Source organism: Rutidosis leptorrhynchoides, chromosome 9 (genome assembly GCF_046630445.1).
Source record: "Rutidosis leptorrhynchoides isolate AG116_Rl617_1_P2 chromosome 9, CSIRO_AGI_Rlap_v1, whole genome shotgun sequence".
NCBI classification, from domain to species: Eukaryota; Viridiplantae; Streptophyta; class Magnoliopsida; order Asterales; family Asteraceae; genus Rutidosis; species Rutidosis leptorrhynchoides.
Genome location: NC_092341.1, coordinates 229,507,234 through 229,579,322, shown reverse-complemented (window position 1 = coordinate 229,579,322; position 72,089 = coordinate 229,507,234). Strand labels below are relative to the sequence as shown.

General features: G+C 34.8%; 1 protein-coding gene across 2 annotated transcripts; it reads right to left on the bottom strand.

Annotated features, from left to right (window-relative positions):
- Positions 1 to 41,196: 41,196 nt before the first annotated feature.
- LOC139867471 (mitochondrial inner membrane protease ATP23-like) lies at positions 41,197 to 66,274 on the bottom strand. Of its 2 annotated transcripts, none has more exons than XM_071855836.1 (5): positions 66,245 to 66,274; positions 43,219 to 43,340; positions 42,607 to 42,744; positions 42,425 to 42,508; positions 41,197 to 41,392 (listed from the first exon to the last, which is right to left on the bottom strand). In XM_071855836.1, the coding sequence occupies exons 1-5, from the start codon at positions 66,270 to 66,272 to the stop codon at positions 41,258 to 41,260; spliced, it is 507 nt and encodes a 168-aa protein (XP_071711937.1). In that variant the 5' UTR covers positions 66,273 to 66,274; the 3' UTR covers positions 41,197 to 41,257. The 2 variants fall into 2 exon arrangements, with proteins under 2 accessions (XP_071711937.1, XP_071711936.1); XM_071855835.1 differs by lacking the exon at positions 66,245 to 66,274 and adding an exon at positions 43,571 to 43,781.
- Between the last annotated feature and the right edge of the window lie 5,815 nt (positions 66,275 to 72,089).

Genomic DNA, 72,089 nt, shown 5'->3' with positions numbered 1-72,089 from the left:
CGCCACCATCATTGCAGCTGCTGCCCCTACTGTTTGGCTGCTGTCCGCAACCCAAACAACACCCGAAATCACCACTTTTTGCTGTGTTTTTTTTTTTTTGCTCCTGTTTCGCTGCTGCTGTTCGGTTTTCCTGTCACCATCAAAACACTCTCTTTTTCTTGCCTTAATACACTTGAGGTATCTCTAAAAAGTATAAACTAATTATACTTTTTATTTTGTCTAAATTATTATGTTATTAGTTTATGATTATAAACATGAAAATAAATAAACACATGAAGATGGTTAATAATAAAAGTTGATGAATAAGTATATAAGTTATGATTATAAACATGTTGTGATGAATATATATATAGAATTTAAAATTTTTAATATGCATATTAATATGAAAACTATGAAGATTATGAATTATAATATACTTATAGATAACATAAAAAGATTATGAACATGATGATTACAAATATACATGTATGAATATAACTAAACTTAATAATCTGGTGATTAACTATAATATGAACTTAAAGAGATTAATGAGGTTATGAATAATAATATGGATAATATAAAGATGATAAATATGAATATTAACTATGATAGCTAAGAACATGAATACACTAGATGGATTAAAAGTTGGTGAACGACATGAACTTTAAAGATAAATACTTGAAACATAATATTGAATGGTAATTTGGATATGAATAAAAGTATTATGATTTTTATATTATGATAAGGATGGTGTATTATAACTTGAAAATATTTGATTTGTAAAACCCTAATATGGATGTGATATTGTGTATATATAAAACATATAGATATATATGGAAGATTATGTTTATGCGTATATGTAGATATACATGTATACATGAGTGCACACATGTATAGATGTAGATACATATATACGTACTACATAATTAGAAGTATATGTGTATGTGTGTAAATATATATATATATATATATGAAAAGAAATAATATAAAGAAATTATAACGTGACTTAAATATTATTAAAGGGTAATATAATATATATCGAAAACGGAAATAAACAAGTGATGTATTCCTATACTCACTAGAACATACGTGGAATTAAAAATCACAAACATATAACGTATGACTTTCACGAGACTCACCGCTACTTACGATCATGGATGGTGTCTAGGTTGCCAGTTTGGGATAAGGTTGTGGATCTCGAATGCCATGACTTAAAGTCGGATCAAGAGTCCTGGCCCCCGGTTACATCTGGCTGTCCATTGACTTACTTGATAGCAACGAGAATAGTTTGAGTTATGAAACATCTAAACTGTGGGAGTAGTTAACATTGAAAACTTTTGAAAGGAACATCTGTAATATATATGAACATATATATCAAACACATAACTATAATGAAAACGATGATGATGATGACCATGATGATCCAACTAACTTAAACCCTAATGATGATAGGTTGACAACTTTGGACTATCGCTGCTATTTACTATCATACTGTTTACTGTGCTCATAAGGTGAGTCATAGCCCCAACTTTTTAACTATTTTATAAACTATTTTCGGGGTGAGAATACATGTCTTTTTTTTCTTTTTTGCTGTTTTACAAGTAGACACAAGTGCTAAACTTACATTCTATGCTGAGTTATAACCGAAAATTCCTTAGCTTTGGTAACTAGTAACTACCAGTTTAGGAACTGGTGGGCGCGAATAGGTGTATATGGATCCATAGGGCTTGACATCCCCGTCCGTCCGGGTTAGAAACTAACCTAAATTTAACGGGCGTATACTATTTGAGGTGGTACATTTTGGTTAGGTGTACGTAACAACAGGGGTACTAAACAAACGTTAAGGCTTAGTTACTGGGTGCTCAAACTTATAGAATCATTTTATATTTTAAAGATGCCGGCAAAGTATGCAAACAAACAAATCTTGTGGTCTATACTCTACACTTTATACTACTAAAACCTATGATTCACTCAACCTTTGTGTTGACGTTTTTACATGTTTATTCTCAGGTAATTAGGGAATGCTTCTGCTCTAGCTAGTAAGGCAGTAGAGGTCATGCATTTGGATTGAAGATTTGTTTAAACTTTGATAGTGGCATTATGTCTTTTCATTTTAAATACATTTGGTTTTGATTAGTTCTTGGTTGATTTTTCTTTAAGTATTGTAAACATTTGGTTTTTGAATAAAATACCACTATTGTTTTTAAAACGTTGCATATAGCTTGCATCAATCAGACTTTGACCTTTGGTAATACAGCACGTCAAGGCCACATTTTGACGGGGTATTACATCGTATCATGACGAAAATGACACGTATTGTTTAGATCATTGCCCTATTCTCCTACATGATGGAAAAATGGATTTTGGTCCATCTCCATTTAAGTTTTTCCACTCATGGTTCTTGTATGATGATCTCGATTCAGTAGTACATTCGGTGTTCAACAGTAATACTGATCCATCACTGCAGTTGGGTTCTCAATCAAAACTTACAAACTTAAAATTGAAACTCAAAGCTTGGATCAAAGAAAAAAAACAAAATGAAGGGAGTTGTAAAAAAAGTATTACTATCGTCTTCAGGTTATTGAAACTGTCATAGACTCAGGTTACTCATCTAGTTTGGAACGAGAAGAAAAATTGAATCTCATACATGAAGTAGATGAGATAAACAAAATTAAGGACCTGGACATTATGCAGAAATCAAGGCAAAAATGGTTAACTGATGGAGACGAAAACTCTCAATTCTTTCATTCTATTATTAACAGTCGGAGAACACATCAAAATGTACGTGGTGTTCTGATGGAAATTGGATCACTAATCCTTCCGAAGTCAAGATGGCGTTTTTCAACTTCTATAAAACTAAATTTGGGAATGATGCTTCTTCCGAAGTCATTTTTACCAGTTTCAAGCCATCGTCATCATCGGAAAATACAATGGGTCTTCTCTTGTTTTACAGGCGCCAAAAAAAAAAAATCCGTGTTACACCTTATCAGAACGATGTTGAATTTGTGAAGATTCGTGTTACACCATACTGATAACAAATTAAATATCATAACAAAGAAACGAAATCAATCACTACAAAAAACAAAACTAATTTAACTGAATACAAGTATGTTAAGATATGATTGGAAACCCTAACCTTCTGATCTTCAATGCGTTGTTTATGGAGCCCATTAATTTTCAATCGAATCATTTAACTAAATACAAGTGTGTTGAAATATGATTGGAAACCTAACCTATTTATCTCCCATCGAATCGAATTCTACATAAAATTAGAATAGAAGATGACGTACCTGATAGATCGATATAATATAAGCATCAAATCAAATTTCAAATTATAAGAATCAATTTATTCAGCATATCAAATTAGATGATATTTACCTGATGATCGATTACGCGACAACTTTCAGAAACTGAATCCGACATATAATAGTGAGATTATGCGAACCTTCTACAACAGATTGAATATGTGCAAATTCCTTATACGCAAACATTTAATCGTATGAGGATCATGATCGATTTAAATATAATTGATTATTATTGGGCTTAGGGTTTCACCTGTTTGAATTTATGGCTTTTGGAGTAGACGATGAAACAGGTGATGATGATTTATTAGTCGCATGTTATGAACTTCATTAACAATCGATCATTTGATTCTTAATTCCATTTATTGAACGATCAATTTGTGTAATGAGAGATTGGAAGAGCCATTTGATTTTCTGATTCAATGTCTGGAGGATATTTGAGTGGTATCTGTTGTAGATTACAATTTAATATGAGGGTATCTTAGTCATTTCACTAGATGATTATTTTTTTGTTAGCTAATACCCCATATGAGTGTTGTGATACAAAGTTAGTAGTGACCCTATGGTCATAAAGGGGTTAGCTTGTTAAATTAGAAGAGATAATATTTCTCTTTTAATGTTTAATTAATTAATAAAAGAGAAAAGAGATAACAAGATTATGGTCGACACGCTTCGTAGCGTGTGACTGTGTGAAAAGCTTTGGTGACTTGTCTTTATTCTCGAATGGGGAAATGGTTGTCTACATCTCACATCTCACATACACCACTTACACGTGTTGTAGCGGTGAGGGAAAACGGCGTGAGAGGGTGAGTTGGCATCCGACACCGCCCCCTTCCATCTGTATCGAGGCGTTTCCAGGCGAAGAAGAAGAGGCGTGGGGCGGTTGGCAACGTCTCCAACAACGAAGTAGGTGGACACTTGTCAAAATTTTACTGGTGGCAGTTTCAAACGGATATATTTGTATCTGTTGCTAATTAGAATTTTAATAATAACTAGTTACGTATGTCCGCGCTTCGCCGCGGATTACACTTTACAATTTCAAATAATAACTATGCAATTTCAAAAATGACAATGTAATTTTGAACAATGATTATGAAACTTCAAGTAATAATCTAATTTTAAATAATATTGTATAACCATTATTCGAAATTGCATAATTATAATTATTCGTTATTCGAAATAGCATAATTATTATTATTCGAAGTTGTAAAGTCAGTATTTATAATTGCATAGTAATTATTTGAAATTGAAGAATAATATTATAAAAGTTTTGATAAAGAGCCAATCAAATTGTATGTTGCATAACAAAAACCTAAAAATAAAAAAAAGTTTCTAGCATGGTTGCGTACCTAAATGAGCCAATCAAATTGTATGTTGAATAACAACAATTAGAATATATGTGCGTACCTAAATGAGCCAATCAAATTGTATGTTGCATAACAACAATTAAAATATATGTGAATAGATAACCCGCGCTTCGCTGCGGGCTATTTTGATAGGTTAATGATAGATTAATTGTAAGTAAAAGAAAACGGTTACCGATTAACGGTTGGTTAATTGTACGTAAAGAAAAACGGTTCATCAGTTCATCAAATTATATTACTCCGTATTATAGTTTATCTTAGCTCGTCAAATTATAATTACCATAGGGTAAAGCTTATACGAAGTATAATATAAAAATTAAATTGATATTCAAAATATAAATCTTTACAAACTAAATTGGTTTCAATGTTTTGAGTAACACGTATTTAAGCTAAAGAATTTATTAGTACGTTTTTAAAGTATAGTGGTAATATTTATAATCTTAGAGGTTCAGTTTGACAGTTGATCGTAAATGAGGGTGTAAATAAGAAAATATATAATGGGTTGATTTTATTCACATATCCATCCTAACCTATCTTTAATACTCCGTACTCTTTTTCTTTTTTTTTTAACTCTCCTCTCTACCTTTCTATCTTCACCAATTTTTGATTCCCATTTCTCTCTACCATTTTAATATCCTCCATTAACATCATAAAAAATAAATTCAAGAAAATATTATGTCGATGGGGACGGTTGACCTGGCTGCCTCACGGTGGCTCCGCCTCTGCCTTCGACTACCATCCAACTTCGCCGCCGATCTCCGCTGATCTTCACCCAAAATGCGGCCACCACGAAGAATTAAAATTACATTTTCATAATCTTGGTTTGTAGTTGCGTTTGTTGATTATTTATTTAGTTCTTACTCTTTTTTTTTCCAGATCTATGTTAATTCTCCCTGTCATGGTGTTTTTGGTTTTCTTTTCATATTATCAGATTTAAGGGTTTGTTTATCCAATTGGGTGGTGTTAAGCATTTTTGTTGTTGCGGTTTTTTTATATTTTGTATGTAATATTTGTATATGTTTATTGCATCTTTTTTTATTCCCCTGGAGGTAAGAGAAAAAAAATGCTACAGTGATTGCTATAGTATAACAGTAAAAGTGGGTAGGTAACGGGACCCTATTGGCCACCTACTTACGTCAATTATTATATATAGTAACAATATATATATATATATATATATATATATATATATATATATATATATATATATATATATATATATATATATATATATATATATATAGGGGCAGGATCAATGGGGAAGTAACCAATCGGGGGGAAGCAAAAAAAATTTTTTTTTTTCGCTTTTTTTGGAATTTTTTTTTTTCGGCATCAAGATCACACGAAAATATGAACATTTGGAAGAGACACTTCGTGATGAATGTTATTATTTAGGCGGGAAAACGATCGACAAAAATAACATTCAAGATAATATTGTTCGTGAAAAATATGAACGTTTTTTTTTCATGTGTTTGTAAAGTAAAATTTAGCCCGATTTAGAGTTTAGGGTTTAGGGTTTAGGGTTTGGTGTTTTGGGTTTATTCCATAAACCCAAAACACCAAACCCTAAACCCTAAACCCTAAACTCTAAACTCTAAACCGTTCGTGTTAAAAACTCGATCTAAATCCTAAATCTAAACCCTAAATCTAAACCCTAAACCCTAATATCTAAACCCTATAAACCCTAATATCTAAACCCTAATATCTAAACCCCAATAGCTAAAACCTCAAAATACGCTCGAAAAACACGATAATTGTTATATATTACTTCTTCGAGCGTTTTCCCGTCAAAATAAAAACATTTATCACAAAGTGTCTCTACTAAATGTTCATATTTTCATCTCATCTATAATGTTCGTGAACAAAGTTTTTTCACAAAAAAAAAAAAAAAAGTTTTTGCTTCCCACCGCTTCCCCCCGAATGGTTACTTCCCTCTTGATCCTACCACTATATATATATATATATATATATATATATATATATATATATATATATATATATATATATATATATATATATATATATATATATATATATATATATATATAGTTTACATGAGAATGTTCTCATTTTAAGAAATGGTGAGAACATGGGTAAAATAGGAATAGAATAATTTCTCCACTATTTTAGGCATTTTCTTACTTAAAAGCTCCATTCAGTTTTACTCCGTATTCAAAAACTTCAAATTTTTTCCAATGCATACACAATTACATAGATAAAAAAATATGCATACGTATGATTGGGGATCCATAATTTTTACTGCTGTCACGTTTAAAAATTTGATGCTTTCAACTATCATTTTTTAATTCAATTTCATCTCATTTTTTAGGATGAAACCTTTCAGTATAATTCAACTGCATAGTCATGAAATGCATTAATTCTTTTATTGTGTGGTTATCGTCTTATCGTATAAAATCGAGGAACCACAATAAATCAATCTTCTGCATCTAGCATGGATGTGGGATGCAAAAAGAGCTATCATCGCGGTGGGATGCGACAATAAACTTTGATAAACAGTAGTTAGTGTTCTTAAGAAAAAAATTGAACACTAGTTGTTAAAATAAACTTCTCGTCAATTGTAACAGGGATGCATCTGCTAGTTTTCGTACATCGATAATGGATTACAGGATAATGGGATGCTTAATATATATAAATAAATACGAACTATAAAGTAGATGAATCAATTTTAATATAATAGTGGATGCGTAACTAGCAATATGATATTTAACAATTTGCAGATACATTAAATTTAGTTCATCCGGTACAAATAGCGTAAGATTAATTCTTCAATGTAAATAATTAACATGGTCGTCATGGATGTTTGTACGGCTGCTGGCTTAAAGAGATTGTGCGCAAGTTTTATTTATATATAAAAATAAAAATAGTCTGCAAATGAACGTGATATAAGACGGTTAGAACTACAGGACTCGTAATATATTAGTTTAATTAATGTAAAATAGACTGCAAATGAACGTGATATTAGACTGTTAGAAGTTTGACTTGATTAATGTGTAGTTGAGGCTTCTCACCATCTTAAGCCATTCTTGAGGATGGACCCTCCGACAACTTTAGAAGCCTTGGTTCGTAAGGGCTCTTATCTTGAACTAACGCTTTGATCTCGGCTTCTAGATCCATATCCTTTCGCATCAAGAGTACCCGCGCGTCTCAAACCCACCTTTATCCCAACAACCCCATGATGAACAGAGAGGAACCCGATGAGGGAAGTGGGACAATGTTCAGACCTTGGCTGTCACAACAAGCAACCAATCAGCTTCAGTCCCAAAGGCAGGTAAAAGGAGGCCTCGACGGATGGGAACTCCTACTCTGACTATAGTTTTACGATCTCTAAGCGGGATTTTCAGTCATCTATCCTTTATCTTTCCCTAGCGAGTGAAGAAAGAGTGGATGTTTTGAACGAGTGTTGAGCGAGTGAAGTGCCCCATAAGCTATATATGTATCAATTCCGTGAGCAGCGATAGAACTGAACGTAAAAAGTGCATCCGGCAGGAATCGAACCTACGAATTTGCCCGGTTGGGCGCTTTAACCATTCATCCATGGATGAGAGAGACTCAGCGAGTGGAACTAGGTTTTGGTATTTCTTCTTGGACTTCTATTTCTTCCGTTAAAGGAGATTCGAGAAAAGATGGAATAAGAAGACGTGTTTCCGGAACGAACAAGATACGGGTTGAGAAGGAGGAGTTAGCAAAGTTAGACAAGATTGGAATGGGCATAGGAACATGTATTGATGTACCATATCGGCTAATGCTCCCAGGTTGATGCGATGTATTCCACCAGTTGACTGAAGACTTGATTATTGGTATATCGATCGGTCCAACACGGATTGAAATAGGAGCCGGTTCGATAGGAAGCTTTTGAAAACACAGAGCACCCATGTAAATAAGGAACGAGATTAATACAGAGGTTAAACGAGCATCCCACACCCAAAAGGTGCCCCACATAGGTCTTCCCCGAAACCCCCCAGTAACTAAGGTAAACAACGTAGAAAAAGCACCCATTTCTGTACCGGTTCCGAAAGAGCGAAGAAAAAGGGGATGTTTTGTTAATAGGAACAAGAACGTGTTTATAGTCGTAGCGATATAAACAAGAATACTCATCCGAGCCGCAGGAACGTGTACATAAGGAATCCGAGAATTTCCACCTTGTTGAAGGTCTAGTGGTGCTACCCGAAGACTTAAATGAATAGCCATCGCTGTTAAGAACGACCGAGATCCAATGAAAATTTTCGCGTAGCTTCTGGTCTTTGACATCAAAAAAGAAGGTTGTAATAATGAAAGGGACATCTGATAATTTGATCCTAGCTAGTGGAACAATAAAGACGAAGGCCTTGTTTACTTTTGACTTAATGTGCTTAGTTGAATGAAATGCTTATTCGGTAAGATTCCTTGGCTGTTTACTTTTGACTTTATATTAATCTGGGACTAATTGGAAGGCTGTATCAGAAATGCCAAAAGGCTATGTAGTCCCCATATAGCCAATTCTTTTGTTTATTTTCCCAATATTACCCCACCTTTAATTACTACGGAGTACTACGTAATTCACATTTTTAATTCATCAAAAGTCATTCTTTTGTGATTTAAAACTTTCGTTATAAAACGATGAGATTATGATTCCGTTCACCAGAACACCGCTTTTGTTCAACCACTAGAAAGAAACCGAAATCTGGCACCAAAAAAGAGGAAGATTTGGTGATGGTTGCAGCGAAAAAGGAGGAAGACCCGATGAAATGATCTGGTGGATTTTGATGACCAATCGTGTTGGTTGACAGATCTGGTTGATTTCGGCGAGAACAATGGCGGATTCCGGTGAGAATAATGGTTGATTCCGGTAACAACCCAACTTCGATTATTTTTCCCTACAAATAGACTAATATTAAATTAAGATGGTTGCTGTTTAATGGGTATAAGATCTTCAAATTGTTCAGTGTTATGTAAAGATATTACTAATAAATGAAAGAAGACGAGAACAAAAAATAGAAAAAGAAGATTAAATAATTTTTTATATAATAAAAAGGGTAAAAAGGTCAATTTTATCATTCAGACTTTTTATTCAGCATAAAAAGTAAACAACATTAATCATTTACTGATATATCCATTCTGCCATCTATATCCAAACAGAACTTAATGGAAAAAAAAAGTAAACAGGCCCGAAGTGTCCTTATATATAATTGGAATTAAGTTTTCCAATTATACCCTTATCAGTTATTTTAAAGTGGATTGTTCGTGATTAAAACTAGATACAAACTTATTTTCTCTCTCAACTCGTTTCCCGATGAAAACCCCCAACGGATGGATCACCTTCACTTTAATTTGAATCTCTTTCAACCTTCCACCACTAACCACCTTAATCCACCACCTTGTTGACCTACCGCCACCGTCTCCTCCTTTTCACCTCTTAAATGACTTTTCCTCCACCTCAATCGTCACTCCCTTTTCAACCTCCAACCCAAAATTCCTCTCCCAATTTTACTCCTCTCTCTTCCTCCGGCGGTGAAAATGCCGATGGTGGCTCTTTTCCCTCTGATGTGGGAGCTACGATTTTCGTCGGACGGTTGCAACCTTCTTGTTCCAGGTATATGATTGAATCATTGTTCGGGAAGATTGGAGGTTTGGCCGAGATAAAGTTTTGGCCTTCAAGAAGGTATTCCTTTATCACTTTTGTCGATAATGAAATGTCCCGTTCTTATTGATTAAAAATGTTCCATATTAATTGATTTCGTTGCGAGGTTTTGACCTCTATATGAGACGTTTTTCAAAGACTGCATTCATTTTTAAAACAAACCATAACCTTTATTTCATAGATAAAGGTTTTAAAAAGCTTTACGTAGATTATCAAATAATGATAATCTAAAATATCCTGTTTACACACGACCATTACATAATGGTTTACAATACAAATATGTTACAACAAAATAAGTTTCTTGAATGCAGTTTTTACACAATATCATACAAGTATGGACTCCAAATCTCGTCCTTATTTAAGTATGCAACAGCGGAAGCTCTTAGTATTCACCTGAGAATAAACATGCTTTAAACGTCAACAAAAATGTTGGTGAGTTATAGGTTTAACCTATATATATCAAATCGTAACAATAGACCACAAGATTTCATATTTCAATACACATCCCATACATAGAGATAAAAATCATTCATATGGTGAACAACTGGTAACCGACAATAACAAGATGCATATATAAGAATATCCCCATCATTCCGGGACACCCTTCGGATATGATATAAATTTCGAAGTACTAAAGCATCCGGTACTTTGGATGGGGTTTGTTAGGCCCAATAGATCTATCTTTAGGATTCGCGTCAATTAGGGTGTCTGTTCCCTAATTCTTAGATTACCAGACTTAATTAAAAAGGGGCATATTCGATTTCGATAATTCAACCATAGAATGTAGTTTCACGTACTTGTGTCTATTTTGTAAATCATTTATAAAACCTGCATGTATTCTCATCCCAAAAATATTAGATTTTAAAAGTGGGACTATAACTCACTTTCACAGATTTTTACTTCGTCGGGAAGTAAGACTTGGCCACTGGTTGATTCACGAACCTATAACAATATATACATATATATCAAAGTATGTTCAAAATATATTTACAACACTTTTAATATATTTTGATGTTTTAAGTTTATTAAGTCAGCTGTCCTCGTTAGTAACCTACAACTAGTTGTCCACAGTTAGATGTACAGAAGTAAATCGATAAATATTATCTTGAATCAATCCACGACCCAGTGTATACGTATCTCAGTATTGATCACAACTCAAACTATATATATTTTGGAATCAACCTCAACCCTGTATAGCTAACTCCAACATTCACATATAGAGTGTCTATGGTTGTTCCGAAATATATATAGATGTGTCGACATGATAGGTCAAAACATTGTATACGTGTCTATGGTATCTCAAGATTACATAATATATAATACAAGTTGATTAAGTTATGGTTGGAATAGATTTGTTACCAATTTTCACGTAGCTAAAATGAGAAAAATTATCCAATCTTGTTTTACCCATAACTTCTTCATTTTAAATCCGTTTTGAGTGAATCAAATTGCTATGGTTTCATATTGAACTCTATTTTATGAATCTAAACAAAAAAAAATATAGGTTTCTAGTCGGAAAAATAAGTTACAAGTCGTTTTTGTAAAGGTAGTCATTTCAGTCGAAAGAACGACGTCTAGATGACCATTTTAGAAAACATACTTCCACTTTGAGTTTAACCATAATTTTTGGATATAGTTTCATGTTCATAATAAAAATCATTTTCTCAGAATAACAACTTTTAAATCAAAGTTTATCATAGTTTTTAATTAACTAACCCAAAATAGCCCGCGGTGTTACTACGACGGCGTAAATTCGGTTTTACGGTGTTTTTCGTGTTTCCAGGTTTTAAATCATTAAGTTAGCATATCATATAGATATAGAACATGTGTTTAGTTGATTTTAAAAGTCAAGTTAGAAGGATTAACTTTTGTTTGCGAACAAGTTTAGAATTAACTAAACTATGTTCTAGTGATTACAAGTTTAAACCTTCGAATAAGATAGCTTTATATGTATGAATCGAATGATGTTATGAACATCATTACTACCTTAAGTTCCTTGGATAAACCTACTGGAAAAGAGAAAAAATGGATCTAGCTTCAATGGATCCTTGGATGGCTCGAAGTTCTTGAAGCAGAATCATGACACGAAAACAAGTTCAAGTAAGATCATCACTTGAAATAAGATTGTTATAGTTATAGAAATTGAACCAAAGTTTGAATATGATTATTACCTTGTATTAGAATGATAACCTACTGTAAGAAACAAAAATTTCTTGAGGTTGGATGATCACCTTACAAGATTGGAAGTGAGCTAGCAAACTTGAAAGTATTCTTGATTTTATGAAACTAGAACTTTTGGAATTTATGAAGAACACTTAGAACTTGAAGATAGAACTTGAAGATAGAACTTGAGAGAGATCAATTAGATGAAGAAAATTGAAGAATGAAAGTGTTTGTAGGTGTTTTTGGTCGTTGGTGTATGGATTAGATATAAAGGATATGTAATTTTGTTTTCATGTAAATAAGTCATGAATGATTACTCATATTTTTGTAATTTTATGAGATATTTCATGCTAGTTGCCAAATGATGGTTCCCACATGTGTTAGGTGACTCACATGGGCTGCTAAGAGCTGATCATTGGAGTGTATATACCAATAGTACATACATCTAAAAGCTGTGTATTGTACGAGTACGAATACGGGTGCATACGAGTAGAATTGTTGATGAAACTGAACGAGGATGTAATTGTAAGCATTTTTGTTAAGTAGAAGTATTTTGATAAGTGTCTTGAAGTCTTTCAAAAGTGTATGAATACATATTAAAACACTACATGTATATACATTTTAACTGAGTCGTTAAGTCATCGTTAGTCGTTACATGTAAGTGTTGTTTTGAAACCTTTAGGTTAACGATCTTGTTAAATGTTGTTAACCCAATGTTTATAATATCAAAAGAGATTTTAAATTATTATATTATCATGATATTATGATGTACGAATATCTCTTAATATGATATATATATACATTAAATGTCGTTACAACGATAAACGTTACATATATGTCTCGTTTCAAAATCATTAAGTTAGTAGTCTTGTTTTTACATATGTAGTTCATTGTTAATATAATTAATGATATGTTTACTTATCATAATATCATGTTAACTATATATATAACCATATATATGTCATCATATAGTTTTTTTACAAGTTTTAACGTTCGTGAATCACCGGTCAACTTGGGTGGTCAATTGTCTATATGAAACATATTTCAATTAATCAAGTCTTAACAAGTTTGATTGCTTAACATGTTGGAAACATTTAATCATGTAAATATCAATCTCAATTAATATATATAAACATGGAAAAGTTCGGGTCACTACAGTACCTACCCGTTAAATAAATTTCGTCCCGAAATTTTAAGCTGTTGAAGGTGTTGACGAATCTTCTGGAAATAGATGCGGGTATTTCTTCTTCATCTGATCTTCACGCTCCCAGGTGAACTCGGGTCCTCTACGAGCATTCCATCGAACCTTAACAATTGGTATCTTGTTTTGCTTAAGTCTTTTAACCTCACGATCCATTATTTCGACGGGTTCTTCGATGAATTGGAGTTTTTCGTTGATTTGGATTTCATCTAACGGAATAGTGAGATCTTCTTTAGCAAAACATTTCTTCAAATTCGAGACGTGAAAAGTATTATGTACAGCCGCGAGTTGTTGAGGTAACTCAAGTCGGTAAGCTACTGGTCCGACACGATCAATAATCTTGAATGGTCCAATATACCTTGGATTTAATTTCCCTCGTTTACCAAATCGAACAACGCCTTTCCAAGGTGAAACTTTAAGCATGACCATCTCTCCAATTTCAAATTCTATATCTTTTCTTTTAATGTCAGCGTAGCTCTTTTGTCGACTTTGGGCGGTTTTCAACCGTTGTTGAATTTGGATGATCTTCTCGGTAGTTTCTTGTATAATCTCTGGACCCGTAATCTGTCTATCCCCCACCTCACTCCAACAAATCGGAGACCTGCACTTTCTACCATAAAGTGCTTCAAACGGCGCCATCTCAATGCTTGAATGGTAGCTGTTGTTGTAGGAAAATTCTGCTAACGGTAGATGTCGATCCCAACTGTTTCCGAAATCAATAACACATGCTCGTAGCATGTCTTCAAGCGTTTGTATCGTCCTTTCGCTCTGCCCATCAGTTTGTGGGTGATAGGCAGTACTCATGTCTAGACGAGTTCCTAATGCTTGCTGTAATGTCTGCCAGAATCTTGAAATAAATCTGCCATCCCTATCAGAGATAATAGATATTGGTATTCCATGTCTGGAGACGACTTCCTTCAAATACAGTCGTGCTAACTTCTCCATCTTGTCATCTTCTCTTATTGGTAGGAAGTGTGCTGATTTGGTGAGACGATCAACTATTACCCAAATAGTATCAAAACCACTTGCAGTCCTTGGCAATTTAGTGATGAAATCCATGGTAATGTTTTCCCATATCCATTCCGGGATTTCGGGTTGTTGAAGTAGACCTGATGGTTTCTGATGCTCAGCTTTGACCTTAGAACACGTCAAACATTCTCCTACGTATTTAGCAACATCGGCTTTCATACCCGGCCACCAAAAATGTTTCTTGAGATCCTTGTACATCTTCCCCGTTCCAGGATGTATTGAGTATCTGGTTTTATGAGCTTCTCTAAGTACCATTTCTCTCATATCTCCAAATTTTGGTACCCAAATCCTTTCAGCCCTATACCGGGTTCCGTCTTCCCGAATATTAAGATGCTTCTCCGATCCTTTGGGTATTTCATCCTTTAAATTTCCCTCTTTTAAAACTCCTTGTTGCGCCTCCTTTATTTGAGTAGTAATGTTATTATGAATCATTATATTCATAGATTTTACTCGAATGGGTTCTCTATCCTTCCTGCTCAAGGCATCGGCTACCACATTTGCCTTCCCCGGGTGGTAACGAATCTCAAAATCGTAATCATTCAATAATTCAATCCACCTACGCTGCCTCATATTCAGTTGTTTCTGATTAAATATGTGTTGAAGACTTTTGTGGTCGGTATATATAATACTTTTGACCCCATATAAGTAGTGCCTCCAAGTCTTTAATGCAAAAACAACCGCGCCTAATTCCAAATCATGCGTCGTATAATTTTGTTCGTGAATCTTCAATTGTCTAGACGCATAAGCAATCACCTTCGTTCGTTGCATTAATACACAACCGAGACCTTGCTTTGATGCGTCACAATAAATCACAAAATCATCATTCCCTTCAGGCAATGACAATATAGGTGCCGTAGTTAGCTTTTTCTTCAATAACTGAAACGCTTTCTCTTGTTCATCATTCCATTCAAATTTCTTCCCTTTATGCGTTAATGCAGTCAAGGGTTTTGCTATTCTGGAAAAGTCTTGGATGAACCTTCTGTAGTAACCAGCTAGTCCTAAAAACTGGCGTATGTGTTTCGGAGTTTTCGGGGTTTCCCACTTTTCAACAGTTTCTATCTTTGCCGGATCCACCTTAATACCTTCTTTGTTCACTATGTGACCGAGGAATTGAACTTCTTCCAACCAAAATGCACACTTTGAAAACTTAGCGTACAATTCTTCCTTTCTCAATACTTCTAACACCTTTCTCAAATGTTCACCGTGTTCTTGGTCATTCTTTGAGTAAATAAGTATGTCATCAATGAAAACAATGACAAACTTGTCAAGGTATGGTCCACACACTCGGTTCATAAGGTCCATGAACACAGCTGGTGCATTAGTTAAACCAAACGGCATGACCATAAACTCGTAATGACCGTAACGTGTTCTGAAAGCAGTCTTTGGAATATCATCTTCTTTCACCCGCATTTGATGATACCCGGAACGTAAGTCAATCTTTGAATAAACAGACGAGCCTTGTAGTTGATCAAATAAGTCATCGATTCTCGGTAGTGGGTAGCGGTTCTTGATGGTAAGTTTGTTCAACTCTCGGTAGTCGATACACAACCTGAATGTACCATCTTTCTTCTTGACAAACAAAACAGGAGCTCCCCACGGTGATGTGCTTGGTCGAATGAAACCACGCTCTAAAAGTTCTTGTAATTGGCTTTGTAGTTCTTTCATCTCGCTGGGTGCGAGTCTGTAAGGAGCACGAGCTATTGGTGCAGCTCCTGGTACAAGATCTATTTGAAATTCAACGGATCGATGTGGGGGTAATCCCGGTAATTCTTTCGGAAATACATCAGGAAATTCTTTTGCGACGGGAACATCATTGATGCTCTTTTCTTCAGTTTGTACTTTCTCGACGTGTGCTAGAACAGCATAGCAACCTTTTCTTATTAGTTTTTGTGCCTTCAAATTACTAATAAGATGTAGCTTCGTGTTGCCCTTTTCTCCGTACACCATTAAGGGTTTTCCTTTTTCTCGTATAATGCGAATTGCATTTTTGTAACAAACGATCTCCGCTTTCACTTCTTTCAACCAGTCCATACCGATTATCACATCAAAACTCCCTAACTCTACTGGTATCAAATCAATCTTAAATGTTTCGCTAACCAGTTTAATTTCTCGATTCCGACATATATTATCTGCTGAAATTAATTTACCATTTGCTAATTCGAGTAAAAATTTACTATCCAAAGGCGTCAATGGACAACTTAATTTAGCACAAAAATCTCTACTCATATAGCTTCTATCCGCACCCGAATCAAATAAAACGTAAGCAGATTTATTGTCAATAAGAAACGTACCCGTAACAAGCTCCGGGTCTTCCTGTGCCTCTGCCGCATTAATATTGAAAACTCTTCCGCGGCCTTGTCCATTCGTGTTCTCCTGGTTCGGGCAATTTCTAATAATGTGGCCCGGTTTTCCACATTTATAACAAACTACATTGGCATAACTTGCTCCGACACTACTTGCTCCGCCATTACTCGTTCCAACACCATTTGTTCCTTTCGTTCTATTAACCCCTGGTCCGTAGACCTCACACTTAGCCGCGCTATGACCATTTCTTTTACACTTGTTGCAAAATTTGGTGCAGAACCCCGAGTGATACTTTTCACACCTTTGGCATAGCTGCTTCTGATTGTTGTTGTTGTTGCGGTTATTATTGTTGTTGGGATGATTGTTGTAGTTGCTGTTGTTGTTGTTGTTGTTGTTGTTGTTGGGCCGTTTGTTGTAGTTGCGATTGATGTTCCGATTGTTGGGATAATTGTTGCGATTATTGTTGTAATTGCTGTTGTTGTTGTATTGGTGATTCTTATCACCGTTTTCCTCCCACTTTCTTTTGACTTGCTTCACATTGGCCTCTTCAGTAGTCTGTTCTTTAATTCTTTCTTCAATTTGGTTCACGAGTTTGTGAGCCATTCTACATGCCTGTTGTATGGAGGCGGGCTCGTGTGAACTTATATCTTCTTGGATTCTTTCCGGTAAGCCTTTCACAAACGCGTCGATCTTCTCTTCCTCATCTTCGAATGCTCCCGGACACAATAGGCACAATTCTGTGAATAGTCTTTCGTACGTGGTAATATCAAATCCTTGGGTTCGTAACCCTCTAAGTTCTGTCTTGAGCTTATTGACCTCGGTTCTGGGACGGTACTTCTCGTTCATCAAGTGCTTGAATACTGACCACGGTAGTGCGTACGCATCGTCTTGTCCCACTTGCTCTAGATAGGTATTCCACCATGTTAACGCAGAACCTGTGAAGGTATGCGTAGCGTACTTCACTTTGTCCTCTTCAGTACACTTACTTATGGCAAACACCGATTCAACCTTCTCGGTCCACCGTTTCAATCCGATCGGTCCTTCGGTTCCATCAAATTCCAAAGGTTTGCAGGCAGTGAATTCTTTGTAGGTGCATCCTACACGATTTCCTGTACTGCTAGATCCAAGGTTATTGTTGGTATGTAGCGCAGCCTGTACTGCGGCTATGTTTGAAGCTAGAAAAGTACGGAATTCCTCTTCATTCATATTCACGGTGTGTCGAGTAGTCGGTGCCATTTCCTTCAAAATAGTTAAATGGAACAAGTTAATCATACAGAATATTAAGAGTAGTTAATAGTATTTCGTAGCATAATATGAACTCATTTATAAAAGCTTTTTCTTCATATTAGCGTTTTATAAGTTTAAATTCGGGTAGTACCTACCCGTTAAGTTCATACTTAGTAGCTAATATACAATTCAACTACTACAATTCTATATGAAAAACTGATTATAATAATATTTCGCGTTCAAACTTTTATACAATATTTTACAAACTTACAATACCGCTTATTTTACATAAAGCTTGAAATATAGCACACAATAACTTTGATACAAGATAGTTGTGAAGATAATTCTAGCTAGTACACAAGTCGTTCAGCAAAGGCAATAAAGACACGTAATTCATACGTCCAGAAACAAGTCATGCATTCTGGTTTTACTAGGACTACTTCCCATCCTTGGTCTTGTGCAACATAACCGTTATGGCCGTTGATAAGACAGCGTGTTGTAACGTCATCAAAGGGACGAGGGTTACGTAATGTCCAACAGTCCCGTAATAATCTAAAAACCTCATTTCTTACCCCAATTACCGACTCCGTCACTTGTGGAAACGTTTTGTTTAATAGTTGTAGCCCGATGTTCTTGTTCTCACTTTGGTGAGAAGCGAACATTACTAATCCGTAAGCATAACATGCTTCTTTATGTTGCATGTTAGCCGCTTTTTCTAAATCACGAAGTCCAATATTCGGATATATTGAGTCAAAATAATTTCTTAACCCGTTGCGTAAAATAGCATTTGGGTTCCCCGCAATATATGCGTCAAAGTAAACACATCGTAACTTATGGGTTTCCCAATGTGATATCCCCCATCTTTCAAACGAAAGTCTCTTATAAACCAAGACATTCTTGGAACGTTCTTCGAATGTCTTACAAACTGATCTCGCCTTAAATAGTTGTGCCGAGGAATTCTGGCTGACTCTAGACAAGATTTCATCAATCATGTCTCCGGGTAGGTCTCTTAAAATATTGGGTTGTCTATCCATTTTGTGTTTTTAAACTGTAAAATAGACAAGAGTTAGATTCATAAAAAAATACTTATTAATACAAGCAATTTTTACATATATCATAAAGCATACGAACACTATATTACATATATTACACCACACGAATACAACTATCTTATTCCGACTCGCTCGTTTCTTCTTCTTCGGTTTTGGTTCGTTTTGCCAAGTTTCTAGGGATATATGATGTTCCCCTAATACGAGCCGTCGTGATCCACATTGGTTTAGAAAAACCTGGTGGTTTAGAGGTTCCCGGGTCATTGTTACAACTTAAGGACTTCGGGGGTTGACGATACACATAAAGTTCATCGGGGTTGGAATTAGATTTCTCTATTTTTATGCCCTTTCCCTTATTATTTTCTTTTGCCTTTTTAAATTCAGTTGGGGTAATTTCTATAACATCATTGGAATTCTCGTCGGAATCCGATTCATCGGAGAATTGGTAATCCTCCCAATATTTTGCTTCCTTGGCGGAAACACCATTGACCATAATTAACCTTGGTCGGTTGGTTGAGGATTCTCTTTTACTTAACCGTTTTATTATTTCCCCCACCGGTTCCGATTCTTCTTCCGGTTCCGATTCTTCTTCCGGTTCCGATTCTTCTTCCGGTTCCGACTCTTCTTCCGGTTCCTCTTCGGGAACTTGTGAATCAGTCCACGAATCATTCCAATTTACATTTGACTCTTCATTATTATTAGGTGAGTCAATGGGACTTGTTCTAGAGGTAGACATCTATCACATAATATCAAACACGTTAAGAGATTAATATATCACATAATATTCATATGTTAAAAATATATAGTTTCCAACAAAAATGTTAAGCAATCATTTTTAAAGAAAACAAGGTCGAAGTCCAGAATCACTAATGCATCCTAACAAACTCGATAAGACACACTAATGCAAATTTTCTGGTTCTCTAAGACCAACGCTCGGATACCAACCGAAATGTCCCGTTCTTATTGATTAAAAACGTTCCATATTAATTGATTTCGTTGCGAGGTTTTGACCTCTATATGAGACGTTTTTCAAAGACTGCATTCATTTTTAAAACAAACCATAACCTTTATTTCATAGATAAAGGTTTTAAAAAGCTTTACGTAGATTATCAAATAATGATAATCTAAAATATCCTGTTTACACACGACCATTACATAATGGTTTACAATACAAATATGTTACAACAAAATAAGTTTCTTGAATGCAGTTTTTACACAATATCATACAAGTATGGACTCCAAATCTCGTCCTTATTTAAGTATGCAACAGCGGAAGCTCTTAGTATTCACCTGAGAATAAACATGCTTTAAACGTCAACAAAAATGTTGGTGAGTTATAGGTTTAACCTATATATATCAAATCGTAACAATAGACCACAAGATTTCATATTTCAATACACATCCCATACATAGAGATAAAAATCATTCATATGGTGAACACCTGGTAACCGACAATAACAAGATGCATATATAAGAATATCCCCATCATTCCGGGACACCCTTCGGATATGATATAAATTTCGAAGTACTAAAGCATCCGGTACTTTGGATGGGGTTTGTTAGGCCCAATAGATCTATCTTTAGGATTCGCGTCAATTAGGGTGTCTGTTCCCTAATTCTTAGATTACCAGACTTAATTAAAAAGGGGCATATTCGATTTCGATAATTCAACCATAGAATGTAGTTTCACGTACTTGTGTCTATTTTGTAAATCATTTATAAAACCTGCATGTATTCTCATCCCAAAAATATTAGATTTTAAAAGTGGGACTATAACTCACTTTCACAGATTTTTACTTCGTCGGGAAGTAAGACTTGGCCACTGGTTGATTCACGAACCTATAACAATATATACATATATATCAAAGTATGTTCAAAATATATTTACAACACTTTTAATATATTTTGATGTTTTAAGTTTATTAAGTCAGCTGTCCTCGTTAGTAACCTACAACTAGTTGTCCACAGTTAGATGTACAGAAGTAAATCGATAAATATTATCTTGAATCAATCCACGACCCAGTGTATACGTATCTCAGTATTGATCACAACTCAAACTATATATATTTTGGAATCAACCTCAACCCTGTATAGCTAACTCCAACATTCACATATAGAGTGTCTATGGTTGTTCCGAAATATATATAGATGTGTCGACATGATAGGTCGAAACATTGTATACGTGTCTATGGTATCTCAAGATTACATAATATATAATACAAGTTGATTAAGTTATGGTTGGAATAGATTTGTTACCAATTTTCACGTAGCTAAAATGAGAAAAATTATCCAATCTTGTTTTACCCATAACTTCTTCATTTTAAATCCGTTTTGAGTGAATCAAATTGCTATGGTTTCATATTGAACTCTATTTTATGAATCTAAACAAAAAAAAATATAGGTTTCTAGTCGGAAAAATAAGTTACAAGTCGTTTTTGTAAAGGTAGTCATTTCAGTCGAAAGAACGACGTCTAGATGACCATTTTAGAAAACATACTTCCACTTTGAGTTTAACCATAATTTTTGGATATAGTTTCATGTTCATAATAAAAATCATTTTCTCAGAATAACAACTTTTAAATCAAAGTTTATCATAGTTTTTAATTAACTAACCCAAAATAGCCCGCGGTGTTACTACGACGGCGTAAATTCGGTTTTACGGTGTTTTTCGTGTTTCCAGGTTTTAAATCATTAAGTTAGCATATCATATAGATATAGAACATGTGTTTAGTTGATTTTAAAAGTCAAGTTAGAAGGATTAACTTTTGTTTGCGAACAAGTTTAGAATTAACTAAACTATGTTCTAGTGATTACAAGTTTAAACCTTCGAATAAGATAGCTTTATATGTATGAATCGAATGATGTTATGAACATCATTACTACCTTAAGTTCCTTGGATAAACCTACTGGAAAAGAGAAAAAATGGATCTAACTTCAATGGATCCTTGGATGGCTCGAAGTTCTTGAAGCAGAATCATGACACGAAAACAAGTTCAAGTAAGATCATCACTTGAAATAAGATTGTTATAGTTATAGAAATTGAACCAAAGTTTGAATATGATTATTACCTTGTATTAGAATGATAACCTACTGTAAGAAACAAAAATTTCTTGAGGTTGGATTGTAACGACCCTGGTTTTACCAACGTTATTTATTAATAATTATTATTATTAATACGCTTGATTTAACGAATGTATGTTATTACATTTACATGTTGCTTTAATTGCCCGTACTTGAACTTTAAATGCCCGAAACGTCTTTGTGACACCCGGAACTTGCACGAATAATATTTTAAGATATTATTTACATTCATGATTAATTTTATTAATCATTTTAATTAACTAATGTGATAGGTTAATTACTTGGGCTTAAGTTGAACTTATTTGGATTATTTGCAACTTGGGCTTTAATTAGTGTAATGGACTCTTGAATAAGACTCACAAGCCCACCCTACATTTATTAATGGACCTTTAGCCCACTCTTTCAAAGTGTAAGTATTACTTAGGACTTGTAACTAGTTGGTTTGAACATTTGGAATCTAGTCATGCCATAATCCCCATGTATAACCACCTTTAACCAACTTTTGAAGCTTTAACACCCTAGTAACCAATGAACTTAACCATTCCCCCTTGCCTATGCAGCTGGCCGAAAATTTGAAGGCCTTTAGAGAGGTCTTTTGCTTTCATTTATTCATTACCTCATTCCTTGTATCTCTCATTCAAACACACACACACTTTACTTGCAATTTTCTTCTCTCTTTTCCTCTCAAGTTCTTCTTTCTTTCTTGTAAGTAACAACTTCTTTTCTTCTTTTCTTTGTTGGTAAAAACTGATTTCTACATGAACATAATCATCATCAATCTTTGTTGTTAAAACTTTTGTTACTTGTTCTTGTTTAAAGTTAATTACTTGTAGGTTACTAAGTTGTTTACTTACTTACTTTCATGTTACAAGATCAAACTTCTTAGTTTTGATTCTTCATAATATCTTGTATTTATCAAGAACATCCAAGAACATAATCTATCTAGTTATGTTCTACATATTTTGTTTCAAAAGATTCAAAGTTTATAATCTTTAATTTTTGTTACTTGTGTTCTTGTTTGATGTATGTTACTAGAATACCACCTTCATGGTTGGTTTAGGCTTATCTTTCATTTTCTTTATTTCTTATTATTAAGTTGCTTACTAAACATTTGAACAAGGACATGAACCCAACAAGAGCTTACACTTTGGTGCAAGTATCATGGATCCAACACTTGGTTGTGATCTTTCTTAGTGTTCATGAACTTGTTCATAAACTTACATGTAACCTTGGTTCATCAAACACTTACAACACTTGCACTTGAGTTATGATGGACAAACCTTGGTCAAGATGATGTTAACACATCAACGAGTTGTACACTTGAAGCTATACGCATCAAGGATGAGAACCGTGATGAACATCAAGCACCGAGACAACCGGAACTCTTCAAAACTTACTGTTTCTGTCCAAATGTTTCTGACCTACTGCTTCTGGAACAGACCAGTAGACCTGGGCTGTTCTAACCTTGATTTTTAGATAGAACTTTTCGAGTAGATAACTTTTCATATAGGACTCGTCTTAATCCGAGTTACGGTTTAGGATTTACGGCCCTCCGATCGTTACCATGTCCTTTAACGTTGTGCAGAAATTTCTGACCTACTCGCACTTAGACCGTCGCCACGGTCAAACCAAGACGAGTTTGCTTCTGTAAATTTTACCACACTTAAGGGACTCATAGACGGAGCCATGACCACTGGTCTCACCTTAATTCAGTAAGGTTAGAGGCCGTGGTGACTGACCGAAGTCAGCCTTTGTTTAAAACGACTTTCATAAACGAGTCTTACTTGTTACCTTTTATTTAATGATGATTGATGATGACCCTTATGACCTTAATTACGTACTTGTAAACCTTTTGAGATGACTTATTGACTTAGTGCTATTTGACTTAGGTTGAGGACGATTGGACCGTTACTTGCACACCACTTTCCGACTACTACCTTACCATTACTACTAATCATTGTGAGTTATAGCATTCCCTTTTTACTTTAACTTATTTTGGGAACTGAGAATACATGCGGATTTTATGTTTTACATACTAGGCACGAGTACTTAAACTTTATATATGTGTGGGTTATATAACGGCAGAAACATTCCCTTTAGCTCGGTAACGTTTAATCATTGGTTTTTGAACCGTGAACGCGAATCTTAGATATGGATCCATAGGGTTTGACATCCCCACTCGGGCTAGTAGCGCTAGCATTTAACGAGTGTTTAATACTTCGAGGTTATACGCACTTGCCAAGTGCACTTTAAGGGGGTACATTAAACGTTAAGTTAGTTACCGGGTGCCCACGGTTAAGCATATACTTTTACATACTTTTGAAACGCTCGTTGTAGCACTGAAATCTCGTGGCCTACTTACATTACTGTTATACTTAAACTATAGCTCACCAACCTTTGTGTTGACCTTTTTAAGCATGTATTTTCTCAGGTGCTTGAAGTCGCTTCCGCTATCTTACTAGTCGTGCTGTAGAACCCGCTGCCTAGAGTTGTTATCGCATGACTACTTATCTTGCATTCAAACTTTTTACTTATGAACCTTAATGTAACGACCATTATGGTCACGTACACTTATTTAATGCTTCTACTTAGCGAAGCATACTTTTGATTTGTAAAACAATTGACGTATGTTATGACGTCACTTTTATTTATGAATGTAAACTCTGTTTTGAAAACGCATATAGTACTTAACCTTGTAATGATCCTGTTGTTGATGGTCCGTACATGATGATTTAGTACGGGGCGTCACATTTGGTATCAGAGCATTGGTTGTAGGGAATTAGGATGCATTAGTGAGTCTAAGACCGACCCGAGTAGGATTCACTAATAGGACTAATCTACAACTTGTTAGTTTACTTGTTTCCGCTGAACTTACTGCATGCTGCTGCTTACTGTTACTGCTATATGCCGTATGCTACTACGTGATTTCACTACTGCATGCTATTACTTGCTTTCGATTGCATGCTAGTTTTGTACGATTACTGATATTGCCATGCTACTTATTGTTATACATGATTTAAACTGTTGGCCTATTATTTGCTTGCTTTATGACATACTGACATGGAAAATTTATTTTTCCTTGTTCAGATGTCGGACGTTCCACCTACTGACATCCCGAGCGGCTCAGGCCCCGTTGTTCCACCCACTGCTGCACCTGTTGCTGCTGCTGCTGCTGCCGACATTCCGGCCCCGACACCCACTGGCGACCCCGGCGCCTCTAGTTCTGGAGCTAGCTCTAGTGTGCCTATCCCGGCGTCTTCTTCCAGACCCCTGAGGCAACTGGCTCGCATTGGTGGCATGGAGATCCCCGCGGAGTTCGGGGAAGGACCCTTCCGTAATCACTTTCGCACACCTTGCCGACGCACTGCCGACGGCCGCTTAGCCGTTATTACGCCAGGCCGACACCGACAGATGTTGGCCGCTTTCGGATATGTTGAGCCACCCGCGCCACCACCGCATGATTCAGACGACGGTTCTTCCACCGATGCTTCTTCAGACGACACCTCATCTGACGACTCCAGTGATGAGGAGGATCCTGCTGACCGACCGATTCAGGCACCTTCTACCCCGCCGAAGAAGCGGTATCGCTTCGCTGGCATAATTCCTGGTCGTACTGTCACTGACGCTTATGGTCGGCGTCGTAGGATCACTGCTCGTAAACGGCTGGTGCCGTACCCCGCCGACCCACTGATATTACCGTCTCCACCCAGAGCCGGACCATCCACTTCAGCACCACCGGCTCCACCTGCACCGCCAGCACCACCTGCCCCACCATCTTCCTCTAATGAGGAAATGAGGCGGGAGATTGAGATTCTCCAGACTCGAGTTACTGAGCTCGAGGAGCAGATGACTCATGTTTTGGACATCTTGTACCCACCATCGCCGTAGGACTTTGTACTAGATTCTGTATTGTAATCTCTTTTGTAATTTCATATTTCACTTATGTAATGTACGAACTTATTGTAATGTATGAACTTATTATCAGTAATGAATGGAATTTGTGTTGTTACTTTGTGCGCAAGTGTTCTATTTACGTTATCATATCATGGTTTTGTGGTACTTATATCTGCTTGCATTATTTAATCAACACGTGTTGTGCTGTTCTCATGTTGGTTGTTATATAATGTACTATTATTATTTGCATAATGGATTTTGACTTGAGTCAAAATGTTTGTATAGAACATCATGGCCAACGGAAGAACCACACCTACCGCCTCCCAGATTGAGGACATGATTAACGAACGTGTCGCTGCTGCACTAGCTGAAAGACAACCCCAAGTTCCACCACCACCGCCTGTCAATCCACCTGTCGTCCGAGATGGGTGTACTTACAAGGAATTCCAAAACTGCAAGCCACACTACTTCAGTGGCACTGAGGGACCCGTCGGTCTCACCAGATGGTTCGAAAAGTTGGAATCGGTATTCAGGGTTAGCAATTGTTCTGAGGCTAACAAAACGAAATTTGCATCTTGCACGCTGTCTGATGGCGCGCTCACATGGTGGAATACCATGGCCCAAGCGAAAGGAATTGATGAGGCGTATGCTACGCCTTGGGAAGAATTTAAATGTGCCATGATCGAGGAATACTGTCCGAGAACCGAGATTCAAAAGATGGAAATCGAATTTATGCAATTGAAGACCGTAGGGAACGACCTTAACAGCTACAACCGTAGGTTTTTGGAATTGGCTCTTATGTGTCCAACCATGGTCACCCCCGAATTTAAGCGTTTGGAGAAATACTTCTCGGGACTTCCTAAGTCCATCAAGGGTAATGTTACCTCATCCAAGCCACCAAGCGTTCCCGAAGCAATGCGCATGGCGCATACTCTCTTGAATCAAATCATCCTGGACGAGCCGGAGAAGGCTAAGTTTGAAACTGTTAGTGGTGAAAAGAGGAAATGGGACAACAACCACAACAACAACAGGGGTAGGAACTATGATCAAAACCCGGCAAAACGACATGAAGGGTTCAGGCAAAACAACAACATACACAACAACAACACCAACCCCAACAACAACAACCGCACCAATCCGAACTACAAAGGAACCCTACCACAATGCAATAGGTTCTACAAGCACCACACTGGGTATTGCAATGTTATCTGTGAGAAGTGCCAACGATCTGGACATGTTGGCAAGGATTGCAAGGTTACCACTTTGAATGTGAAGCCAAACCACAACAACAATGGGCCTAAGAAGTGTTATGAATGTGGAAAGACGGGCCATTTCAGAAACGAGTGTCCTAACAAGCGTAAGGATGGCGGACCACCACGTGCTAGAGCCTTCAACGTTAATGCAAGGGACGCTCGCGACAACCCCGACTTGGTGACAGGTATATTCAAGATCAACAATCTTTTAGCTTCTGTCCTATTTGATACTGGTGCCGATAGGAGCTATGTGTGTAGACATTTTTGTGATAAGTTAGATTGGTCGTTAGTTCCTTTGAAGGAAAGTATGCTTGTCGAGGTCGCCAATGGAAAACTTGAAAAGGTTGACCATATTAGTCGTGGAGCTATTATCAACATAGCTGGTGCAGATTTCGAAATTGATTTGATACCTATCAAACTGGGAAGTTTTGACGCGATCGTCGGTATGGATTGGTTGAGCAAGATAAAGGCCGATGTTATCTGTGGAGATAAAGCACTTCGCATACCACAAGGAGATGGCGAACCACTGGTTATCTATGGAGAGAGATGTACCTCGAAGTTGAACCTCATTAGTTGCGTGAAAGCGCAAAAGATTATGAAGAAGGGACGCTTTGCTGTCCTAGCACATGTGAAAGCAGTAGAAACTGAGGTGAAGAACGTGAACGATGTGCGTATTGTGAACGAGTTTTCCGATGTCTTTCCCGAAGAACTGCCTGGATTACCGCCACCGAGGGCAGTAGAGTTTCAGATTGACTTAGTGCCAGGAGCTGCACCTGTAGCTCGCGCACCTTATAGACTCGCACCTTCCGAGATGCAGGAATTACAGAGTCAACTACAAGAGCTATTAGATCGAGGGTTTATCCAACCAAGCTTCTCGCCTTGGGGCGCACCTGTGTTGTTTGTAAAGAAGAAGGATGGATCCTTCCGTATGTGTATCGACTACCGTGAACTCAACAAATTGACTATCAAGAATCGATATCCTCTCCCACGAATTGATGATCTTTTTGATCAACTACAAGGATCGAGCGTTTATTCAAAGATCGATTTGCGATCCGGATATCACCAGCTGAGGGTGAAGGAAAGTGACGTGATGAAAACTGCATTCAGGACCCGTTATGGTCATTATGAGTTCCTCGTGATGCCATTCGGTTTGACAAATGCCCCTGCCGTGTTCATGGATCTCATGAATCGTGTCTGCAAGCCTTACTTGGATAAGTTTGTTATCGTCTTCATAGATGATATCCTCATCTACTCTAAGAGCGAAGAAGAACATGAGCAACACCTTCGGCTAGTGCTTGAACTCTTAAGACAAGAGCAACTTTACGCCAAATTCTCCAAGTGCGAATTTTGGTTGAAGGAAGTACAGTTTTTGGGTCATGTTGTGAGCGACCAGGGTATCAAAGTTGATCCCGCCAAGATTGAAGCCATCAGCAAGTGGGAGACCCCCACTACTCCAACGCATATTCGCCAATTTCTAGGTCTCGCCGGTTATTATCGAAGGTTTATCGAAGGATTTTCTCTGATTGCGCGTCCTTTGACCGCACTGACTCACAAGGGCAAGAAGTTCATTTGGGAACCCACACACGAATCAGCATTCCAAACTTTGAAGAAGAAGTTAACCTCCGCACCTATCCTATCACTTCCTGAAGGCAGTGACGACTTTGTTGTTTATTGCGATGCATCGAAGAGTGGTTTTGGTTGTGTATTGATGCAACGATCAAAGGTTATTGCCTATGCCTCCCGCCAATTGAAGATTCACGAGCGGAACTACACTACACATGATCTTGAACTTGGAGCCGTTGTCTTTGCACTCAAATTGTGGAGACATTATTTGTATGGAACTAAGAGCACTATCTTCACCGATCACAAGAGTCTCCAGCACATCTTCGATCAAAAGCAATTGAATATGAGACAGCGTCGATGGATCGAGACGCTCAACGACTACGATTGTGAACTCCGTTATCACCCTGGCAAGGCCAATGTTGTAGCTGACGCTTTAAGCCGAAAGGAGAGGACGGCACCTCTCCGTGTTAGGGCTCTGAACATCACCATCCATTCGAACCTCAACAACCAGATCAGAGTAGCCCAAGTTGAGGCTCTCAAGGAGGAGAACATATCTCACGAGCATTTGAACATACTTGTCTCTCGATTCGAGGTTAGAGAGTCTGGACTCCGATGTTATGCCGGAAGAATTTGGGTACCTTACTATGGAGACCTACGAAGCCTGATACTTGATGAAGCACACAAATCAAGATATTCGATTCACCCCGGTGCAGGTAAGATGTACCACGACCTTAAAGAACAGTATTGGTGGCCGAATCTTAAGAAGGACGTTGCGACTTATGTTGGTAAGTGTTTGACTTGCTCGAAGGTCAAAGCCGAACATCAGAGACCTTCTGGGTTACTTCAACAGCCGGAAATCCCACAATGGAAGTGGGAAAGGATCACAATGGATTTCATTACTAAGCTGCCGAAGACGGTGGGCGGATGCGATACTATTTGGGTTATTGTTGACCGCCTCACCAAATCTGCACACTTCCTAGCGATGAAGGAAACTGATACAATGGAAAGACTTGCTCAGCTGTACATCAAAGAGGTTGTATCTCGTCATGGTGTACCTTTATCAATCATCTCCGATCGCGATCCCCGTTTTGCTTCCAGATTTTGGCGTTCTTTGCAAGAAGCCATGGGAACTCGTCTTGACATGAGTACTGCTTATCATCCTCAGACTGACGGGCAAAGTGAACGAACGATTCAGACCTTGGAGGACATGCTGCGTGCATGTGTCATTGATTTTGGAAAGGCCTGGGAAAGGCATTTGCCACTCGCCGAATTCTCGTACAACAACAGTTATCACTCTAGCATTAATGCTGCACCTTTTGAAGCATTGTATGGTCGTAAGTGCCGATCTCCTATTTGTTGGGCCGAAGTAGGCGAAAAGCAAATCACCGGACCCGAGGTAGTTCACGAAACCACGGAGAAGATTGCTCAGATCCAAGCTAGACTTAAGACTGCCCGTGATCGCCAAAAGAGCTATGCCGATCTTAAACGGAAAGACTTTGAATTTAATGTTGGTGATCGTGTAATGTTGAAGGTTGCACCTTGGAAAGGTGTGATCCGTTTTGGAAAACGTGGAAAGTTGAACCCACGATACATTGGTCCATTCGAAATCTTGGAACGTGTTGGACCAGTTGCATACCGTTTGGATCTACCAGCACAATTGAGCTCAGTTCATCCTACCTTCCATGTGTCAAACTTGAAGAAGTGTCTTGCTGCACCCGAACTCATCATACCATTGGAAGAACTTACTATTGATGACAAACTCCACTTTGTGGAGGAACCTGTTGAGATTATGGATCGTGAGATCAAAACTTTGAAACGCAACAAGATTCCGATTGTACGAGTACGATGGAATGCCAAACGAGGACCTGAGTTTACTTGGGAACGAGAGGATCAAATGATGCGGAAATATCCTCATCTTTTCCCGACTCCTCCATCTACTTCAGATTAAATTTCGGGACGAAATTTTCTTTAACAGGTGGGTAATGTAACGACCCTGGTTTTACCAACGTTATTTATTAATAATTATTATTATTAATACGCTTGATTTAACGAATGTATGTTATTACATTTACATGTTGCTTTAATTGCCCGTACTTGAACTTTAAATGCCCGAAACGTCTTTGTGACACCCGGAACTTGCACGAATAATATTTTAAGATATTATTTACATTCATGATTAATTTTATTAATCATTTTAATTAACTAATGTGATAGGTTAATTACTTGGGCTTAAGTTGAACTTATTTGGATTATTTGCAACTTGGGCTTTAATTAGTGTAATGGACTCTTGAATAAGACTCACAAGCCCACCCTACATTTATTAATGGACCTTTAGCCCACTCTTTCAAAGTGTAAGTATTACTTAGGACTTGTAACTAGTTGGTTTGAACATTTGGAATCTAGTCATGCCATAATCCCCATGTATAACCACTCTTTAACCAACTTTTGAAGCTTTAACACCCTAGTAACCAATGAACTTAACCATTCCCCCTTGCCTATGCAGCTGGCCGAAAATTTGAAGGCCTTTAGAGAGGTCTTTTGCTTTCATTTATTCATTACCTCATTCCTTGTATCTCTCATTCAAACACACACACACTTTACTTGCAATTTTCTTCTCTCTTTTCCTCTCAAGTTCTTCTTTCTTTCTTGTAAGTAACAACTTCTTTTCTTCTTTTCTTTGTTGGTAAAAACTGATTTCTACATGAACATAATCATCATCAATCTTTGTTGTTAAAACTTTTGTTACTTGTTCTTGTTTAAAGTTAATTACTTGTAGGTTACTAAGTTGTTTACTTACTTACTTTCATGTTACAAGATCAAACTTCTTAGTTTTGATTCTTCATAATATCTTGTATTTATCAAGAACATCCAAGAACATAATCTATCTAGTTATGTTCTACATATTTTGTTTCAAAAGATTCAAAGTTTATAATCTTTAATTTTTGTTACTTGTGTTCTTGTTTGATGTATGTTACTAGAATACCACCTTCATGGTTGGTTTAGGCTTATCTTTCATTTTCTTTATTTCTTATTATTAAGTTGCTTACTAAACATTTGAACAAGGACATGAACCCAACAAGAGCTTACACTTTGGTGCAAGTATCATGGATCCAACACTTGGTTGTGATCTTTCTTAGTGTTCATGAACTTGTTCATAAACTTACATGTAACCTTGGTTCATCAAACACTTACAACACTTGCACTTGAGTTATGATGGACAAACCTTGGTCAAGATGATGTTAACACATCAACGAGTTGTACACTTGAAGCTATACGCATCAAGGATGAGAACCGTGATGAACATCAAGCACCGAGACAACCGGAACTCTTCAAAACTTACTGTTTCTGTCCAAATGTTTCTGACCTACTGCTTCTGGAACAGACCAGTAGACCTGGGCTGTTCTAACCTTGATTTTTAGATAGAACTTTTCGAGTAGATAACTTTTCATATAGGACTCGTCTTAATCCGAGTTACGGTTTAGGATTTACGGCCCTCCGATCGTTACCATGTCCTTTAACGTTGTGCAGAAATTTCTGACCTACTCGCACTTAGACCGTCGCCACGGTCAAACCAAGACGAGTTTGCTTCTGTAAATTTTACCACACTTAAGGGACTCATAGACGGAGCCATGACCACTGGTCTCACCTTAATTCAGTAAGGGTAGAGGCCGTGGTGACTGACCGAAGTCAGCCTTTGTTTAAAACGACTTTCATAAACGAGTCTTACTTGTTACCTTTTATTTAATGATGATTGATGATGACCCTTATGACCTTAATTACGTACTTGTAAACCTTTTGAGATGACTTATTGACTTAGTGCTATTTGACTTAGGTTGAGGACGATTGGACCGTTACTTGCACACCACTTTCCGACTACTACCTTACCATTACTACTAATCATTGTGAGTTATAGCATTCCCTTTTTACTTTAACTTATTTTGGGAACTGAGAATACATGCGGATTTTATGTTTTACATACTAGGCACGAGTACTTAAACTTTATATATGTGTGGGTTATATAACGGCAGAAACATTCCCTTTAGCTCGGTAACGTTTAATCATTGGTTTTTGAACCGTGAACGCGAATCTTAGATATGGATCCATAGGGTTTGACATCCCCACTCGGGCTAGTAGCGCTAGCATTTAACGAGTGTTTAATACTTCGAGGTTATACGCACTTGCCAAGTGCACTTTAAGGGGGTACATTAAACGTTAAGTTAGTTACCGGGTGCCCACGGTTAAGCATATACTTTTACATACTTTTGAAACGCTCGTTGTAGCACTGAAATCTCGTGGCCTACTTACATTACTGTTATACTTAAACTATAGCTCACCAACCTTTGTGTTGACCTTTTTAAGCATGTATTTTCTCAGGTGCTTGAAGTCGCTTCCGCTATCTTACTAGTCGTGCTGTAGAACCCGCTGCCTAGAGTTGTTATCGCATGACTACTTATCTTGCATTCAAACTTTTTACTTATGAACCTTAATGTAACGACCATTATGGTCACGTACACTTATTTAATGCTTCTACTTAGCGAAGCATACTTTTGATTTGTAAAACAATTGACGTATGTTATGACGTCACTTTTATTTATGAATGTAAACTCTGTTTTGAAAACGCATATAGTACTTAACCTTGTAATGATCCTGTTGTTGATGGTCCGTACATGATGATTTAGTACGGGGCGTCACATGGATGATCACCTTACAAGATTGGAAGTGAGCTAGCAAACTTGAAAGTATTCTTGATTTTATGAAACTAGAACTTTTGGAATTTATGAAGAACACTTAGAACTTGAAGATAGAACTTGAGAGAGATCAATTAGATGAAGAAAATTGAAGAATGAAAGTGTTTGTAGGTGTTTTTGGTCGTTGGTGTATGGATTAGATATAAAGGATATGTAATTTTGTTTTCATGTAAATAAGTCATGAATGATTACTCATATTTTTGTAATTTTATGAGATATTTCATGCTAGTTGCCAAATGATGGTTCCCACATGTGTTAGGTGACTCACATGGGCTGCTAAGAGCTGATCATTGGAGTGTATATACCAATAGTACATACATCTAAAAGCTGTGTATTGTACGAGTACGAATACGGGTGCATACGAGTAGAATTGTTGATGAAACTGAACGAGGATGTAATTGTAAGCATTTTTGTTAAGTAGAAGTATTTTGATAAGTGTCTTGAAGTCTTTCAAAAGTGTATGAATACATATTAAAACACTACATGTATATACATTTTAACTGAGTCGTTAAGTCATCGTTAGTCGTTACATGTAAGTGTTGTTTTGAAACCTTTAGGTTAACGATCTTGTTAAATGTTGTTAACCCAATGTTTATAATATCAAAAGAGATTTTAAATTATTATATTATCATGATATTATGATGTACGAATATCTCTTAATATGATATATATACATTAAATGTCGTTACAACGATAAACGTTACATATATGTCTCGTTTCAAAATCATTAAGTTAGTAGTCTTGTTTTTACATATGTAGTTCATTGTTAATATAATTAATGATATGTTTACTTATCATAATATCATGTTAACTATATATATAACCATATATATGTCATCATATAGTTTTTTTACAAGTTTTAACGTTCGTGAATCACCGGTCAACTTGGGTGGTCAATTGTCTATATGAAACATATTTCAATTAATCAAGTCTTAACAAGTTTGATTGCTTAACATGTTGGAAACATTTAATCATGTAAATATCAATCTCAATTAATATATATAAACATGGAAAAGTTCGGGTCACTACAGATAAGTCTTCTGCCACAATTGCTGTAGAAACTTTGAACGGTTCCAGGTCCTTTGGCCGAACCATTTATGTGGGTTGGCCTATCCGTAGGGCTAACCGTCACATCTCCGGTCATCCTAGTAGCCCTTCAGTCTCTAAACTGCGTTGTAGAATTAAACCCAACCGTGTTGTTGCTGAGCAATTAGGTTTAAGCATTTTGTTAGTAGATGATCTGCCCTTATTGGATTTGAAAGTTCAAACTTTCTTGATTAAAAACAATTTGGTGGTTAATCGGGTTTGCAAACTAGGTCGTTTTGGTTGTGTTATAGTCTGTGCGGACCAAAAAGGTTTTGAAAACATTTTATCTTCTTCTAATGACGAGTTTGTTTTGGTCAGTCCGTTTAAAGACATGGCTAGCAAATTTTTTCGTTTCATGTGGCTTGAGATTAAGGGAGTGCCGACGAATTTTGTTTCTGCAGAGAGTGTTATGAAGATCAGTACCCTCTTCGGTGAGGTTTTAAAGGTAGCTAATGTGACTTCTTCTCTTGGGAATGTGGGATCGCTCTATGCTTTTGTCAAATCGTCATGTGTCAAACATGTTCATGATTTGGTGGAAGTGGATCTCGAAGTAGAAAAAGAGGAGTACTCAGTTTGTAATGCTTGGGTGAATGAATTAAGTGCGTCACCTGAGGATTGTAATGTTTTATCGAACGATTTCCCACATGATCTTTTGGCAATCACAAATCGGATTATCATGTCGGGTCATCCAATTTATGGGCAACACCTACATAACGCTCAGGTGGCTTTGAACGTCCAGAGTGAAATTGGTGTTGACAAGGTACTCGGTTCGAATTGTGTCGAGAAAGAGCAAGGTGATTTAGTAGTCGAGGAGTCTAACGGAGTTCATGATGTTGGTGTTGATGTCGAGATGGATGTTGATGTTGATGATCCGAAAGTCAATCATGACCTTAATTCGGGTTTGTTTGTTGGTAGCCTTGATGATGGTGTGTTTGTCGATCCTTCTGCCCAGATTCAGCGACCTAGCATTTTAGTTGAAAATTCCGGTGACCTCGATTTTGAAGATGTGGTCTCGAGTGAGCAACATAATAATGTTGCACCTTCTATTGGTTTTATTCCATCTGCTTCACATGGCAAGTTTGGTGCTAATGATCCTCCCAAGAATGGAACGAACAAGGCGGTAATTGAAAAGGATATTGGGTCGTTTGTGCATCAGGATGTTAATGAAGTCGACAAGTCGGATGACAAGTGGATGAGATTCTTTCAAGGATTGGCGGACCGTTAGCTCGTTTTGAATGCGGTTGTATTTTGTGTTATTTTCGTGTATTTGATGTTCGCCTTTATTCATGATGTGTAGGTCGATTTGTTTATTATTGTTGTTTGGTTACGATGGGCTCGGTTCGATTTAGTTCGTATTTAGGTTGGTCTAGTTGGTTTACTTTTTCCGAGCTCCTTCGTTCGTTCGTTTATGTTCGCTAGCTTGTATCGGTTAGAGGTCCTTCATTTATTGATGAAGACTTCTTTTTAATAGTAATCGTTATTTTGCAAAAAAAAAAAAAAAAAAAGTTATTTTAAAGTGTATAAATCCCTTGCACTTTTATGACCATTGATTTGATTCATCTGTGGCTCAAAAGTGTTCTTACCAAAATATAATATGAGAATGTTCTCATTGGATCACATTTCTCTCTCTCTCTCTCTCTCTCTCTCTATATATATATATATATTCCAAACACTTCACATACTACACCTCACTTCATACTTCTAATTTCATATTTATCAAAGAAAAATGTCTAATCCGCAGAAAAGAAAAGTGCGATTGATAAATTCAATGAATATGTTAGTATGCAAACCGCACTTACACAATTTGATTTGTTGGGGAAATTATCTGCTCAATTTGAAGACCCGGAAGACGTGATACGTCTTCAAAATCTTAAAAAGATGATTCGTGTCAAGTTAAAAGATGACTTGAACATTGACAACATCCCGAATACCGATTAGTTTATGTGTTTTCGTCTTTATTTTATGAATTTAATTTATGTAGTTTTTTTTAAGAATTTAATTATGCATTTTTTAAATTTTTAATGGAAGATGTCTTTTTAATTATTCAAATTATGTTTTTTTCACTTAAAATAAAACAAATTATTAAAACACAACAAAAAATAAAAATAAAATGTCACATCAACATTCCACTAACTCACACCACCAACTCACACCACCACTACTCTACACAAATAACTCATACGTCCTAGTCATCAAAAAAGTACAAAAAGCAACCCACGCCCCCAACCACTACAAATAGTCTTATGTGATAATGGGTTTTGTTGTTGTTGTTGTTGTTGTAAGTTTTATAACGTAACCTAAAAGACAATAGTTCGATTCAACATATCAAACATACATAATATAATTTTTTACTTGTTAAAATAATTAAAACCCACATAATTTGAATTTAAAAAAATTAATAATTTAGTATGTGTTCTAATAAACAAATAAGGAGGAGTTTGAAAGCTAAAGAGAAGTAAGTTGTATAGATTTATAAGAAATAAAAGATGTTAAAAATAATCAAAAAAGAAAAGTAAAAACAGACCAAGGAATTGAACCTAGGTCTAACAGGTGAGAAAAAAGCAAGGAACCAATCAACTAGATTCGCTTTGTATCATGTTCGGAAGTATATTTATTTAACCCGTTTAATATTCTGTTTTCCAAAAAAAAAAAAAAAAAAAAAAAGAAAAAAGCAGAAATGATGCTGGGCCTCTGGTTTGGTGACAGTTTTTCCCGGCCTTTTTGGCCCAATTTTTAGGTGCGAGCATCCCCATTTCTCCGTCTTTCTGTAATCCCTATTGAGAGCTTTTTTTTTGGTAAACCACCTCGGTTATACATGAGTATTCGTTGTTAACGCCAAAAAAAAAAAAAGAGTGTAAATATGCTTTAATAAGTGTCTAGGTGGGCATCTGGTCACAACTTTCATAACGAATCATCCACCTTACGATAAAGTACTCTGTTCTTGTCACTGACTTACCAGCTTGCTTCTATTGATCATGGGCAGCCTAACTGTACATCAAGTTCAACTACAATGCATCGTATATCCAACTATGTTTCTTATGATTAATTTTCAAAGAAGCATAGAACCTTTCTAACTGCCATCACTTTAAATGATGAACCAAAGTCTTTCAAGCATGAAGAGAAGTCTTGGATATAGTTTTGGTTAGAAGAATTGGATATAGTTGCATATTATTTGTAAAGGATGTTATCCCACATAGGTGGGAGGAAAAAGTTAGAGGAGACTTACTTGGTTATAAAAGAGGGATTAAGTCTTATTGCACCAATCAATACACTTTAAGTATTTGATTATTTCTTTCTTTCTTACCTTTGTTTGAGAGTTGTATTAGTTAAATATTCTGGAGAGTGTAGTTGGCTTAAGAGAGTCGTCTATATCATTGTAACAATTTGTGATATAGTGTATTTCTCTCTTTGGGGGTCGGTGATTTTTCTCCTGTTTTGGAGTTTCCACGTTAAATCTTGTGTTGTGTATTGTTTTTATTTCTTTACAATTATTGTTGGGCTGGGTGGTGGGAATTAGTGAGACCGTAATTTCCCAACAAGAAGCTATGGAAAGAGAGATCAAAGCGCTTGAAGAAAATAAGACATGGGTGATATCAAAACTGTCGCCTAATAAGAAAGCAATGGAATCAAATTGGGTTTATAAAATAAAATATAAACTCAATGGCGAAGTTGAAAGATATAAACTCAGTGTGTTGTGTTTTAGCCAAGATATAAACTCAGTGCGTTGTGTTTTAGTTGTTGCGGCTAAACAAAACTGGATTATTCATCAAATGGATGTGAATAATGCATTCCTACAAGGAGATCTTGAAGAGGAGGTATATATAAAGATACATCAAGGTTTCAACAAAGGAAATACAAATGAGGTGTGTAAACTACAAAAATCGCTCTATGGTCTAAAACAAGCTTCGAGGAATCGGTATCAAAAATTCACAAAATCCATAGTTACGATTGGTTTTAAACAATCACATGCTGATCATTCGATGTTTATCTTTCGAAAAGATGAGGCGCACGTGATTGCTCTCATCTATGTGGATGATGTATTAATATTGGGAAATAGCGCAAAAGTGATTGATGAGGTAAAACAACATCTTCACTTTACATAGAGTTTAACATAAAAGATCTATATAAGGCCACTAAAATATTTCCTAGGAATTGAAGTGGCTCGTTCTCCCGAAGGCATTGTGTAAGTACACGTTAGATATATTGGAAGATTGTGGTGTTAAAGAAACTCGTCCGAGCATTTTCCAATGGAACAAAATCTTCGGTTGACAAAGGATGATACAAGTGAAGAGGTTGATGCCACACAATATAGGCGATTAGTTGGACGACTGTTATACCTCACCGTTACTCGTCCAGATATAGCGTATTCAGTTATTCAACTCGGCCAGTTCCCGAGTAATCCACGAAAAACACATATGGATGCTACATTTAGAGTGTTACCATATCTAATGGCCACTCCAGGACAAGGATTACTTTGTCCTTCGCATGGGGGTTTAGATCTTATTGCATATTATGATGCAAGTCGGCTCACTTGTCCATCCACTAAAAGGTCCATAAGTGGATATTTTATAAGCAAAACAAGTTTTTATGCGTCTAAGAAAGGAGAGCCCGCATGCTTCCACAGGCGATGAACTTCTTCCGACTTCTTCGGTTTTGTAGCTTAGGAAAGGCGCCTATATCTTGGAGAACAAAGAAGCAAAGTGTAGTTTCACGGTCATCTGCTGAATCTAAATACCGAGCCATGGCTACAACAGTGTGTGAAGTTTTGTGGTTGCGTTGGTTACTTGATGATCTTGGTACTACACAACAAAAGGCGAGACGTCTCGTGTGTGATAATGAAGCAACAAGACATATTGCTATAAACCCGGTTTATCATGAACGTACGAAACATGTAGAAATGGATTGTTATTTTATTCGTGAACGTGTGCAAAGCGAAGAAATTAAGCCGTGTTCTATACGATTTGAGTTACAATCGGCGGACATTTTTCACAAAAGCGCTTGGAACAGATCGATTTCTATTTTTACGTAGTAAGTTGGGTGTTCGTGATCTTCACAGACCAACTTGAAGGGGAGTGTTGAGAATTATGCTTTTACGGTAGAGAAAGTATTAGTTTATAATTGTAATGAACTTAAGACTCCTTATTGTATTGGGTCTCTTATTCTTAGAGCCCAATTTGTTAGCCCAATGGGTTATATATATATACCTAAGGGAGTCATGTAATTCAAAAATGTGAAATCAATAAACTGAATTCAGTCAAATTTCTCATGAACATACCAAATAATCTACGAAAAACTTTTTCCAACCACTCACTTTGCATACTCAAAGTATATACCAAAGCTGATTGATCATCAGTTTCGAATGCAGGTTAAATTAATACAGAGTAATACATTCACAGTTTCACTTTGGTAACACAAAGTGATGGATCGATTACTGATATGGTAATACAAAGTTCATTTTCTGCATCAGCATTCTAATAAGAGAATTTATTTTTATAAACTTTGAAAAATCATAACTAATTCATAAAAATTGCAAACGACATGAATCAAGAGTCCAAACTTATTAATTTTTCGATGCGCACGCACTCATGAACCCAGAAATTTGATATCGGGTTGCACGCATCCCAAAAATACTGATTCGTAATTGGCAAGATTATTTGGTATGTACTAATAATTTATTCAACTTCCGGATGCAACAACTAATACCATACAAATCAAAGGCAATTTGCGCAATAACCAGATAATTCCACGTTCAAAGGAGCCATATTATACACAATTTCGATCCCATGAATCCTACAACAATCAATCTTAATTATTCTTAAGCGATTTCAACAAATAATGATAACCAAGAGGATTATCAGAAGGTTTTGGTGATGACTGATGAGCCAGTATAGAACATTAGAACAAGCAAGATTCTAGCTTTACCGTTGACAACATTTGGGAATCCTTGATATCTATTAAGCGACAAACTTGTTTCTACGACTGACATTAATAAAATCATCATTTTTCAATATTATATAAAAATCATAACAATCAAGTCTTAACTGATCATTTAAGGACGAAACAGAACGTAGTCCTATCATATTTGATGAACCTAAACCGTGATGTACCAATGCACTGTCAAAAAAACATGATGAAGAACAAATAATGTGAACTCATAATGTCATACATATTATGCAGTCAAAAGTACATAAAAATAAAAAAGGACCATGACTATGTAAACACATACACTTACAAATCAAGTCGAAGATCCTTTCTTTTTATTTATCTTCTTAAGTAACGTAAATTTTTTACCTTTCTTTTTAATGTACTTGAATGTCACCGCAATGTTGAACCGCACAAGGGTTTACTGCTACTAGTCTTTTTGAAACTACATATGTTAAGGTGCTCTATGAAAAGGTTTTGTATCATTATAACATGTGTCCCAGACGGCTTCCATTGCATCTTTGGCAGCTGCTGGTGAACAGTAAGGGTTGTTTGCCAATGACTTCATTACTCTTCTTCTCACACAGTCCTTTAAATGTCAAATATGAACTATTTTTTAGAAAATTTCAAACAGCACCACATGAAATGAGAGTTAATTAGATAAAGAAAAGAAGAGACATAAATGTCCTAATCTTTAATCATATACCCAAGCTAGAGTTGGCATACACGATCATTGCGAACAGATCAATTTAGGATGTGGTTAACTTTTTAATAGGCCAAATGTATCACACTATAAATTAAGCTGGAATAAATTAGGGTCAAGGGTGCCAAGGCGCCCAACATGTATTTAAAATTTTTAATGCTTACAGCTTCCTGAGTGTTCTATTTTTATTATACTGTTTGTAGTTCATATTTAGCACATGATCTAATTATATTAAATGGACACAAAATGTTTGCAAGTCAACCAAGACATATTGTTTTAACTCGTTACACGTCCCACACTTGTCACCTCTTAAAAAACCAAATCATTCTAATCGCAGTTCATGCAATTAGCAATTACTTTAGACTATTATATAATCAAGAATATAAATATGTGAAAAGATTATTTAAATTTTATCATTATCGTCTAAATGTGAAGATAAAAAAAGGAAAATCATGAAGCAGTGATCAAAGATAACATATTTACAAAGTAACTCCTTTGTTTTGCAAGTTTTAGTATCCTACTTCTCTACAAAAAGGATTTGTGTTTCTTATTTTTAACATAACACAGATATTCAGTTTTAAAACGACCGGAAAGAATCTATAAACTTTAAAAACTATATATTACTAAGATTATCAGTAAAAATCACATTAAACATCAAAGAACAGTATACACTACATCATATGTTATTGTACTTCCAATAATCCAAAACACATACCTTCCAAATCCTATTTCCTATTTTTATATTATTTTAAAATCAAGAACTAAGATCTATCTCTTAAGTATCTAGGTGTAGTAGTAGTATTCGTAACTTAAAGTCCACGCATTTTTCAATCGTTAGGTTACTTTAACCACTCCATGCAATTTAAACACACCCAATACAGTTCAAGACAGGTTGATAAGTATTAATGACAAACTTACTTGTTCATGGCCTCTTAATTTAACATAACCTCTCAATAGCTCCCTTTTATAGTGGCAGTCACCACTGAGATGGCCTGCACGAATCTGTAAGATACAAACAAGAAAACCAAGGTCGTCTAAAGATCAACATTTCCATTACACAAATGAAGCCAGAACATAAGAAGGTGTATCAATTTTCTGACCTCACTACAAGCATGATGAGCGCAATTAGTCCAATCCAAATTTGCAGCTCGACAGTCGTCAAATGCATGAATCAGTTCATGGATAACCACTTGAGTTACCTCATCTTGAATTGTCAAGTGATTACTACATACCACAATCTACACCATTTCAATGTAAGATGAATAAGGTTACAATCAACACCTTTACACAAGATCAAACAAAACGCTACACTAAAGCAACACATTTAGAAAGACACACAATCAAAGAAAACACTCTAAACAAACACGAAACACGTTAATTTCAACCCATCCTTTATATAAACTACTAAACGAAGCACACATTGCAGCTATAAAGTCTCCTATATCTTAACAAATCTTTCAAAACTTCAACAACTAATCACTAGTGTCACCGATCAACAAAACATATTTATAACTAAGTTAGGTTGGTACTTAACTCAGAAAATGATAAATTGCGATATCAGTTATGAAAACTATAACAAGGTATGCATCAAAATCAATCATGCCTGATCAAATTATAGCAGATTCATGATTATTAATAATTAATAATTAATTATTAACAATTAACAATTTAACAATCATATATTAAATCAAATGGATTATTAGGTTTCTTACCCCTTCTCCACGAACATAACCACCGCTCATCCGTTGATTACAACTAACAGCCCTGATGAAATTAGATGCGATATTACATCCACTTTTCTCCAAATGCTCACGTAAAAATTTCACTGTCGGAGCTGAATTTATAAACATCAAATAAACATAAAAAAAAGGTTGAGGGTTCAAGTCCCGTCGTAGACATATTTTGTTGATTATTGTAAATATTCGTGTAAAGTGTGTGTGAGTTTGCCTTCAAATTAAAAAAAAACATCAAATTGCATAATTCAATTCAATAAATATAATAAGAACAAGTAATTTATAAACCCTAAGCCCTAAGATGTAAAAACATAAAAGAATACATAATTACTTCTCAGGCTCCTTTGAATCATTGTTTCGCAATCATCTACCGTCATACCGCCTTTAGCGGACGGTACAGAATCGGTTCCGTCGGCCATCAGTTATTACGCTGATTACCGGAGTTGGTGTTCCTCCAGAACTGAAAGTAGTCGTCGGGTTGGATCCGGTTTCAAGCGGGCTTTATTTTGGTCCGAAATGACAAAATTACAAACCCGAACGTATTAATTAGCACTCGTTGCAACTTAATTGTTCAGCGCACAAAGTTTTTTAAAATTATTCGATAAAATATTCGAGTGGTTTTTTTTTTTTTTTTTTTTTTTTTTAAACTAAAAATTTATAAAACTAAATAACCTCATTAAAGTTTTTTTTTTTTGAACAGCGATTGGGATCACCCGAGGGGGACTAAACCACCCGTTGCGATCATCTCCCGTTTCGACTATGCCGATGCAGCGATAATAACCCCGTCCCCATCGCTGCCCGGGAGGAAACCTTGAAACCGATCCAAGGGCACGGCCAAGTAAAACCCCCCTCCCCTTTACCCCCCAAACGATATGGAAAATGTATCATGGGTGGATACTTCATGACAGTGATGAAATTGTGTTTTTAATATGTAACCAACGGAGGTCGAACTTCTGACCTCCCCTAAAGGAGGCATGCCACCAACCGCTGGACCACATCACAACTTTCTCATTAAAGTATTAAACTTGCTAATACTTATAAGAAAGAAAAAAACTGAGCATAAATAATAACAATTATATATATATATATATATATATATATATATATATATATATATATATATATATATATATATATATATACGGGTAGGATCAAGAGGGAAGTAACCAATCGGGGAAAAGCGGGGGAAGCAATTTTTTTATTTTTTTTTCTTTTTTTGAAAAAACTTTGTTCACGAACATTATAGATGAAATGAAAATATGAACATTTAGTAGAGACACTTTGTGATAAATGTTTTTATTTTGGTGGGAAAACGCTCGAAGAAGTAATATATAACAATTGTCGTGTTTTTCGAGCGTATTTTGAGGTTTTAGCTATTGGGGTTTAGATATTAGGGTTTAGATATTAGGGTTTATAGAGTTTAGATATTAGGGTTTAGAAATTTAGAGTTTAGGGTTTAGATTTAGGGTTTAGATTTAGGATTTAGATTGAGTTTTTAACACGAACGGTTTAGAGTTTAGGGTTTAGGGTTTGGTGTTTTGGGTTTATGGAATAAACCCAAAACACCAAACCCTAAACCTTAAACCTTAAACCCTAAACTCAAAATCGGGCTAAATTTTACTTCACAAAACATGAAAACAAAACGTTCATATTTTTCACGAACAATATTATCTTGAATGTTATTTTTGTCGATCGTTTTTCCGCCTAAATAATAACATTCATCACGAAGTGTCTCTTATAAATGTTCATATTTTCGTGTGATCTTGATGCCGAAAAAAAAAATTTCAAAAAAAAATGAATTTTTTTTTTTTTGCTTCCCCCCGCTTCCCCCGATTGGTTACTTCTCTAACGACCCGTCCTAATCCATCTGGACGAATACATTACATTTGGTTACATCGCGAGGTACTTGACCTCTATATGATACATTTTACAAACATTGCATTCGTTTTTAAAAGACAAACTTTCAATACATCGAAAGTTGACGCCATGCATACCATTTTATAATATATCCAACTACAATCGACTTAATAATTATCTTGATGAACTCGATGACTCGAATGCAACGTCTTTTGAAATATGTCATGAATGACTCCAAGTAATATCTCTAATATGAGCAAATGCACAGCGGAAGATTTCTTTCATACCTGAGAATAAACATGCTTTAAAGTGTCAACCAAAAGGTTGGTGAGTTCATTAGTTTATCATAATAATTCATTTTCATCATTTTAATAGACCACAAGAATTTCATTTCCAGTTCTCATAAATATACGTCCCATGCATAGAGACAAAAATCATTCATATGGTGAACACCTGGTAACCGACATTAACAAGATGCATATAAGAATATCCCCTATCATTCCGAAAAATCCTTCGGACATGATATAAACAACATCGAAGTACTAAAGCATCCGGTACTTTGGATGGGGTTCGTTAGGCCCAATAGATCTATCTTTAAGATTCGCGTCAATTAGTAGACTGGTTTACTAATTCTTAGGCTACCAAGCAAAAGGGGCATATTCGGCTTCGATCATTCAACCATATAATGTAGTTTCATTTACTTGTGTCTATTTCGTAAAACATTTATAAAAATTATGTATTCTGTGACGATCGCTCCAAATCCATATGGACGAACACGTCATTCATCGATTTCATTGCGAGGTATTTGACCTCTATATGATACGTTTTGTAAACATTGCATTCTTTTGAAAAGACACACCATAAATGAATATCTAAATCAAAGGTTTTCGACATATGATGATTTCTTCATATAGACAATCACCATAAATAATAGTTTACAACAGTACTTCCGTTGACAATGCAGTCAAAATAAGATACTTGGTGATGATTTGGTGAATGCAACGTTTCCTTGGAAAAATATGTCATGTAAGACTCCATGCACATAGCTTGTCTAACATATAAGCAAACAGCGGAAGACTTCTAGGGAACCTGAGAATAAACATGCTAACAAGTGTCAACACAAAGGTTGGTGAGTTCATAGTTTTAATGTATCATATAATCTGTACATAAAGGTGGATCACAAGATTTCAGTTGTTTCATCCAGAAACGTTTATCAAAATATTCTACGAAATTGAGCACCCTGGTAACTAAACTTAACGTATATATAATTTGTACCCTTTGTATAATCATCTTAATAACACACGTAAACCAACGTCTACGCTTCTCAAATAGCATACGTCCGTTAAAAGGCTAGTGCTCTAGCTCGGACGGGGATATCAAGCCCTATGGATCCATATACTACTACTCGCGCCCACCAGTTCTTATAACCGGCAGTTACTAGTTACCAAAGCTAAGGGATTTTCGGTTCAAACTCAGTATAGAATTTAGTATGTACTTGTGTCCATTGTTTTTAAAATAAAGTGCATGTATTCTCAGCCCAAAAATATAGATTGCAAAAGCAATTAAAAAGAGAGCAAATGAAACTCACGAATATAAATCTAGTATTTTCAGTATTTATAAACAGTCGCATGTATTCTCAGCCCAAAAATATATTGAGTAAAAGGGATCATATGAAACTCACGCATATAAATATTGTATATCGGTTAATAAAACATTTGCATGTATTCTCAGCCCAAAAAATGTAGAGAGTAAAAGGGATCTTATGAAACTCACTCAAATCAGTTTTAGTTTTTTGTATTCATTTTATAAAACAGCGCATGTATTCTCAGCCCGAAAATATGTATAAAAAGGGATCAATGAACTCACCTTAGCAGCATATAAAGTCGTTCACCAAAATATGACCGAAACTCGGATTACCAAATAACCGTAGATCTCAACCTAGAGAACATATGTTGGTCAATAAATGTCTATCAAGCTAGGTCTGGTCATAGTGTATCACAATCCTAATGCTCGAGATCGACATACAAAAGTTATCCAAAGTCGTTTCAAAAAGTCAATTTTTACAATAGTTCAACAAAACGAGACATATTTTATATAAGGAGTCATTTACTCGGTTGGTAATATTCAAAAATCCATTTTATCAATCTCGTAAACAAGTTGTTTAAATCTTAATTGCAGATTCAAAAGCAATTTCAATTAACGTTAATCATAATTCAGTTAATCATATCTCTTAATCCGTTCATCGAAACTATTCGATATCTAAATGAAAAGTCATTGATTTTTCGTCAGCTTTCCAAAAACATGCATATCATATACCTTTTACCAGTAACATATGTATTTAATTCGTGATTCATCATAAACTGTTTAACGACGAAATTTAGCATACAAGCATGTATAAATATATATACTCGAGCACTAGACATGGATACACAATTAATATATAAAAGATAAAATATGAGTGCTTACGTATCAATATTGAGATTCAATATTGTAGGAAAGTACGTAGACGCAACAGAGATGATAAACACTAGGTTTGATTCACAAATATACCCCCGAACATTACCCATAACCTCCTTGGCAATAACCCATAATTTCCTTAGCTCTATCCCGCTTGAAAACCATTTTGAAAGTGACACGCTCATAACCTCGTCGTAGTATTTTATGTATAATACTAATTAATAATATTAATAATAATAAGATTAATAATAATATTAATCTCAATATCTTAATAATAATAATAATAATAATAATAATAATTTATATAATATATATATATATATATATATGAGAGAAGAGGTCGAGATATAAATTGAGTAAAAAAAAATGGCAGAAACGATCGAGCTTTATAATGTGGCCTGATATCAGACCCCATGCGATCGCATGGGGAATGTGAGGGGATTCCATGCGATCGCATGGATCCCTTTTCCAGCTCACATTTTTTTGATTTCTTCCTCGTCGACATAATATTATAATATTATGATACGTAAATCAAGTTTAAAATTTTAAAAAGTCGTATTTATTAAATACTTCAGGGGTATTCTATGTAACTTATAATTAATAATTTCTATCATGTCATTTTCATGTGAATAGTAAATGAATTAATTTAAATTCAACTATTTAAGCTACACGTTGTACGTTGTGCTTTACAAATTGTACATTATTAATTTAACTTCGTTTCTTAAAAAAAATACAAAAATTATATCATAAAAATAAAATGACTTTATACGTAAAAATTTTAATTTGAAATAGCATCGTTTAATAGTAAATTTTTAATCATTTCGTATATAAATATTATTCGCATGATTCCGTATATATCGAAAACTCTTATATTTATTAAAATATGTATATAATACATGTTATAACGTTCGTGAATCGTTGGACAAACAGGGTGGTCAACCGTTATATAAAAAAATCATTTTCAAAAGTTTTAAAACTTGTCAAAATTCGTTGCTTATCATGTCGAAAATATTAAATCATATAGAGAATTGGTTTAAATAAGTCGAAATTTTCCGGGTCATCACAGTACCTCCCCGTTAAAAAAATTTCGTCCCGAAATTTGAGTGAGGTCGTCATGGTTAACAATAAAAATGTTTTTATGATGAATATGAGTTGATAAATAGAATTTCTATCACCGTTGAATAATATGGATAAAACAATCCAATTACTCGAAGCGTATGAGGGAAGTTATCGTAAAAGAGTGAAATGAAGAATAGAGATGCATCTTATCTCTTGACGTAGTAACGACTGATTTTCGGAATTTAAAGAATAGAAAATCTTCATAATCTAAATAAGATTTGATTCTTCGGTAATTGCGGAAATTAGGATTTCCTTTGATTAAATGCGTAATCTGCCTCGATTGCTATGTCTGATATTTCGCTATAAATTAACCACTTCCGTTTCATTATTTTCACCACTCCTACATCTTCTTCTTTATTTCATACTTCCAAAAGATTGTGAAATGCTTAATCCAGTTCTGATTCTTGATATACTCCTAACTTTTATATCTGTCATTCTTCTTTTTCATCTACCACCAGAGGAAGTTATTTTCTTCTACCATTACCTTAGGGTTATAGTGTTTTTCATTCTCCCGTGTCTTTATATTGCTATACGCATTGATATACACGGTTTGTAATTTCGGGGTTGTTATCGGGCTTTATATTCTCCATTATATTTCGGAGCTTCATGCTTTCGTTTTCTCTTCCCGACCTTAAGTCGAGCGAATAATGGTCCAGAATTCGTAGGTATGGAGTTTTGGATGAACATAGTTAATGTTCTGAGAAGGTAATCGTAATGGCACGATCTTGATTTTTCAAATTACCAGAATATCCGGAAAAGACCGAATCATCAAGAAAAATATTTTCTTGATATGTTTAGAGGTTAAATAGAATAAAAGAGTTATGTAACATGGTTCATGACGAGGGTGTGATCTGTGAACCTTTATCACGTTTCATTAGAAACTCAGCATGACTTATTGTAATATAATCACGTTGATCAAGTGTCATTATATTATACTAATTCATGCTTTAGTTCCCAACACTACTTCAAAACATTCATTTTTCGAATTTTTTTCAGATTTTAATAACTAAAATAGTTTCTTTTATGATGTAACACAGATAGCGCGAAGAGATGAATGATTTCATATAAGAATAGTTATGAAAATATCTTCAGAATATGGAGGATATTTATAATGGAAGATACGATGATATCTTAGAATTTCTAATATCAGAGGATGATGCAGAAAATCTGTCTGTGAAGGTTTAGAATAAGAAGTAAGATTCTTACTAATGGTTTCAACAGACACTGAATCATTTGAATTCTTTGAAGGTAGATTTCGTCCTTGTGATTTGTCTACAGCTTCCTTCATACTTTGCTCAATCCGTTTTCCAGTTTCAAACCTTCTCTTTTTCTGTGCTTTTCCAACACACTACTCTTTATCATCAAACTTTCGACTGTTAAAGTCGTTTACAGTTTTTGCTTCTTCATCAGCATTTTTCCAAAATTCGGAGAACTAGTTTCGTAGTTTGGGGTGTTTTTCAGAAACTTCTCACTCGAAGTATGTAAGTCTAGAAGATAGATGTTATCTATATATAACTGTTGTCGTAGAAAATGCTGCGAGATTTAAAATACTGATTGCTAATTCTCGGTAGTTGGTTTGGCAATTACCGTTACAATATGTGGATGAGTACATGATAGGGTTTCAATGAACAATTATAATGGTTTTTCGAAGAGACTTTAAATCACAGATTAATGAATTTGCTGGTACATTTACTGTTAATGTGGTGGAACATGAAAGGTTCCCCAGTAACAAAAACGTATATGCCAAAGTTACAAGTCTGAAAGGTCGTCGTTGACTGGTTGAATGGTTGATAATACTGGATACTTTGAAAAGGAATTGCAAGGTTATTTTTGGTAAAAACAATACCAAAGGATCTTTCACAGTTTTGAAGTCAAAGTATAGCTTTGAAAGATGTAGAGATCTAAGAATGATTTCACCGGTTCAGAGTTATGACTTGGATTCTGATCCGTTAATATCAGAATATGTAATTGAATTTGTATGAAAATGATTGTATATCGCTGTGAGCATAGTTAATAATTTTTGAATCAAAGTTGAAGAATGTACAATATAACATATTAATTGTGAACTTATATATTTCCCGAGTATTACCTACCCGCTAAAGATTTCACAATTAATACTTTGTACAAAAGAATTTTTATTACCGTTTTTATGAAAATATATGTATGTATATTTTTTTCAGATGTAATACATATTTAATGAGTTAATATCATATTAAGCTCATTTGATTTTCGGCTTGAATTAGAAATGAATAATCTCTAAAATATTAAAGATTACATAATCTTTGCGGAGTATTTCGCTAATGAAATCAATACTTCATTATTTATTCTTATTGATATTCCTTGGTGAAGGGTGTTGATATTCGTGGAATTCTTGCAAATTTCGCAAGGTGCAAATGATGTTTTCTAGAAAGTTTCGAGTGCATCGAAGATGAAAGTGTAAAATCAACCGTATTATTGAATAATACACTTGGTTTATTATGAAACGGAATTCTTTGGATTGAAACAGAGATTGTAGTTAACAATGGTTAAGTTGTTAAGGAAGGATGTACATCATTGCATATTAGTAATATGAACTAACCGAGTAGTACCTACCAGTTAAGTTTCACACGTAATAGCTTAGTACGAAAAGATTTATTTTGATTTCAAAATTCATATATACTAAATATACATAAAATTTCTTCAGGAAAAATGAGTTAATACTTCATTGGTTATTGTTGCTGGTATTTCTTGGTAACTACTGTGCGTATGACGTTGATGCTCGTGGAACAGATTGTGAAGTTGAGGTTTGCGATGCGGATGTTGTTGGTGGTGGTAATGGTACTATTGTTGTTGATGATGGTGGTACTGGTTATGCTGCTGGTGTTTGTAACCTTCGCACCATATTCTCCAAAGCCACTACCCGAGCGCGAAGCTCGTTGACTTCTTCTATTATACCGGGATGATCGGTGGTTCGGACGAGCGGACGAATAAGATTTAGAATGTGAGATAGTATATAATCATGACTATATACTCTGGAAATGAGAGAGAAAATGGTATTACGAACAGGTTCGCCGGTAAGTGCTTCAGGTTCTTCGCCAAGAGGGCAATGTGGTGGATGGAAGGGATCGCCTTCTTCTTGTCTCCAATGACTAAGTAAGCTACGAACCCATCCCCAATTTATCCAGAATAGATGATGGCTAATTGGTTGATCCATTCCGGTTACACTGTCTTCGGAGTTCAGGTGAATATCCATATCGGAATAGCTGTCAGAGTTTAAGGAATTTGAACTAGATACGGGATCCATCTTGTATAATTAGGGAGATGATTTTTGATATGAATTAGATTATAGAATTTAGTTTGGTATTCTTCAATACATAATTTACATATGTATATATAATACCAAATTCCATAAATCACGGAGAAATTTTCGGAAGATGTCAGGAAAAGTTTACAGTAACAGATACGCTAAGATATGAATTTTTTTTCTACACACTATTTATGCAATAAATGCAGAAAAACGTGTTTAGACTTTAAGAATGATAAGCATGTAATTTTCGACAAGAAATAATAAGCAAAACTTTTAACATGCAGACACGGTCGAAGTCCAGACTTACTAATGCATCCTAACAACTATCAGTTAGACACACTCATGCAAGACCTGGTTCGCTAGGACCAACGCTCTGATACCAACTATGACGATCGCTCCAAATCCATATGGACGAACACGTCATTCATCGATTTCATTGCGAGGTATTTGACCTCTATATGATACGTTTTGTAAACATTGCATTCTTTTGAAAAGACACACCATAAATGAATATCTAAATCAAAGGTTTTCGACATATGATGATTTCTTCATATAGACAATCACCATAAATAATAGTTTACAACAGTACTTCCGTTGACAATGCAGTCAAAATAAGATACTTGGTGATGATTTGGTGAATGCAACGTTTCCTTGGAAAAATATGCCATGTAAGACTCCATGCACATAGCTTGTCTAACATATAAGCAAACAGCGGAAGACTTCTAGGGAACCTGAGAATAAAAATGCTAACAAGTGTCAACACAAAGGTTGGTGAGTTCATAGTTTTAATGTATCATATAATCTGTACATAAAGGTGGATCACAAGATTTCAGTTGTTTCATCCAGCAACGTTTATCAAAATATTCTACGAAATTGAGCACCCTGGTAACTAAACTTAACGTATATATAATTTGTACCCTTTGTATAATCATCTTAATAACACACGTAAACCAACGTGTACGCTTCTCAAATAGCATACGTCCGTTAAAAGGCTAGTGCTCTAGCTCGGACGGGGATATCAAGCCCTATGGATCCATATACTACTACTCGCGCCCACCAGTTCTTATAACCGGCAGTTACTAGTTACCAAAGCTAAGGGATTTTCGGTTCAAACTCAGTATAGAATTTAGTATGTACTTGTGTCCATTGTTTTTAAAATAAAGTGCATGTATTCTCAGCCCAAAAATATAGATTGCAAAAGCAATTAAAAAGGGAGCAAATGAAACTCACGAATATAAATCTAGTATTTTCAGTATTTATAAACAGTCGCATGTATTCTCAGCCCAAAAATATATTGAGTAAAAGGGATCATATGAAACTCACGCATATAAATATTGTATATCGGTTAATAAAACATTTGCATGTATTCTCAGCCCAAAAAATGTAGAGAGTAAAAGGGATCTTATGAAACTCACTCAAATCAGTTTTAGTTTTTTGTATTCATTTTATAAAACAGCGCATGTATTCTCAGCCCGAAAATATGTATAAAAAGGGATCAATGAACTCACCTTAGCAGCATATAAAGTCGTTCACCAAAATATGACAGAAACTCGGATTACCAAATAACCGTAGATCTCAACCTAGAGAACATATGTTGGTCAATAAATGTCTATCAAGCTAGGTCTGGTCATAGTGTATCACAATCCTAATGCTCGAGATCGACATACAAAAGTTATCCAAAGTCGTTTCAAAAAGTCAATTTTTACAATAGTTCAACAAAACGAGACATATCTTATATAAGGAGTCATTTACTCGGTTGGTAATATTCAAAAATCCATTTTATCAATCTCGTAAACAAGTTGTTTAAATCTTAATTGCAGATTCAAAAGCAATTTCAATTAACGTTAATCATAATTCAGTTGATCATATCTCTTAATCCGTTCATCGAAACTATTCGATATCTAAATGAAAAGTCATTGATTTTTCGTCAGCTTTCCAAAAACATGCATATCATATACCTTTTACCAGTAACATATGTATTTAATTCGTGATTCATCATAAACTGTTTAACGACGAAATTTAGCATACAAGCATGTATAAATATATATACTCGAGCACTAGACATGGATACACAATTAATATATAAAAGATAAAATATGAGTGCTTACGTATCAATATTGAGATTCAATATTGTAGGAAAGTACGTAGACGCAACAGAGATGATAAACACTAGGTTTGATTCACAAATATACCCCCGAACATTACCCATAACCTCCTTGGCAATAACCCATAATGTCATAACCCGTCCTTAACCATAAGAACGTGTTAGATAACGTATGATTTCATTGCGAGGTATTGACCTCTATATGCGACATTTTTTAAAAAGGAAAACTGCATATATTATACATTACAAACCAAACCATTATTTTTGTTACAAGCTTTAGACAATAAAAAGATGATTATCGTTTAACGATAATCTTCGACTTACAAACTTTACAAATGATAATAACAACACGATTTCTAGCATATTTTACAACACACGTCCTCGGATATGCAGTTTTATTTTTGACACAAATATGAGTACGCATGATCCTGCTTAGATTCAACATAATGCAGCGGAAGCTTTAATTATCACCTGAGAATAAACATGTTTAAAAACGTCAACATAAAGTTGGTGAGATATAGGTTTAGTGCGCAACAATATATATATATAGACCACAAGATTTCGTATATAAACATTTCAATAAAAATATTCTAAGTGGTTGAGCACTTGGTAACCATACTTAACATTTTCACGTCGCATATTCCCTTTAATATGAAATCTTACTACACCGTACCAAGTGTAGTCACAAAACGAAGTACTGTGCAACCGTTGAATACTGGTCGTCCAGTCCGGTTGGGGTTGTCAGGCCCGATAGATCTATCAACAGGATTCGCGTTTACAATACCGCTGTAAATATTAGTTACCAAGCTACAGGGAAGTATGCCAGTGGTACAACTCAACGTAGAACATATTTTTCAGTTACTTGTGTCCATATCGTAAAACATAAAATACATGTATTCTCATCCCGAAATATTTAGAGTTTAAAAGTGGGACTATATACTCACTCTTGTCTTGATGATATATATATTTTGACTCGGTCTTCCGGTTGATATCACGAACCTATCCATATATAATATATCAATATGTTTTCATTTTAAAACAAACGTTATATATATATATACTTGTTATACTTTTAATACTTTGAATAATTCCTTAGTCCGTAGTTAGCAGTCCGATGTTAGTAATTCAATTTTAATGGTTCATTTTTAGATGTTTAATATACCCGCAATGAAATAAATAAAACCCCCAATGAAATAAATAAAACCCCATCGTATATGTATTGGTCGAGATTAATCTTGACCCATGGTACCGGTGTTGTCAAATGACGTGTTGCGTACATAAAGTACCGGTGTTGTCAAATGACGTGTTGCGTACAAACATGGGATCTTATGATTAATCTTCTCGTATTGTTTACGGGTGATCCTGAACCATATAAAATTGAATTATAAGTACATATATATAAAATATCATGTTATCTTAGAAATATGTGATTTATATCATTTTTTTCCAATTGATCCCGTAGTTGAAATGATCTAGGATAACCAATTTTGTTTCGGTCATAGTTTCTTCGTTACAAATCCGTTTTCGTTGATTCAAATTGCCATCTTCTTGGATCGAGTTCTTCTTTAAGACTATGAACTGTAAATACCTTGGTTTGTATTCAAAATCATACGGCATAAGTGAAACATTAGTGAAACATATGAAGTTAAACATTTTTGTTACAACAAAATCATTTAATGACCATTTTTCTAAAAATACTTATACTTTGAAAAACCAAGTTTTACCTTGTTAAATTAGCATATACATAAGTTATATTACAGGTCTTGAAGTATTTTAAAAGTTAAGTTAGAAGGATCTATTTAGTTTGCAAACAAGTTTGAAAACATTCAAACTATGTTCTTGTTGTTAAACTTTTGTACCACAAAATAAGATAGCTATATATATATGAATCGAATAAGGTTATGAACATAGTTACTACCTCAAGTTCCTTGGATGAAGTTGCTGTAAAAGAGAAGTAAGAAGCTAGAATCAAAAGGGTGATGGAAGTGGATGAAAGATTGGTAGTAAGTTGGTGTTCTTGGAGGGTTTTCTTGAAGTGTTTTTGTATGGTTTTCTTATGGTGTTTTAGTATGGTTTTTGAAGCTAGATCTTCTTGGAAACTTTGCTGAATTGATTAAGGGTTTTAAGGGTTGTGAAAGAGTGTGTGTTTAACTAAAAATGAGGTTAGAAAATGAACTAGAAATGGTGATACTTATAACCTAAAAAAAACATGTATCATGTAATACATGATAAGATTTTTAGTTTGTAATTTTGTTAATTAGTCAAGTAATCATCCAAAAGTAATTACCTAGCTCTAAGGGCATGAATAATGGCTGGTTAGGTGGTGATTTTGATGTGTATTTACTATTAGTAAATACGTATAGGAGCTAGGTATGATACGAGTACAAATACTCTAAATATACGTATAGAAATTTTGTGAAAAATGGAATGAGGATTCAAATATAGCTATCTTTTGGGAATACACTTATATGATTTTATGTATTTAAGTTCTTAAAAGTGATTAAATACATTACTTATACAATATATGTATAAACATTATAGTCTTAAGTATTTAAGTCAAATAACGTTACGTATTGCTATCGTTTTGAAAACTTAAGTTAGTAGTTTCAAAATACACATATAACTTGTTGTTATTAATACAAAATGAGATATTAAAACATTCATTAATCATGTTAAATATGTATATATACATATATATACACAAACGTATAATTATCATATATTGTATAGTTCGTGATATCATTGGTCAAACTAGACGGTCAAACGTTGTGTAAAATTCTTTTCGGAAATATAAATCTCGACAATTTGGATTGCTTATCATGTTGGCAAGGTTTAATTTATGTAAATATTAATCTTATAAGTATAGTATGATCGAAAAAGTGCGGGTCGTTACATTACCTCCCCGTTAAATAAATTTCGTCCCGAAATTTTAAAATTGTACCTATTTTGCGTCATCGAGAAACAAATGCGGATACTTTCGTTTCATCTGATCCTCTCGTTCCCAAGTAAACTCGGGACCTCTTCTAGCATTCCAACGAACCTTAACAATCGGTATATTGCTCTGTTTGAGCTGTTTAACTTCACGGTCCATGATTTCAATTGGTTCTTCGACGAATTGTAGTTTCTCGTCGACATGGATTTCTTCAAGAGGAATGGTGAGGTCTTCCTTTGCAAGACACTTCTTAAGGTTCGAGACGTGAAAGGTATTATGTACTCCGGCGAGTTGTTGCGGTAACTCGAGTCGATAAGCTACCGGTCCAATGCGTTCGATGATCTTGAACGGGCCTACGTACCTTGGGTTCAGTTTACCCCTTTTGCCGAAACGTATTACACCTTTCCAAGGTGACACCTTTAGCATAACCATGTCCCCAACCTGAAACTCTAATGGTTTCCTTCGAACATCGGCGTAGCTCTTTTGGCGACTACGGGCTGTTTTCAATCTCTCCTTGATTTGCACTATCTTCTCAGTCGTTTCATGTATGATCTCGGGACCAGTTAAATGTCGATCTCCTACTTCATTCCAACAGATAGGAGATCTACACTTCCTTCCGTACAATGCTTCGAATGGCGCAGCTCCAATGCTCGCATGATAACTATTATTATACGAGAATTCTGCTAACGGTAGGTATTTATCCCATCCGTTTCCAAAATCGATCACACATGCCCTGAGCATGTCTTCGAGAGTCTGAATCGTTCTTTCACTCTGTCCATCGGTTTGTGGATGATATGCGGTACTCATATCCAAACGAGTTCCTAGTGCCTCCTGTAGTGATTGCCAAAACTTTGAGGTAAATCTACTATCACGATCGGATATAATGGAAATAGGTATTCCATGCCTTGAAACAACTTCCTTTATATACAATCGTAATAGTTTCTCCATTCTATCTGTTTCCTTTATAAGCAAGAAATGTGCAGACTTGGTGAGACGATCAACAATCACCCAAATGGTGTCGTATCCCCAGGCAGTCTTTGGTAACTTCGTGATGAAATCCATGGTAATACCGTCCCATTTCCATTCTGGAATTTCTGGTTGTTGAAGTAACCCTGACGGCTTCTGGTGTTCTGCTTTAACCTTGGAACAAGTTAAACACTCCCCAACATATGTTGCAACGTCTGTTTTTAAATTAGGCCACCAATAATGCGTCTTAAGATCTTGGTACATCTTTCCAACTCCAGGATGTATCGAATATCTTGTCTTATGTGCCTCGTTCAATATCAACTTCCTTAATCCACCCAACTTCGGTACCCAAATACGATTTGCAAAATATCGAATTCCATCTTCCCGCATAACGAGTTGCTTCTCATACTTCTTCATTATTTCATTTCCTATATTTTCTTTAGTAAGTGCTTCTCGTTGAACTTCTTTGATTTGTGAGTTGAGATTCATGCGAATTTTTATGTTCATCGCTCGTACTCGAATTGGTTCTCGTTCCTTTCTGCTTAGTGCGTCAGCCACTACATTCGCTTTCCCGGGATGATAGCGAATCTCACAATCATAGTCGTTTATTAACTCGACCCACCTACGTTGCCTCATGTTCAATTGTTTCTGATCAAAAATATGTTGAAGGCTTTTATGATCAGTAAATACAGTGAATTTAACCCCATACAAGTAATGTCTCCACATCTTCAATGCAAACACGACTGCTCCCAGTTCTAGATCATGCGTCGTATAATTCCGCTCGTGAATCTTCAATTGTCGGGATGCAAATGCAATTACTTTCTTTCGTTGCATAAGAACACAACCAAAACCTTGTCGCGAAGCGTCACAATATATTTCGAAATCATCGTTTCCTTCTGGTAACGATAATATAGGCGCCGTAGTTAACTTCTTCTTCAGTATTTGAAATGCGTTCTCCTGCTCCGAGGTCCATTCATATTTCTTCCCTTTTTGTGTTAACGCTGTCAACGGCTTAGCTATTCGGGAAAAATCTTGAATAAACCTTCTATAATAACCGGCTAAACCCAAAAATTGGCGTATCTGCATTGGTGTCTTAGGAGTCTCCCATTTTTCAATGGCTTCAATTTTTGCTGGATCAACCTGAATTCCTTTGCTACTAACAACGTGGCCAAGAAATTGTACTTCTTTCAACCAGAAAGCACACTTAGAAAATTTAGCATAAAGTTGTTCTTTTCTCAACAACTCCAGTATCAACCTTAAATGCTCTTCATGCTCTTGCTCACTCTTGGAATAGATAAGAATATCATCAATGAAAACGATAACAAACTTATCTAAATACGGACTACAAACTCGATTCATGAGGTCCATGAATACAGCTGGCGCATTCGTCAATCCAAACGGCATAACCAAAAATTCGTAATGACCATAACGTGTCCGAAAAGCAGTTTTCGGAATGTCCTCTTCTTTGACGCGTAGTTGATGATAGCCCGATCTTAAGTCGATTTTTGAATAAACACATGATCCTTGCAATTGATCAAATAAGTCATCAATTCTCGGTAGTGGATACCGATTCTTGATAGTTAACTTATTTAATTCACGATAGTCTATACACATCCTAAAAGATCCATCTTTCTTCTTAACAAACAAAATTGGAGCTCCCCACGGTGAAGTACTCGGTCGTATGAATCCACGGTCCAGTAATTCTTTTAACTGACTTTGAAGTTCTTTTAACTCGGACGGTGCAAGTCTATATGGAGCACGAGCCACTGGTGCAGCTCCTGGTACTAAATCTATTTGAAATTCTACCGATCTAAATGGAGGTAATCCCGGCAATTCTTCCGGAAAAACTTCAGGAAAATCTCTTGCCACAGGCACGTCGTTGATGCACTTTTCTTTCTTTTCGACTTTATTAACATGTGCTAAAATAGCGTAACATCCCTTTTCTAAACACTTCTTGGCTTTCAAACAGCTAATGAGTTTTAGCTTTGAATCACCCTTCTCTCCGTAAATCATCACCGGCATTTTATCCTTACCAGGAATACGAATTGCCTTCTTGGCACAAACAACTTCCGCTCCTACTTTGGACATCCAGTCCATGCCGACTATTACATCAAAACCTCCCAATTCTACGGGTATTAAGTCGATTTTAAACGTTTCTCCGGCTAAATTTATTTCACAATCACGACAAATTTTATCGGCTTCAATTAGTTTACCATTAGCTAACTCAATCAAGTACTTAGCATCTAAAGGTAATGATGAACAATTCAATTTAGTGTAAAAATTTATACACACGTAGCTTCTATCGGCGCCAGTATCAAATAAAATAGATGCTGATAAGTTATTAATGGTAAACGTACCCGTAACAAGCTCCGGGTCTTCTCGTGCCTCTCTAGCATTAATAACAAACGCTCTTCCACGTGCAGGTCCGCCATTCTGATTCGGGCACTGACTCTTATAGTGACCTTGTTTTCCACAACCAAAACAAGTAATGGTAGCCAAAGCAGTTCTATTTGCGTTGGTGGCAGGAGTCTTGTTGCCATTTGTAACGAGAGCCTTACAATCTTCCGCAAGATGACCTTGTCGATTACACTTGGTGCATAACACACTACAGTAACCAAAGTGATGTTTGTGGCAACGGTTGCATAAAGGATTTTGTCCTTTATAACCAAAGCTTAAACCACTACCCGCACCTTGCGTGTTTTCTTGTTTCTTAAAAGATTGTTGTTGGTTACCTCGATCATAATTTCCATTCCACTTTCTTTTGTTACCTGATACCTTCACATCAGTATTGGATACTTTCTTATCCATGATGACCTGATCCATTAGCTCGTTCGCCATGGTTATAGCTTCATGAATTGTCTTAGGTTTCGATGCTGTAACATTTGCCTTGACCTTTTTGGGCAAACCAGCTTTGTACATTTCAATCTTCCATTCTTCGGTTGGAACCAATTCAGGACATAGCAAAACTAATTCCATGAATCGCTGGTTGTAGTTGGTGATTTCAGTACCAACCACCTTCAAACTTCGTAACTCATCTTCTAACTTAATAACCTCATTTCTTGGACAATACTCGGTGATTATCATTGCTTTGAATTCTTCCCATGGAGTATCATAAGCTACATCTCCTCCTACCGCCTTCACATAATTCTTCCACCATGTGAGTGCACTATCTTGTAAAGTGCACGATGCAAACTTGGTCATGTCTTTTTCATCACAACCACTGATTTTAAACACCGTCTCCATCTTTTCTATCCATCGGGTTAAACCGATCGGTCCTTCCGTTCCACTGAATGATGAAGGCTTGCAAGCTTGAAACGTCTTGTAGGAGCATCCTACACGAGGATTTGGATTAACTGCAGCAGCTCTTGCAGCCTCAACCCATAACATTCTGTCGTTCACTCGCTGGTTGATGAGTTCCTCGAGTTCTTGTTCCGTCATTCGATTCAATCGCGCCATTTCCTAATGAAAGAAAATAATTATTCACATGGAATATTATAGATGTAGTGTGTATTTATAGTACATTTATAGCTTGTTAATAATATGAACCAGGTATTATTATAAAAGCCTTTTCTTCTTATTAGCGTTTTATAATTATATCTTGGGTAGTACCTACCCGTTAATGTTCATACTTAATAGCTTAGTACAGAACCAATTACTACAATCTAAATAATACTTAACCATGGAAAATTGTTGCATTTCATACTTCGCTATTTTACATATGCTTACATCAAACTTTGAACAAACCACACTAATAATATTATACAAAACATTATTCGGTTCCATGGTTTGACACAGCAGCGCATCGTTTGATCTATTTTCTAGGACGTTTAGACACAAAGATTTGCTTTACGCTTATCCTAACTGTCTGCCTATATTTTGGCTGTGGGACTGAAGAACTGGATGCCGGGACAGAACGAATAGGAATAGCGGGAATAGGGGTGGTAGTGTCTAGTGGAGTTGGTGCCACATCATCCTTATTAAACTCAGGATTTGAATTTTCTAATTCATTAGCCTTTCGTTTCTTTCCTAGTTCGAACTCTTCTTTTGTAATTTCCTGTATTTCTTCCTCGGGTTCACTTTCCTCCTCGGGTTCACTTTCCTCCTCGGGTTCACTTTCCTCCTCGGGTTCACTTTCCTCCTCGGGTTCACTTTCCGGGTTCTCTATAGTCGGTTCATCCGGAATTTGTGAGTCTTCCCCAAAGATATTATTTTCGTCATCGGACAGGTTAATGACTGGAACGCCATCTGAAGATTCTGATTCGGAGTCGTTGATTGTGATAACAATTTTTGAGCTCGACATCTATCACACAACAACTAACCCATTAGTACTTATATAATATTTACATATAAATTTTAACCAACAGTGATAAGCAATGGTTTTTTTTTTTTTTTTTTTTTTTTAAATCAGACCCGGTCAAAGTCCAGACTTTACTAATGTATCCTAACGACTTCTCGGTTAGACACACTAATGCAAACCTGGTTTGCTAAGACCAACGCTCTGATACCACATGTCATAACCCGTCCTTAACCATAAGAACGTGTTAGATAACGTATGATTTCATTGCGAGGTATTGACCTCTATATGCGACATTTTTTAAAAAGGAAAACTGCATATATTATACATTACAAACCAAACCATTATTTTTGTTACAAGCTTTAGACAATAAAAAGATGATTATCGTTTAACGATAATCTTCGACTTACAAACTTTACAAATGATAATAACAACACGATTTCTAGCATATTTTACAACACACGTCCTCGGATATGCAGTTTTATTTTTGACACAAATATGAGTACGCATGATCCTGCTTAGATTCAACATAATGCAGCGGAAGCTTTAATTATCACCTGAGAATAAACATGTTTAAAAACGTCAACATAAAGTTGGTGAGATATAGGTTTAGTGCGCAGCAATATATATATATAGACCACAAGATTTCGTATATAAACATTTCAATAAAAATATTCTAAGTGGTTGAGCACTTGGTAACCATACTTAACATTTTCACGTCGCATATTCCCTTTAATATGAAATCTTACTACACCGTACCAAGTGTAGTCACAAAACGAAGTACTGTGCAACCGTTGAATACTGGTCGTCCAGTCCGGTTGGGGTTGTCAGGCCCGATAGATCTATCAACAGGATTCGCGTTTACAATACCGCTGTAAATATTAGTTACCAAGCTACAGGGAAGTATGCCAGTGGTACAACTCAACGTAGAACATATTTTTCAGTTACTTGTGTCCATATCGTAAAACATAAAATACATGTATTCTCATCCCGAAATATTTAGAGTTTAAAAGTGGGACTATATACTCACTCTTGTCTTGATGATATATATATTTTGACTCGGTCTTCCGGTTGATATCACGAACCTATCCATATATAATATATCAATATGTTTTCATTTTAAAACAAACGTTATATATATATATACTTGTTATACTTTTAATACTTTGAATAATTCCTTAGTCCGTAGTTAGCAGTCCGATGTTAGTAATTCAATTTTAATGGTTCATTTTTAGATGTTTAATATACCCGCAATGAAATAAATAAAACCCCCAATGAAATAAATAAAACCCCATCGTATATGTATTGGTCGAGATTAATCTTGACCCATGGTACCGGTGTTGTCAAATGACGTGTTGCGTACATAAAGTACCGGTGTTGTCAAATGACGTGTTGCGTACAAACATGGGATCTTATGATTAATCTTCTCGTATTGTTTACGGGTGATCCTGAACCATATAAAATTGAATTATAAGTACATATATATAAAATATCATGTTATCTTAGAAATATGTGATTTATATCATTTTTTTCCAATTGATCCCGTAGTTGAAATGATCTAGGATAACCAATTTTGTTTCGGTCATAGTTTCTTCGTTACAAATCCGTTTTCGTTGATTCAAATTGCCATCTTCTTGGATCGAGTTCTTCTTTAAGACTATGAACTGTAAATACCTTGGTTTGTATTCAAAATCATACGGCATAAGTGAAACATTAGTGAAACATATGAAGTTAAACATTTTTGTTACAACAAAATCATTTAATGACCATTTTTCTAAAAATACTTATACTTTGAAAAACCAAGTTTTACCTTGTTAAATTAGCATATACATAAGTTATATTACAGGTCTTGAAGTATTTTAAAAGTTAAGTTAGAAGGATCTATTTAGTTTGCAAACAAGTTTGAAAACATTCAAACTATGTTCTTGTTGTTAAACTTTTGTACCACAAAATAAGATAGCTATATATATATGAATCGAATAAGGTTATGAACATAGTTACTACCTCAAGTTCCTTGGATGAAGTTGCTGTAAAAGAGAAGTAAGAAGCTAGAATCAAAAGGGTGATGGAAGTGGATGAAAGATTGGTAGTAAGTTGGTGTTCTTGGAGGGTTTTCTTGAAGTGTTTTTGTATGGTTTTCTTATGGTGTTTTAGTATGGTTTTTGAAGCTAGATCTTCTTGGAAACTTTGCTGAATTGATTAAGGGTTTTAAGGGTTGTGAAAGAGTGTGTGTTTAACTAAAAATGAGGTTAGAAAATGAACTAGAAATGGTGATACTTATAACCTAAAAAAAACATGTATCATGTAATACATGATAAGATTTTTAGTTTGTAATTTTGTTAATTAGTCAAGTAATCATCCAAAAGTAATTACCTAGCTCTAAGGGCATGAATAATGGCTGGTTAGGTGGTGATTTTGATGTGTATTTACTATTAGTAAATACGTATAGGAGCTAGGTATGATACGAGTACAAATACTCTAAATATACGTATAGAAATTTTGTGAAAAATGGAATGAGGATTCAAATATAGCTATCTTTTGGGAATACACTTATATGATTTTATGTATTTAAGTTCTTAAAAGTGATTAAATACATTACTTATACAATATATGTATAAACATTATAGTCTTAAGTATTTAAGTCAAATAACGTTACGTATTGCTATCGTTTTGAAAACTTAAGTTAGTAGTTTCAAAATACACATATAACTTGTTGTTATTAATACAAAATGAGATATTAAAACATTCATTAATCATGTTAAATATGTATATATACATATATATACACAAACGTATAATTATCATATATTGTATAGTTCGTGATATCATTGGTCAAACTAGACGGTCAAACGTTGTGTAAAATTCTTTTCGGAAATATAAATCTCGACAATTTGGATTGCTTATCATGTTGGCAAGGTTTAATTTATGTAAATATTAATCTTATAAGTATAGTATGATCGAAAAAGTGCGGGTCGTTACACATAATTTCCTTAGCTCTATCCCGCTTGAAAACCATTTTGAAAGTGACACGCTCATAACCTCGTCGTAGTATTTTATGTATAATACTAATTAATAATATTAATAATAATAAGATTAATAATAATATTAATCTCAATAATAATAATAATAATAATTTATATAATATATATATATATATATATATATATATATATATATATATATATATATATATATATATATATGAGAGAAGAGGTCGAGAGATAAATTGAGTAAAAAAAAATGGCAGAAACGATCGAGCTTTATAATGTGGCCTGATATCAGACCCCATGCGATCGCATGGGGAATGTGAGGGGATTCCATGCGATCGCATGGATCCCTTTTCCAGCTCACATTTTTTGATTTCTTCCTCGTCGACATAATATTATAATATTATGATACGTAAATCAAGTTTAAAATTTTAAAAAGTCGTATTTATTAAATACTTCAGGGGTATTCTATGTAACTTATAATTAATAATTTCTATCATGTCGTTTTCATGTGAATAGTAAATGAATTAATTTAAATTCAACTATTTAAGCTACACGTTGTACGTTGTGCTTTACAAATTGTACATTATTAATTTAACTTCGTTTCTTAAAAAAAAAATACAAAAATTATATCATAAAAATAAAATGACTTTATACGTAAAAATTTTAATTTGAAATAGCATCGTTTAATAGTAAATTTTTAATCATTTCGTATATAAATATTATTCGCATGATTCCGTATATATCGAAAACTCTTATATTTATTAAAATATGTATATAATACATGTTATAACGTTCGTGAATCGTTGGACAAACAGGGTGGTCAACCGTTATATAAAAAAATCATTTTCAAAAGTTTTAAAACTTGTCAAAATTCGTTGCTTATCATGTCGAAAATATTAAATCATATAGAGAATTGGTTTAAATAAGTCGAAATTTTCCGGGTCATCACATATTCTCAGCCCAAAAATATAAAAGGGTAAAAAAGACAAATGAAACTCACCATACTGTATTTTGTAGTAAAAATACATATAACGACATTGAACAAGTATAAGGTTGGCCTTGGATTCACGAACCTATATCATTCATATATGTATTAAAACATATTCTTGTATTCGAATAAATATATATTATTATTAGTGATGTAATTGTTTTATTTATTAATTTATAAGTTTCATTATTTATATATTTTCATTTTGTACATAATAATGTTAATATACTTAAGTTATGTAGTTTAAATATATTTTTGTATATATAATCTTTAATTATATACTTATAACCTTAACAATATCTTTAAAAAAAAAATTTATTTTTATAATCATAATAATTCTAATGATAATAATAATAATAATAATAATAATAATAATAATAATAATAATAATAATAATAATAATAATAATAATAATAATAGTAATAGTAAATATGTTACTTTTAATGATACTATTAGTTTTAACAAAAACGACAGGTTTGAAAATAATGTTACTTTTAATAATAATAGTATTACTAATAATATTAATACTTATATTTTTAATATTTGTAATAACCTAATAACAATAAATAATAATAATAATACTATTGAGTAATAGATAACTACCTCATTGAAGTAGCCATAAAAAAATGCCCAAGTTCGGGGTTGAACCCACGACGTCCCGCTAACCCGATAACATTCTAAACCAATGAACCATTCAATGTTTTTCTGTTGTAATTTGCTAACCAAAACCAATTAACTAGTACAATACTCTTTCCCCTTTTTCTACTTTTTCAAGAAAAAAAATGATAGAACCCAAGACCTCTCGTTTAACAAACACACAATCAACCCGTATAACCATTCCGTTTTTCTAATTATATTCACACAATCATTTTATTTAATCTATAACTATCTATTTCCCTTTTCTTCCCTTCACTAAACTAAGTCGATGATCACCATTCTCATCCTGGTCTATCATCATCCTTATCGTACTGTTATCATTTCTTATCATCTTCATCATTCTCGCCACCTCTTATCATCATATACATCATCACCTTAACTTATCAAGTCATCCCTACTATGATCACCATTAACACCATCGTATAATATGATGAAAATAATCACACTTATCCCTAACAACCCTCTATTCAATCTGCTAAAAAAATATATAGGTACCTCACTTTCTTTAAAGTTTACGGCCCAAATTGACACACCAATCCAACCACAATTCAAGGTATACCTCCCTTTTATCTTTACTGCATAAACCCGTCAAAATATTTATTAAAGTCTTGGTCACATAAACATAATAATACCAATTGGAAATTTGCAAGTGGGATAGAAGCTTTAATCATAAACGTCCATATCATTGATATCAATATAAATGACCACTTCATTATAAGTGGAGTAGTTGGTTGGCCAAAAGTCACTCATAGTCCCACAATTTTCTTTTCATCATGTAATATAAAAAAAAAAATGCTGTATCCACTTGGTTGATCACAACATGAGGCTGGCTTCCACTTGATTATTTAAGAAACGCCATTTGTTAGTACTCTATAAATAAGTTGGCCAAAATTTAACTTGTAAATGCACACGGTCGGCCTTCTATTATTTAGTGATTTATTGTGACCGTTTGGATGAAGAAAAATATACGCAGCTTCATGAGTAAATGGGTTGGGTTTGGTGACGCTATTCGGAACAAGAAGTGGTAGCAACAATGAGTGAAGGTGGTGATAATATGTGTTGTTTCTCGGTGGTGATGTCGTTCATCAAGAAGCAAACAGGGAGGTATGTTTATATCTAATATGTATTTTGTATGTACCTATCTATATAGAGAAATAGATAGAGTAAGAGTGAAAGGTTGATAGAAATGGTGGTGGATTGTGGTTGATTTCCTGTGGTTCAGTCGAGTAAAAGGACAGCTGAAACAGAAAACGTTCGCAGCCAAAATTGTAGTTTGGTTGATAGTGTTTTTTTTTTTTTTTTTTTTTTTAATTGCACGGGAATGAGGAGAAGAAAAGAAAAAGAAAGAAAAAGAAAGAAAAAGAAGATGCCAAAGGTGGTGGCATGTCGGGTGTACATCCTTGAACAAAATAACCGAAGCAAAAATAATAGTGGTCTTAAATCTTAAAGTGGGTTTTATTTATGGTAACGATGGTGCACTGATTTTGTAAGGTGTTGGTGTTTGATGGTTGTTAAAAGAAACGGTAGTAGGGTGTTCGGTTTGGTGATATGTATTTCAAGGTGGTTGATGTTGTTAACGAGTAATAATAGCAAAACTAAAGTGCGGCTGCAAAGTACCCGGGTTTATGTATAATAACGAGTAATTGAATTATTATAAAGCAAGAAACTCGACAGCTGGTTCCATCAGAAACAGAGATGAATAAATCTAGAAGGACGAATGAAAAAATAAAGAAATCAAAAGTGGATTAGGACGTTCAACGGATTTATCAAAAGTGGATTAGGACGTTCAACGGATTTTGTCTGATACTCTTGGTAATTTGTTTGAAGATTCAATCAAGCATACAGATTTAATAGAGTGGAAAGCGATTTTAAACAGATTTTGTATTTATGCATATGTATTTAGTCGCATTTATATATTTGTATATACATATGCAACTATATATGTATTTATATCTGTATATTCGTATTTTGCATATGTATATGCATTTGATTAAATCTTGTATCTAACAGTATTCAAGTATCTGTATATATATGATAATTGTATATCCCCATATTTATATATTTATATTTATAAATTATAATTAACCATATTATTAAATATAATAATACTCTTAATATTATAATAAGAGTAACACAAATATAATAATATTATTGTAAATGATAATGATGATAATTATTTTAAATTGTATAACATCAATATTATTAATAACAATAATACTAATTTCAATAATAATATATCAATTTATATGTATCAATTTTTATATTTATATATTATCTATTGATAAAGATACTATATCTATATACAGATAAATGTTCGTGAATCGTCGAGCGCAGTCAAATGGTACTTGATTGTATGGATATAGTTTCAAAAATTTTGAGACTCAACATTATAGACTTTGCTTATCATGTCGGAGAACATTAATTATGTAAAGATTAAGTTTAAATTTGGTCGGAAATTTTCGGGTCGTCACAACTTTCCCATTGATCCTGCCCCTATATATATATATATATATATATATATATATATATATATATATATATATATATATATATATATATATATATATATATATATATTTATTTATTTATTTAATCGAGTGGGAAGCACTTTTTTGGGGGGAAGTGGGAGGAAGTAATTTTTTTTCGTTTTTTGAAAAAACTTTTTTCGCGAACATTATAGATTAGATGAAAATATGAACATTTAAAAAAAACACTTTGTGATGAATGTCATTATTTTGGCGGGAAAACGCTCGAAGAAAAAAATAAAAATATTCAATGCATTGAATGTTTTCCTGCTAGGTTTTTTTAAGGGGTTAGAAATTAGGGGGGTTATAAATTAGGGTTTAGCTATTAGGGTTTAGAAATTAGGGTTTTGGGTTTATAAATTAGGGTTTAGGGTTTATAAATTAGGGTTTAGATTGAATATTTTAACACGAACGGTTTAGGGTTGAGGGTTTAGGGTTTAAGGTTTTGGGTTGAGGGTTTACGGAGTAAACCCGAAAACCCAAAACTCAAAACCCTAAACCCTAAACTCTAAATCGGGCTAAATTCGAAAAAAACACTTCACACAAGATGAAAACAAAACGATGCAAATAAACTCAACAGCAAAACATTCAATGCATTGAATGTTTTTATTTTTTCCTTCGAGCGTTTTTTTGCCAAAATAATGACATTCATCACAAAGTTTCTTTTTTAAATATTCATATTTTCATCTAATATATAATGTTCGTGAACAAAGTTTTTTCAAAAAACGAAAAAAAATAAAATAATTTGCTTCCCCCTTCCCCCAAAAAAGTGTTTCCCTATTGATTATGACCCTATATATATATATATATATATATATATATATATATATATATATATATATATATATATATATATATATATATATATATATATATATATATATATATATATATATATATACCCTAATTTGTGTAAGTCAACAAGCAAGCTGACTGGCTCAATGGGACTTTCTACACTTTCTACAATAACTTAAATTTTTGTTTCTGATTTTTAATAAAAAAATTTAAAATTTAATTAAAATTATAAAACGATGTTTTATGTTACTCTTATTTAACTTGTAGTTTCATTTTTTTACTTTTATTATTATATATTCTTTTGAATTGTTTTAACGATAATATATTGTTAACCTACATAAATAAGTTGTACATAACGATTATTATTGACTTTCGTTTAACAATTATTCTTTTTATTAGTCATTTTAAACAACAAATTGATGTGCGATTCATTAATCAAATTATACTGTAGTCTATTAAATTATGTGAATTTACTAGGTTTAACTGTGGGTTTTTAAAAACAAAATTTGATGTATAGAACGGTACAGTCCCACAACTACATGCGGACCGATGTAACCATTTTCTGTAGCAACGTGCAGACCCTTCCGCTCATTTGCATATAATACGTGCTGCTTTTATTCAATATAGGCAAGAAGTTAAGTCATACATAATGAACATTTAAGTACAAGTAAAACACTACGACAGTATAAGTATTATGAAGATTAAAAGAAAAAAAAAATTATACATATATAGATCTAGATATATGTACACTCGTGATTTTATGAGAAGTTTATTTGATATATTTATCTTTAAAAGTGTAATAGATTTTAATTTAATAAAATTTGAGCCACGAGCTCATTTACGTACACTACAGGGAATCGACTCATTTGAAGCGATTTTTATCGCCGCATCAGATCCCGAAACTCGTCGCAAAAACCTGTTGCGGCGATATCTCGCCGCAAATACACTGACTCCATAGGTTCGCCATGAAAAGTCTTTTGCGACGCTAGACAGTGGGATCCACATTATTTTAAAGAAAAGCAAGAAAAAGAAACAAATTTTTTTTTTGCGGTGGCCATTTGCGGCGATGTAATAGTGGGACCCAGTTCATCGTAACTTTTGTGGACTAATTGCAGCGAGTTTCTGCGACGATATTCGCCTCATTTTGTGGACTCTAATCCTGAATTTTGTACCACCTTTTGTGGCAATACTATCAGCGGCGATGATCGACGCAAATACTACTCTATATGAAGTAGGATTATGTTGTTTTTGCAGCTTCCCACCCGATAATTCGGGCATTTCTTCGCAACCTGATTGTGACCAATTTCTAGCATATATAACAACAATAACATCAACAACTTCCTACAAATACGATAAAACGAACATACATAAACGTTTACAACAATAGTTATTACATAACATCCTACAAATATTACATTTAGTCATTACATAACATCCTACAAATATTACGTTTTAGTTAGTACATAAACATCCTACAAATAAATTGTTTTGATTACATAGCTATATCGTCATCCTCATCCGAATCCTCAACCTCATGCTCATCCTCATTCTCGCTTTCCTTATCTACTGGGACTTTTTCTTTTCCCTTTCCGCCAAAACCCATAAAGTTGTTCATGAAGAAATTGCGCATACTTTTTTTTTATCAGTTTTTGTCACCGATTTCTTGACACTTTCCGACAAAACCCATAAAGTTGTTTATGAAGAAATTAAGCATACTTTTTTTATCAGTTTTTGTCACCGATTTCTTGACACTTTTTGAAACCTCGGTTTTTAATTTTTCCCGGGTCTCGGTCCACCTACGATTATATTAATCTTCTGAGACCTCGCCACAATTATTTGGTGGACCCACGACTCTGGTCAAAAGACTGAAAAATTTTGTC

Bases quoted from the DNA above. Each gene is read 5' to 3' on its own strand.
- LOC139867471 (XM_071855835.1), bottom strand. From the start codon at position 43,658: ATGGCCGACGGAACCGATTCTGTACCGTCCGCTAAAGGCGGTATGACG. The intron at 43,341-43,570 runs GTAATTATGTAT...TTATAAATTCAG, and splicing joins GATTCAAAGGAGCCTGAGAA to CTCCGACAGTGAAATTTTTA. The intron at 41,393-42,424 runs GTAAGTTTGTCA...TGACATTTAAAG, and splicing joins AATTAAGAGGCCATGAACAA to GACTGTGTGAGAAGAAGAGT.